This window comes from Natator depressus, chromosome 5, assembly GCF_965152275.1.
Source record: "Natator depressus isolate rNatDep1 chromosome 5, rNatDep2.hap1, whole genome shotgun sequence".
NCBI lineage: Eukaryota > Metazoa > Chordata > Testudines > Cheloniidae > Natator > Natator depressus.
This window is the reverse complement of record NC_134238.1, coordinates 29091358-29163446: the sequence shown is the minus strand read 5'-3', so window position 1 is coordinate 29163446 and position 72089 is coordinate 29091358. Positions and strand designations below refer to the sequence as shown.

Below are 72089 nucleotides of genomic sequence, written 5' to 3'. Positions count from 1 at the left end.
TCTGATGAAACAAAGAGAGGGCATCAAAATTGCTGAAACAGCAATACTCTGGCTTCAAAATGAACTTCCCCAGGCAGCCAATCAAGGCCATATTTGGGAGCTGCAGTTTGGCATCATTACAGCAATTTTGCAAAGGAAACTAGCATTGAAATGCCACACTCCTACATCAGTGGTAGATCATCATTCCAGGGAAAAACTTGAAGTTCATACTGGGGACTTGTTTCAGTTCACTTCATTGTCTAATTGTTTTCCCGTTGAGAGAGAAACACATTTTTTCCAGCCAAGTATAAATATGTACCTATCTCACAAATGACAGATTCTTGCCAAGATAATGAAATGGCCATCCCTATTTACCATCCCCAAGACAAGATACGTCTGTCATTGGTACACATTGCATTGAAAATACAGGGACATACTTTGTCACATCTTGGCCACAAAGGTTTCAGTGAGGATGACGCAGCTGCTTGCATACCGGATAGCCTGTACATATTCCTCCACCAGCTGTATGAAGGCCAATCTCTTCTTGAGAAAAATATTGATTAAGAGAACGTTGAGAAACACGAATCAATGAAATGTGAGGTGCTTAACATAGCTCAAGACGTTTTATATAATGTGAGTGGTGGAAAGACATGGATACAAAAGCATATTGGTCTTGCATACACCCTCCATCAGACAAAAAGATCAAAACTACTAGTTCAGCTTTTCCATAAGGCTGGCCACTGTATTAGTTACACCATCAGCTTCTAAAACTCCTTGGACAGGGTGGCCTGGACTCTGGTCTCTCAGCGTATCCGCAATGTGCCTAGCCATTTGATGGCATCATCAGCCAGGTGGAGAGCCAGTAGCCCGCTGTTGAAATCAGTCAGTGGGCACTCATCAAGGATATGCAATATAATCTGAAGCTGACTAAAGTTGCATTGCGGGTCATTAGAAAAAACCCATTTAAAGAGATTGGCCACACAGTTGCCCTGTCCTGTTTGAAACCAGTTCAGAGATGATCGCAGGTGCCTTGGCAAATCAAAACCTGGTGGACAGATGGTTGGGCCAGGGACGAGAGTGTGATTAAACAACTGTCATCGCTGACCGCTCATTGTGGCAAGCAGATTCCACCATCATGTCCTGTGGTAGTATTAAGACCATAAAGGGTATCTAGAAGACAGGCAAGCTGGCGGGTGGTTGAAGAGGTCTTCACAAAAAGGCAGGTTGCTGTTCTCATGGATCTTGGGTAACAGTATGACAGAAGTCTTCTCACAGCAACTATGGAGCAGTGCTATGTTACTAACTATTGGCAGCCCTGGCAACGGAGTTGCACATAAAGTCCCGGTAACAATATACATAGGTTTGTTAAGCTCTACGTCAACCAGCCTTGTGTGAGACAAGAGACACCAGACAGGAGCACAGGACTCTGCTATTGAATAGCCATGCACAGTGGCAGGCTATGATAACATCTTGCTGACTCAAGCACCTGGTACCAAAGGCATCATAGTGGCTTACTAACTTCTACATACGGGTCATTAATGAGAAGAAGTTATCATGCACTTGGCATCAAGCAAAGATTATTTCCATTCTTAAGACACTACAATGTGTCAAATTACCACCCAATATCCTTGCTGTCAGTGGGTGTGCCAGTTGTCTGAGAAAGTCACTTCAGCTCTCTGGCTCTTTCCCTTTCCATCCTCTGGCTATTTATAAGCTCTTCAACACAGCAACCATCTTACTTTGCATTTATACAGTGCACAGCACAATGGGGACCTGATCTGGTTGAAGGACTCTAGGCACAAATGGAATAATTTTGGATGTCCAGCTTGAGACTGTAAGCTGTTTCAAACTGGGCACCCAAAAAACAGATGCATCCAAAATGTGAGTTTTTTTAAATTGTGCCCTAATTTAACTGACAAATGTGACCAGGGTCACTTTTGGCTTGAGACAAACAACTACCAAGACCTCGGTCAGCTGTAACAAAACAAAAAGGGGTTTATTTGGCTGTCATGCCCTTCAGGTGGGCCACCATCTGCCACAGTCTTAACCACAATAGGTGCTGTAGGGTGCCAGGTGATGGTGGCCTTAAGCCCACCCAAAGCTAAAGGCTCAGCCCCTTAACCAAGAGGGAGGGGCCATTGAACCCAGGCCACAAGCATATACTGGGGACAACAAATGAAAAAAACATGGATGGGAGTAAGAGTTAAAAATCAAGGATCTAAAGGGGGACATTGAGCAGATAACATCCAACAGCATCCACTATCCTCAAAAAGTGTCTGAGAAGTCAGAGTTCCTCTGGGTGATGTCCACTGCCTGCAGATGAGATCAGACAAGGGATCAGAAATTGGCCCCACAGTCACAGAGCATCACCCACTCCAGCTTCCTCCTCCTGGTGTGATGGATAGCCATGCTGGCCAGCACCGAAGATAGTTATAAGGAGCTCTCGTGATTTTGTGGGGCCATGGATAGGAGTGGTAGGATAAGCAAGCCAGGGTGAAAAAAGAGCATCCAGAACCTCAGTCAGAGGCAATGTTCCCTCTAATTTTTTCCATCCATGTGTGGAATGAATTTTGTTATGTGCACCAACATCGAAGCAATGTGCTGATGTGCGCCACCAATATAAAAAAAAAAACCCTAGATATAACGTATATTTTTAAAAAGTTACCATAGGGATAATTACTCCAGCCAGGACAGGTTAGGCATTTTAGAACTCACTACTCAAAGAATTAAATTTAAGTGCAAAAGAGAAATAAAATGATGAAATGCATGCACCAGTCAAAACACTAAAACAGCAGCACTTTGAAAGAATGAAATTACACAGAATATATGTGTACTACAGCAAGTATCAAGAAGTAACACCACCACCACCACACGTATGTGTTGGGGGGAGGGGGAGAGAGAGACACACACACACATGCTGCCCCTTTAAATATGCTGCCCCTTTAAGTAGATCGGCTCTCGCCAGTTTGAAGCCTGCTTGTTCAGACACAGCACCAGCAGCCAGCAAGCTCCATTCCACATCCCACTCCTGAGCCCTGTTGTGTCTCTCCACCCCCGCTTGTGGAGATGGGGCACAGGGGCAGGGGGAAACCCTGATGGCAGCACCCTCCCTTCCCCCAACTCTGCACAGCAAGCAGGCGGCTCCCAGGAGCAGCTGGCCAGGGACTCCAAGGCAGTGGGCAGGAACAGCATGGCAGTGGGGGGAGGGGCACCTGAAATGCGCAGCACTTGATAGACTTCTGGGCAGCCGCACAGCTTAGAGGGAACTTAGGTCAGAGGTTCTGGAAGAGCTGGAAGAGGGGCTGCAACCTGACACATTCTACATAGGCATATGCCAGCATCTCCTCTCGCCACAAAAGGAACGGGTATCAATGCAGTTCATGAACCCTGCCAGATACATTCCCATGCTTACGGCTGCATGGAGGAGCCACCAACTAATATCCCTGGCAGGCTGTAGAACCAGAGTGGAGTACAGGTTGGCCCACTGGTATTACCCTATAGCAAGAAGCAAGGCGCTAGTAGTAAACAAGATTCCCACACTGGGCCATTTGATTTGATTTGTTATTAATTTAATGGGTAAAGTTGGGGCAAAAGCAGCAACATGAGACGGTTTGTTTTTATAAAGATGAAAATAGACATGAGGTGAATTATAAAGAAGAGAAAGCAGCTAGGCTTTCTGTATACTAGATGAGGACAGGTTATTTAGTGGGGTACAGAAGTCTTGAAGCAAGTATTTTTAAAAGTAATGGTTGTCAGGTTTTTAACAACCTGGGAAGCAATTCAGCCCTACCTATTCATTTTTCAATCTCGAGTAGTCAGGTTTTTTTTAAATTTAGGCTTTTCTAGGGGGAATAACTGTGTAAACATATTTTACCACTGATATTTAGACACCATCTTGCCATTTTCTTCACTGAACATTACAGAGCTGTTACTAAGATGCATTGATCATTGAAGCTCAATTATATTAGTCATGCTGACTTTTACTTTACCATCTTCCCTCTTATTTGAAAAGGGCTGCAATTATGCTATGAAAGGTGTTAAACTAATAGCCTTTATGCAGTAGCTCTTGATGTTTTAAATCAGATAGAATCAGTCAGCGGAGGACATGTCTTTATTACAGCTTTGAGATGTTCCTATTTTGTTTCGTTTCACTAAAGTAGGCAGCATTTTCTATGCTTGATGGTCAGTCAACAGCTAATAGTTGATGGTCCGCAGCTGGCTCTCTTAAACAGCTATTTGCACTGTATCCATTTGTCTTTTCAGATTTTTATTCATTGTGTGCCAAGTTAGAGACTTGATCAAGGAAGGAATTTCTCCATTTTCCCATCTTAATGCGATAGCCAAGGAAACCCCACATATCAGATTACCAAAAGAAATGAGCCATTTGGCCTTGCTGGTAATAGAATAAGAAAGCATCAAAATCCACGCTAAACTATTGGCGGTACTTCACTTTTTGTTTGATTTATGTAACTGACTTCACTGGAAAGCTAAAATAAGTATGCTCTTTAACGTCTACCTGTTAGGTTCACTGGCAACTTTTATAGCAAGACAAATGCTCAAAAGCTATGTTATCAATCATCCTTCCATAGTTGAAAGACATTACATAGATGGGGGTCAGCCAGAATTTTTTTTAAACAAAACAGACACACATCGGGGTGTGTGTATTACTGTAGCACCTACAGGCCCGAACCAAGATTGGGGATACACCTCAAGGAAAGGGATGTTTTCTTGCTGTGTGTTAGCCTAGGCAAAGGGTGGGAAGGTAACAGTTAAAGTGACTTGCCCTGTGTCAGCAGGTTGGTGGCAGACTCAGCAATGGAACTCAGGCCTCCCAAACCCCAGTTCATTATTCAATACCTGCCATATTACATATTTATAGCAGAACTGACCAAGTGTCAGTTGTTTGCAGTGTTGGTTCCACAATATTAGAAGCACAAGGTTGGGAAGGGAATATCTTTTTTTGGACCAACTTCGGTTGGTGAGAGAGACAAGCTTTTGAGCGACACGGACTTCTTCTTCAGGTCTGGGAAAGGTACTCTGAGCGCTAGTCTACACTTAAAACACTACAGTGGCATAGCTGCACTGCTGTAGCACTTCAGTGTAGACACTACCTATGCTAATGGGAGTGATTCTCCCATTGGCATAGGTAATCCACCTCCCCAAGAGGTGGTAGCTAGGTTGATGGAAGAATTCTTCCTTTGACCTTGTGCTGTCTACACAGGGAGTTAGGTTGGTTTAACTATGCTGCTCAGAGGTGTGGATTTTCACACTCCTGAGTGACATAGATAAACAGATAATTTTCTACTGTAAACCAGGCCTAAGTACCTTTCCCAGACCTGAAGAAGAGGTCTGTGTAGACTCATAGATATTAAGGTCAGAAGGGACCATTATGATCATCTAGTCTGACCTCCTGCACAATGCAGGCCACAGAATCTCACCCACCCACTCCTGCAGTAAACTTCTCACCTACGTCTGAGCTACTGAAGTCCTCAAATCATGGTTTAAAGACTTCAAGGTGCAGAGAATCCTCCAGCAAGTGACCCATGCCCCATGCTGCAGAGGAAGGCGAAAACCCCTCAGGGCCTCTTCCAATCTGCCCTGGAGGAAAATTCCTTCCCGACCTCAAATATGGTGATCAGCTGAACCCTGAGCATGTGGGCAAGATTCACCAGCCAGATACTCAGGAAAGAATTCTCTGTAGTAACTCAGATTCCACCCCATTTAACATCCCATCACAGGCCATTGGGCCTATTTACCATTAATAGTTAAAGATCAGTTAATTGCCAACATCATGTTATCCCATCATACCATCTCCTCCATAAACTTATCGAGTTTAATCTTGAAGCCAGATAGGTCTTTTGCCCCCACTGCTTCCCTTGCAAGGCTGTTCCAGAACTTCACTCCTCTGATGGTTAGAAACCTTCATCTAATTTCAAGTCTAAACTTCCTGGTGGCCAGTTTATATCCATTTGTTCTTGTGTCCACATTGGTACTGATCTTAAATAATTCCTCTCCCTCTCCGGTATTTATCCCTCTGATATATTTATAGAGAGCAATCATATCCCCTCTCAACCTTCTTTTGGTTAGACTAAACAAGCCAAGCTCCTTGAGTCTCCTTTCATAAGACAGGTTTTCCATTCCTCGGATCATCCTAGTAGCCCTTCTCTGTACCTGTTCTAGTTTGAATTCATCCTTCTTAAACATGGGAGACCAGAACTGCACACAGTATTCCAGATGAGGTCTCACCAGTGCCTTGTATAACGGTACTAACACCTCCTTATCTCTACTGGAAATACCTTGCCTGATGCACCCCAAGACCGCATTAGCTTTTTTCACGGCCATATCACATTGGCAGCTCATAGTCATCCTGTGGTCAGCCAATACTCCAAGGTCCTTCTCCTCCTCCATTACTTCTAATTGATGCGTCCCCAGCTTATAACTAAAATTCTTGTTATTAATCCCTAAATGCATGACCTTACACTTCTCACTATTAAATTTCATTCTATTACTATTACTCCAGTTTACAAGGTCATCCAGATTATCCTGTATGATATCCCAGTCCGTCTCTAAATTGGCAATACCTTCCAGCTTTGTGTCATCCGCAAACTTTATTAGCACACTCCCACTTTTTGTGCCAAGGTCAGTAATAAAAAGATTAAATTAGATTGGTCCCAAAACTGATCCCTGAGGAACTCCACTAGTAACCTCCCTCCAGTCTGACAGTTCACCTTTCAGTATGACCTGCTGTAGTCTCCCTTTTAACCAATTCCTTATCCACTTTTCAATTTTCATATTGATCCCCATCTTTTCCAATTTAGCTAATAATTCCCTATGTGGAACCGTATCAAACGCCTTACTGAAATCTAGGTAAATTAGATCCACTGTGTTTCCTTTGTCTAAAAAATCTGTTACTTTCTCAAAGAAAGATCAGGTTGGTTTGGCACGATCTACCTTTTGTAAAACCTTGTTGTATTTTGTCCCATTTACCATTGACCTCAATGTCCTTAACTACCTTCTCCTTCAAAATTTTTTCCAAGACCTTGCATACTATAGATGTCAAACTAACAGGTCTGTAGTTACCCAGATCATCTTTTTTTCCTTTCTTAAAAATAGGAACTATGTTAGCAATTCTCCAGTCATACGGTACAACCCCTGAGTTTACAGATTCATTAAAAATTCTTGCTAATGGGCTTGCAATTTCATGTGCCAATTCCTTTAATATTCTTGGATGAAGATCATCTGGGCCCCCCGATTTAGTCCCATTAAGCTGTTCGAGTTTCGCTTCTACCTCAGATATGGTAATAAATACCTCCATATCCTCATTCCCATTGGTCATGCTACCATTATCCCTAAGATCCTCATTAGCCTTATTAAAGATTGAGGCAATGTATTTGTTTAGATATTGGGCCATGCCTAGATTATCCTTAACCTCCACTCCATCCTCAGTGTTTAGCGGTCCCACTTCTTCTTTCTTTGTTTTCTTCTTATTTATATGGCTATGGAACCTTTTACTACTGGTTTTAATTCCCTTTGCAAGGTCCAACTCTACTTGACTTTTAGCCTGTCTCACTTTATCCCTACATGTTCTGACCTCAATAAGGTAGCTTTCCTTGCTGATCCCTCCCATCTTCCCATTCCCTGTATGCTTTCTGCTTTTTCTTAATCACCTCTCTGAGATGCTTGCTCATCCAGCTTGGTCTACAACTCCTGCCTATGAATTTTTTCCCCTTTCTTGGGATGCAGGCTTCCGATAGCTTCTGCAGCTTTGACTTGAAGTAATCCCAGGCCTCCTCTGCCTTTAGATCCATAAGTTCTTCAGTCGAATCCACTTCCCTAAATAATTTCCTTAATTTTTGAAAGTCAGCCCTTTTGAAATCAAAAACCCTAGTCGCAGATTTATTTTTGTTTATCCTTCCGTTCAGTTTGAACTGAATTAGCTCATGATCACTTGAACCAAGGTTGTCCCCTACAACCATTTCTTCTATGAGGTCCTCACTACTCACCAAACCCAAATCTAAAATGGCATCCCCTCTAGTCGGTTCAGCAACTACTTGGTGAAGGAATCCATCAGCTATCGCATCTAGGAAAATCTGAGCCCTATTATTGTTACTAGCTCTTGTCCTCCAGTCTATATCTGGGAAGTTAAAGTCTCCCATGATCATGCAGTTTCCATTAGTATTTACCTCATTAAAAACAGTAAAGTGGGCTCTATCCATATCCAAATTAGATCCCGGCAGTCTATAGCACACCCCAAGTACTATCACTGGGGAGGCTCTAGTAGTTTTCTTCCCCAATGTGATTTTTGCCCAGATGGACTCTGTCTTATCCATTCCATCGCTTCTTATTTCTTTATATTCTACCTCATCATTGCTATACAATGCTACTCCACCACCTTTACCTTTATTTCTGTCTTTCATAAACAGCACATACCCTTGAATAGCTGTAGTCCAGTCATGACTACTATTCCATCATGTTTCTGTTATCCCTATAATATCTGGTTTCACTTCCTGCACCAGTAGCTCTAGTTCCTCCATTTTGTTACCTAGGCTCCTCGCATTGGTGTACAAACGTCTTAATTTTTGCTGTTTGGCCTCGCTCACATTCTTTATCCGATTAGGCATGGACATTCTACAGCCAGTATGACCTATTAGACTGGTATCCACACTGCCCTTCCTCCTTATGTCCATTCTCCTATCCACGGCTGTATCCTTTCTTACTTTGTTTTCTTCCCTCTCAATGCTAAAATCTGGCGTGGAGATTACCTGGACATCTCCCCCAAATATTGGTCCAATCTGTTGGTGAAGGAGACAAGCGTCTGCACTACACAGATTGAGACTTGAGGAACAGATAGAGATTAAATGCCCAAGGTCACACACCTTATAGCAGCCCATAGTTGAATCCAGTTCCCATCAATCCCAGTCTAATCCCTTAGCCACAATACCATCCTTCCTCCTATTTGTAATGTAATATTTATTAAATCATCATCTCAATATCTTGCACTGTTTCCATTTGCCTATATAGTCTATACTGAAGATGTTTCTACACAGCAGAGATGTCAAAGTGAGTTAAAGTTCAGATACCTCCGAAAATGTTTTTATATCTTACTTGTTAATGATGTACTTGCAGTGGCTCTTAAAAGCCTTGTGTGCCTTTGAATGTAAATTCTCATTGGGATACAGCATTCACTCATAGAAGCAAATCTAGCTTCCTTCTCTGTGGTTGCAGAAGCAGGGGAGTTCTACTGTGGGCTGAGGAGAAGCTGGACTGGAGGGGTGCGTGGGGAGAACATGCAGAGGTGGGAGGCTATAGTATCCTACCTCTCTGAGCTAGATAGGGCCATTGGACTAGAGTAGCATTTAAAAAAAATCATCTCTACAGAATCACCACAGTCAGAATGGAAAGATTCCTGCTCCCAACCCACCTATCCAGCAAAGCTCTGAGCTCTAGCTTTGTCTCAGTGTCAGCAAACTAACTTGTGATTGTGACGGGTTGGACCCCTTGTCCAGGGTGCCACCTCATGTACTGGGGTCCCATTGAGCCCACCCACTCCACCATTCTGGGCTCCCTCACCCTGTCCTGCTGTGCCCGGCCCTCAAGTCTTCTCTAGCACACACATATGTAGGGACACACCCTGCTGTAGAATCACACAGAATCTGCAATCAGCTCTGTGTGGGAAGACTCACCTCGGGGATTGCCCAGCACTCAAGTGCACACACCCTCTGGAGTATAAACCCAAAATTACATTGTCTGTAATGCATAGAGATCTATATAGCGTAAGCTCATGAAATTCGCCCTCTCCCTCAGTGTGGAGGAAGATATACACAGCTTTTTGCTCCCCACCCCCCATTATGAATTACACAAAATGGTAATAGAACAAACAAGAAACAAGTTTATTAACTACAAAAGATAAATTGTAAGTGATTATAAGGGATAGCAAACAGAGCAAAGCAGATTACTGAGCAACTAAAACAAAACACCCAACCTAAACTGAATACACTAAATTAACTGGTTAATAGTAGCACATTCAACGAATGTTGTTTGGTACAGGTTGCAGAGTTTCTTGAAGGGAAACTGGACTCCTTGCAGCTTAAATCTCCAGGTATTGCTTTCACAGGCAAGACTTGTCTCGCCTGGGCTCAGCCCCTTCCCTCCTCCCACCCCCCACAGCTTAGTTCCTTTGTTTCTTCTGGTATTTTCAGCAATCTTCCTTCTTGGGCAGGGAGGCAGTGGAGAATAACCAAGATTAGCTCACTCCCCAGCCTTAAATAGGATTTACATATGGCAGGAATCCTTTGTTTCCTAGTTTGACCCACACCCTTTTCCAGTAGAAAAATACCAGCAGTCCAAGATCTGGTATGGGATACCATGACCCTGGAGTGTCAAAGCAGCATCTAAAAAAGCATCTCAGGAAGATGGGAGATTGGTATCTTCAAAGTCCTATTGTCCTTCTATGACATATGGAAGTATGCTTATGAGTGTGAATATGATGTAACTGGAATATGCGTTATGCAAAAGGTCTCTTATAAGGTATTACAAAGCTTATAATCTACTGAGTGTGTTCATCCTATTTGTTTGCATGTATTACTTCTGTGTCTGGAGCTAGGAGACTAAGATATAAACTTGTATTACTGATGTAAACATATTTAGTGGATGCCATAAAAGGGTGCTTCAGAATCAATGACTTGTAAATGGCTCTGTTTACTTGCAAACCTTCCTGGGTACATGTGGGCCAGCCCTGGAAGAATGGAGGCTGGGGTCTCACAGGACATGTGACCATGTCACCTGATACTGGAATCCATCTTAAACCTGGTACTTTTCCATTTAGAAGGAGGGGTGGAGACCCAGAGGGACAAAAGATTCCCGCCTTGTGCCAAAGCTATTAAAAGGGGTGGAGCAGGACAAAGAGGGTGCCAGCCATGAGAAATCCCCTGTTTACCACCTAAGATGCCTGCTGGAACTAACAAGGACTGTACCAGGGGAAAGGATTGGGCCCAGCCTCGGAAGGAGTCTCGTATGTGAAATTTTAGTCTCTAAGGTGCCACAAGTACTCCTTTTCTTTTTGCCAATACAGACTAACACGGCTGCTACTCTGAAACGTAGTATGTGAAAGAAGCTTACTGGAACATCTCTGAGGGTGAGATTTACCTGTAATCAGTTTTTTAATGTATTAGGCTTAGGCTTGCGTGTTGTTTTATTTTGCTTGGTGACTTACTTTGTTCTGTCTATTATTACTTGAAACCACTTAAATCCTACTTTTTATACTTAATAAAAATCACTTTTGTTTATTAGTAAACCCAGAGTAAGTGATTAATACCTGGGGGAGCAAACAGCTGAGCATATCTCTCTATCATGTTATAGAGGGCGGACAATTTATGAGTTTACCCTGTATAAGCTTTATACCGAGTAAAACGGATTTATTTGGGGTTTGGATCCCATTGGGAGCTGGGTGTCCGGGTGCTGGAGATAAGTGAAAATTGCTCAGCAGGTTACCTAAAACCTGCAGTTCTGGGGGAGTGTTCTAGACCCTTGGTCTGTGTTGCAGCAGGCTAGCATGTCTGGCTCAACAAGGTAGGGTTCTGGAGTCCCAAGCTGGCAGGGAAAACAGGCTTAGAGGTAATTTCAGCATATCAGGTGACAGTCTCCACGGGATCTCTGTGACCGAACCCATCACACCTTCTTAATGGCCATCCAGGCTGATTGCCTGCTGGCTGGTGGGTGTTCCCCAGGTGCAAGCCCTTTTGTAATTGATGCATAGTCCATATTCCTAACTTCAGATACGGAAATGATACATGCATACAAATAGGATAATCATATCCAGTAAATCATAGCATTTCCAATGATACGTCATACGACCCATCTTGCATAAAACATATCTTAGTTATGCCATATTCATATCATAATATTTCTATGAATTTATTCATATTATATTATACATTATTTATTATATGAATAAATTCTATGAACAACATGGGGTGTAGCATCACAGTGACCACTTACGAAATAGCATCACATGCCTAGAGGATAAATATGACCTTTTACTTCTGTGAAACAACAACCATGGCCTGTTAGCTTGCAGTTATCTTATTCCTTTTGTCCTTTTATGAAATAGATAATACAAGCTATAAATCATTTAATAATTTACCATAGCCAAGACATAGTGGGGTACTTCCTCTCTGTTTTCTAAAATTCAAATGGTCATTGAACAGATAATATAATGCTTCATTCCCAAACACATTTTACCAGAGTCTATTTCAGAGATGCAAGTGACTCTATTTAGTAATAACTAGCAGAGGTGAAAAGAATTATTAGCTGATGAACTACATCTCTACCAGGTACAATTCTCACATCTCATCTCTTGTTGAGTATTTATGGGTTGTCTCTTAATGAGGCTGCCATCCTTTCCTGTGAGAGTCTATGCCACACCCTGACAGATCTTACTGTCAGGAAGTTCTTCCTGATAATCTGCCTACATTTTCTATTCTCCTAATTTCATCTGATTTATACTTACTAAATTAACTGTCTTCCTTCCAAGGGGTGAAATCCTGACCATTGAAATCAATGGCAAAACTATGACTTGAGTGGGGCAAGGATTTCACTCAGTGTTTACACCTTTAAAATACTTGCAGATTGCTATTGCAATTGATAGTGCCAGCTATTGCTAACTAATTACAGCTAGAGAAAAATTTAAGATTGAGTGAGGTTTATGTGTATGTTCCCTCCCGTCTCCTGATCATTTATTTGTTCTTGAGCTTTATTATTCCGTTGGAGCTGCATGGAGCTCAGCACTTTGGAAACTCAGATTACCTACTTACATGCTTACCTTGGGTCAGAGAGGGAGAGAATGAGAATGCTTTAATCACTAGAGTATAGAGCCAATCACCTATGGGATGGGAGACCCATGTTCCAGCTTCCCTTCTCCAAAGTATTTATAAACAATGGAACAGCTTCAACAGGAAAAAGGGAGGGAAGGACAGACATCTACCACAATGGCTTATTGACTAGAGGTTAGGACACTCACCTGAGAGATAGGCAGGGCCGGCTCCAGGCACCAGCTTCCCAAGCAGGTGCTTGGGGCGGCATTTAGAATGGGCAGCAGTCCGTGTCCCACTGCAGCAATTCGGCGGCCGCTCCACCACTCTTCTGGGTGCGGCAGCAATTCGGCGGCGACTGCTTGGGGTGGCAAAATTGGTAGAGCCGCCCCTGGAGATAGGAGACCCACATTCAAGTCTCTTTCCACATTAGGCAGAGGGGGGAATTGAACTTGGGTCTCCCAAATCCTGGGTGAGTGCTGTGAGAAAAAGCAGTAAGGAGACACCTCCTCAGTTTCCCTTGACAGGAGTGATCTGGCATAGGCATCTAACTTTTGGAGAGGATTTGTATTGACAGGCTTGCAGGGCATGGGCAGTAAGATTGCATTATAGACATTTGGGCTTGGGCTGAAGCCCAGACTCTAGGACCTTGTGAGGCGGGAGGGTCCCAGATCCCAGACTCCAGCCTGAGCCTAAACATGTTCAGCACATAAAAGTTAAGTGCTGCAATGCTCAGCTTTGCAATGCTGAAGTACCCTTTGTGAATCCAGTCTTACAAGCCAACACAGATTTAAGATGCCTATTTTTGAAAACCATGTCCCACATGTATTGCAAAGGAGGGTACATTAACTCTTTTCTTAGCATTCGCTATGTCCTCAGAAAAGAGAGGCCAATGTTCACATTTTACAAGTTTCCAGAAAGCAGATTTTTGCCACCTACACAGAGAATTAAACATTAGAAAATAGACAAGAGGCAGCATCTGTTCTGATCAAGTGTGAGGAATCTCTGGCATTCAACATTAAGTATTTTTCAGCCCATCAGGAAAGCTACTGGAAGAGAACAGAAAATCTGTTGGAAGTAAATTAATCAAAAGTTTTGTAGGAGTTAAAGTCAAAGCAATAATGTGGGGCTGGGAGGGTGGCAGGACATCTTCAAGATATTTGATACCAGCTACCAAAACAGAATGGAGCATAGATCCTGAGACCATTGTAAATTTTACTGAAAGGATATTAGATTAGCCCCCTAGAGCAGACTGTATTATAAGAGATGAATAAAAGTGTCATAGATTTTACATAGTTTTGTTTTCAGAAATACTGAGTTTAAGAGTCTAGTCAAAAGAAAGTGTGTACATGATTAATGCTAGAAATATAAATCCCTGAGGCTTGCATTTAAGTGTCAGCTAGCCAGAGGGCTGAGTCATCTAGAAGGCAATTGTCACAAGATGAGAGGCTAATGGAGCTACAAAAGGTACAGGTTTAAGGATGTTCAGATAATACCCCACTTCCCTTATTCCCCCACCCTTAGCAATTTCCCTATCTTCACTGAAAGTAACAGCTGCTGGAAATCCATGCTGTGCAAATCCTATACTGTGGATTTGAGGAGTTCCCACCAATTTCCTTGTTTCTGCAGACTTTAAAAAGTTTGATTTATAAAGTTTTCTATTACAGCCCTGTTAGTCATGAAAATAACCTTCTAAATAGGACCTGGTTCAGTGCCATCTCATAGAGTCTGTATTTAATGCCATCTTAATCTGCTTGCATGCAGAGTGAAACAACAGCTAAGAGAGGCAGGATCTGCCCCATTCATCTCTACACATATTCACTCACCCTTTTAGTGCCTCCTGGCATCAGTCCAGGGAGTTGCAGGAGTTCTTTCCTGCTAGTGCCGCCTCTCATCCTGTGGCAAGTGCCTTCTAGAGGACTCAGCCCTCTGGCCAGCTCACACTTAAGTGTAAGCCCCTTCTGGGGATACAAAAGCTAAAGGTTCTCATACATACTCCTTCTGCCCTTCTTGGCCTCCTTCACAGCCAAACCCTGAGTTCAATAGTCCTTGTGTCAGGCTTTCATACCCTTCCTTGGGGCTGGTAGGGGAAGCCATTCCTACCTTCTGCTCTGGGTTATATGCCAGGCATCCTGTGTTAAGAAATATGTTTATTCTTTTAGTCATACTGCTGTTTCCCAGGCCACTTCTTACCTCTAATCCCCCTGTAGTGTTTCCCATTAGCCTGTAGTTAATACAGGCCTCTGCTCTGGGCTTCTGGCAGTTACTCTCCAGAGACTCCCTTCTCAATTTCTTGTCCCTCTTTTGAGACACCGTTCTACAGAACTGTCTCCATGGGTTTTTCATATTCACCAGGGGTTACTCTACTCCTGCAACTTATCCATAGTTCCTTTGCTAGAGAATAGCAGCCCCTAGCTGGCTTTTTTCATAAGAACTGCCCAGTCGGAATCACCCCAGTTGGCTCTAAACCTCAATTAATTGTCTCCTCTCTAGGGCTAATTGGGTCCCCACCCCTCAGACTTTCTGTTAACCCCTTTTGTGCGAGCTTGGGGCACATCCCCATCACAAATTCATTGCACTTAATTCTGCTTTCCAGGCATGACTCTTCAAATGTCAACATGACCTATTTCACTGCTGATGGTATGGCAGATACATTTTGTGAATGTAATTGATCCAGTTGTATTCATTTGAAAGGCAAGGCATAATTTTTAAAGGACAAAGATACCTGAATGGACTACATACATTTATTTTTGACTTTCATTGTTGGGGTCTTGGTGGCAGGGGGAAAATCATCATTCTTTAAGGTAATGAAAAGGTCTCCAAGATTATATAAGACACTAAGTTATTGGGGACGGAAGGACAAGACCCTCAGGGGAATATTGTACCTCAAGGAGTTCGGATAAGAAGATCAAAGAAAACCAACTACCTATTTTATTACTATTTATTATTCATATTGTGGTGGCATGTAGAGGACCCACTCGTAGACCGGGGGTGGGCTAGGCTAGGCTGCACAAATACATAAAACAAACCTCCCCCAAGGGCTTACAATATAATTGTTGTTTTTTTGTTAAATTGTCATTTCTTTCAAGAGGAAGTCTTCCACGCTCCAAAGCTTATCTATATCAGGACGACTCCAAACAAATTGTGTGTCTGATTCTGGTGAAGTCCCTAGAGCACATAAGATTTGAAGATGAAAATTGCACCCAGCATAGTAACTACCAGACCTGTTGAGATGGTTCAGTAGATTCTGCAGCCTATTTAGGGTCACTAGAAATCTGTGGAATATTTTGCAAATTTCTGTGGAATTTTCATTCCATGAGTTTCATTCTCTTCCTGGGGTGAATAATATGTATCAGTTGTCTGAAGTTTATAATTCAGTACCATACATGGAGAAATGAGATTCCACCCCTGCAATCATTCATTTGCATCAAACATGGTTTTGATCTTCTGCAAGTTCCATTTGTTATTCCCTTCCCTTCCTGTTCACTTCTCTGATTCAAAGTCTTCTTAAAGATTTCAGAAAAGACAACAGATCAGTTGCAAAAGTAAAGCGCTCTCCAGTACTCAAGGCCCTTGTCTTCCCACTTATAACAAGTAATGGGTTCAGGGACAGCTGTACTTTAAAGCCTCTTTAGTCCTTCTCAAGGAAGATGTTGGGGACAGGTTTTGTTATCTTCCTCTGGGTGGAAGCACATGGTTCTATCAGTCTTAGACTGGGTCTCTGCATTGCAGCCCACCCCGCCCTGTTTACCAACCACACTAACCTGACAGGCTCAGCTGTATTTGGGACCTGTAAGCCCTTTTCCTTTAGCAGTCTGTGATAAGGGCTAATTAAAGTGTCCCCAAACCAACTTCTTAAAAACAAACAAAACAAAGAGTAGTAATAGCATTTGTTGATCTGTAATGGTCTAGGTACTCTTATCGTACCATAAACAAACAACAATAATCAAAAGGATGATCATGGAGAAAAGAGAAACATTTCTTAAGATTTATATTTGCATCAAAATAAGAAGTATATTGTTTCCACTAGGAATTTTTGCAAGAGAAATAAATAAGGAAGTAAAAATGGACTTTAAGTAGAGGGTTATTTTCCTGACAGAATTAGTCATCTCCCTTCGGGCATGAGATTGCATGCTGAGATCAGTAAAGAAAAACAGAGAAAGAAGGTACTTTAGTAACTCTTGGGGTAATCAAAAAGCTGCATGTATGAAAAATTATTTTTAAATTCTTTTAGAAGAACAAAGCCAATCTATTTTCACTCTGTGCCAGCACAGGCCTGCCCATTGTTCCCGTGCCATTCAAACCCTGTACTCCTGCATGGGCCTTGTGCTGCCTTTGAGCTCAGAGGTGAATTTCAGCCCTTATGGGCTACATTTACAGACATATTTAGGGGCCTAAATATGCAGCTAGGTGTCTGAGCAGGCTGGGATCTAAACTCCCATTGACTTAGTGAGCTTCAGCGACTTTCAATGGGAGTTACACATCCAACCTATTCAGGCACTTTGAAAATACCACCAGGCACTCTTTAGGTGCCTTAAAATCTTTGGCCCTTCTCATGGAAACATTTATACATGAGTAGTCTCATTACCTTCAGTAAATAACCCCAACACCGTTCGTTGCCACCTTTTTACCAGCATGTATAAAGTTAAGCATGTGCACAAAAGCGTTGCATAGCCAGAGTCGAAGTGCTTTCAACCAAACAGAAAGGAATAACAGCACCAACACTGCAAGGTGCAAACTTTACCCCTCATCTCAAACGTAGGTATTATCGGAGGAGGTAGAATATACACTTAAAAACCCCTGAACTTAGCAGCATCTGCCAGTGTTCACACTATAACAGATCTAGATAACCATATCTTATTGTAAAACTTATTCTCTATTTTTCTAAGTTTTCTCCCTCCATTACAGCATTTGTGCTCTTAGTCAGTGCATCACATTAATTAAATTGGAAGCTCTTCAGGGCAGGCTTTGTACCTCATTTGTCCTGTAGAGATCATAACATCCTTTGGCTTCTGTATAAAGAATATATTAAATTAAGTACAAATGATTATTTCCTCAAAATACTGAAATAAATCCTTGTAAAACTGGTTAATTCATGGTACAAAATACAAATCCTATTAAGCTGCACATCAGTGTTAATAACAGGCTTTGCTTTCATTTAATAGTAGGTGGGAACATATGATATAGCACTTATTACACATAAGCCATTAGTTTTTGGTACTCTTAATTATTTTAAGTTAGATTCTTTTTTACTTTGATTTCTGAGAACAGACAAAAGGTGTCTCTGACATTCTAAGCTCCCTTGACATTTGTTTTAAAACACAATGAAACAAAGACAAAAGCCAGCAGCAACCTCCATGGAGGTGAATAAGCTTTAGAGCAAAGATGAAATGGGGATCTAAAAAATTTCCCTTTGGCTCCAAGATGAGGACTGTAATGGACAACTGCACTCCACTGGCATAATGAAACTTTTTACCATAGGAGCAGAGCTCATCCATGCAGGAGAGAGAGTTTTCAGTGGGGCTGGTCTGAAATTATGAAATGAACTCCTATCGGACTAAAGGAGGATCACAGACTTCACCACCTCCCATTCTAGATGCAAGGCACACTTATTCAGTCTGTCTTCTCTAATGTGTACACATTGGTATGTATACACTTAAAATGAAGTCACAAAACCCTACCAAAACAAAGCACTATATTGCACATTCTATTATCCCCCTCATGTCACCTAATGCACTACTGGTTACATAGTCAGATACAGCAGTGATAGGTTCTTTCACTTCCCCTACAAAGACTAGGATAGAAGGAAAAGTGGCCCACACTTCCTGAATATAGCTCCTCAGGCAACCCCTTCCCCAACAGCCCCCATAAACTGAGCCATGAAGGTTAAAATATTGGCAGAGGTTTGTCTCAAAAGGGGAGCAAATTCCAGAGCCACAGAGAATCCATTGCCAGTAGCTTGTTCTCTTTTACACAGAGGGAGCTCCTCCTGCTCTTAAGATCCTCTGCTGAGCAACTGTGGCTTTGTGACAGAGGTGCCCCTCCAGCACATCCCTCATGGCCAGAAATGGTATTGCAGTAACCCCAATATCTTCTCTGGCCACCACAGTGACTTAGCCCTAAAGCCAAGCCTCTGTTCAAAGTCCCATCCCTTCCAGGCTCTCAGTTAAAATCCAACAGAAAATAACAAATCAACCACTTCTTCAGCCAGCCAGACTCAGCTGTTAGCCTCCTTCCTTACAGGCAAGCCCCAGCAGCACTAAACTATCCCCATGCCCACCCCCATTCATGGGTTTCCTTTGCCCCACCCCAGGACTGGTTCACACACCCTCATTGCCCAGGACCTACTTCACTTCCTATCCTAAACCAGGCTCCTCACCACTTCCAACTGCTGGGCTTCCCAATTTAAACTCCCATCACAAGTTTAACAGCCAACCAGGTGTAGCTGGACATGGCTTATTAAGCCTCAGGTTAGTGATTAACCCTTTCCAGTCAGGGAGAGGGTTTGTACACCCCATCACAGGCAGCATCTCAGGTCTGGAGCTCAGCACCCTGTATACCATGCTGGATTTGTGTGATACTCTGATCCCAATTGTGGATGATGAGACATTATGAAAATTCCAGCCTTTAGGCTTCACAGTGAAAAGCAGCATCTTGAACTCCAATTAGTGCAACCTGTATGTATTAACCATAATGCATTATGCATCCTAGTCACAGACTTAAAAACTGAGCAATCACCCATTGCACACATATACTGCAATTGCGTGTTATTGTGGCTAAAAGCCACTTAAATCATGGTCTTAGAGCTTTGGGAGCATTTGGCAAAATATCTCATGTTAAGATGAAATTTTAGGCATTTTAAAGCAGGTTAAGCAAGTGAAATGTGACAGTGACACATAAAAGCACATTAACTATCCACATTGCAATGGTGAAAGCACAAAGTCAAAGTATTCAGGGCACACATTGTAAGTAATGGAAAAGAAGTGTAGAAAGACTGGTCATTTCAAGTTCCGACTGTGTTCCTATTATTTTGAAAGCCAGCTGTTCATATTCTGTAGTTATACACTTCAGTAACATTTTCAAATTTGGGAGCCTGAAGCTAGACACTTACACTAATGTCTTGATTTTTGTTGAGTACCCACAGATTTAATTAACTGCCATTGGAGTTGTCTTGTTAGTTAAGCTCATTGGGTCCCATTGGCTGCACTGGGGCAGGATTTCAACAATTCTCTCAAACTGTAAGCTCTGGGGTAGGGACTGAATCTTCCTATACATCTGCACAGTGCTTTAGCTCATTTTAGGTGCTACCATAATAGAAATAATAATCTTTTGCATTAAATGTACCATGCTAATACTAAAAAATCAGAAGAAATATGGCATACATGGCATTGCTCTTGTAGGCAAATATGAGCATCCAAATTAGTAGTACTTCCTAGTAGGTGTAGTCCTGTTGAACGTTGAATCAGCAGGATCGGGTCTCAGGATCTTCAGAACTTCTGCTCATGGTGATTACTCTTGAAAATAAAGCAAATTGTTCTGATATGCATAATGCACAAACTGTATTGCTTACCCAAGCAATTTCCTAGTGAGTTTCTGAAAATCTAGCCCATAATCTTCATACCTACTCATCATCAAAACATGTGCAGTTCAAAAGGGCTTGAGATATTTTCTGAAATTGGTATAGTCCTTGGACACCACAGTGTTAAGTGCTATTATAATGAAAAATTGTGCTGTAATGCGATTTATAGTTGCGCTTTTGGGATCTAAGCTTTGGTATTTATTTATATGTATAAAGAACATGCCCTCATTACTAAGCTTCTGAGAGTATATGCAACAATTGAATGCAAATAATCATTTTAAAAATATTATAGTGTCAACAAATGGCTCTAGAGAGGGCACTGAAATTTACAACTAAATACAGAGAAACAACTGAACAAATAACCAGAGCCACCCTTAAAGGTATGACACCTTTTCTTACCACCGGTCTGATGCCCACTGCCGTGAAAAGACTTCCCATTATTTTAATGAGTGTTGGATCAGGCACAACATCTTCTAGGCAGAGGGCCAAATTGAGGACTGCTGACATTCCTCTGAAAATGTCCTGGCCCAGGCCCAGAGAACCTAGAAGCTGTCACGAAGAACAGCAATAGACCTCAGCTGCAGTGCAGGGTGTGGGGAGACAGTTGGATGTCTCTGGTAGTTCCAATTCAAACCACCAGTGTTGGGCTCCAATGAAAAAGGGAGATATAGTTGTATGCCATCAACATACTGATGAATCATCTTTATATGTTGATATGTTGTCAGCAAGTGAGACTTGTGCCATCTCCACAATATGCCCAGGACAGAGATAGGACTTGAGGCAAATTCTCTTTTCATTTCTGTTCTAAAATGATGGAAAGATTAGTTCAGTCAACTCATTTAGGGTCTGATCCAACTGCCATTGGAATCAATGGGGTTCCTTCCATGGGCTTCATTGCACAGACAGCAACACGATTCTCTGTTAGCCAATTACACTTTTAACCTATCCCTCATGACCCTCTTTGTTACAAATACTTTCTCACCATTGTTGTTTCTATAAGACAAAACTTTATGGATGTCTTCATGATCTTGTTTAAACTATTTAGCATAAGAATATTTTATTAATTAGAGTTCGAGATTGCTTTTTGACCCAAGTCCTTGCTTTAGAAGTCTAAAATCTGATTTTCCTCATTTCTTATGTTTAAATAAACCTTTTAACCTCATTTTAGTGAAGGTTTCAAAAAGAAATATACGCTGTGCTCTATTTCACAAAAATAATGTGAAACAGAATGTCCAATTACTTTTATCGTTGTAGCTCTTTGGCACTTTCCCTTAATGAACTAGAATTCCATACCTGATTGCCTGAAAAGCAAAAATTATTGTTTCTCAATCTTTTACCTACCAAAATATTTTATTTGTTAACTACTGAAAGATGTCAATGATGTTAAAAGGCCAGGGTTTCTCTTCATAGTGGAGTCCCTGTTGGAGAAAGAGTGTCGTCTAATGGCTAGGGAAGTGGCCTAGAAGTCAGAAGAGCTCAGATCTATTTCTGACTCTGTTGCTGACCTGCCTGACTTTCAGGAACCAACTCATCTCTTTGTGCTTCTGTCTATGTAGATTGTAAGCTCTTTGGGGAAGGAACCAGGACCATCTCCCACTATGCTTGTACAGCACCTAGCATAATGAAGCCCTCAATTTGGCTGAGGTGTAGCCACTACTGTAATACTAATAACTAATCATAATTAGAGAAATAACATGAATTTTCTTACACGTGCTAAAAACTGATGTATGGCTTAATGCAAATCCAAATGAAAAAGACCAATCTAGTTGGGAAATGGAACTTCAAACTGACACGGCTGCCTAGGTGAATAATTATCCAAATGGTTTAAGAGAGAAATGAAAGACTTAAAATTATTAACTTAGTAGTATATACAGCTGCTCTAAAAATTAACATCAATTTTCAAAGTAAGTTTTATTAACAAAAAGAGACATTTTCAGTGCAGTACTTTATTTTGGAACACAGTCTCCAGTCATGGAGTAGGGCATGTAATTTCTCTTCTAGTACCATAATGAAAATGTAACTATAATTGTGATTTGTCTAAAGGACCTGAAACCTTTCTTCCTTTCATACCCATCATTCTCATTGACTGCAATGGGATCAGACTCTAGTACTATATGTAAAGTGTTTTGCAATATGTGTATTTCAGATGCAATAATTTTGAGCAATTTGTGGCAGTCAGTGAGCAAAATGTAAGTAAGTGATACAGCTGAACATAGGATATATGGCATGACAGATAAGGACGGAATGGAGATTGACAACCAAGGTTAGATGTCTTCCCTAGAGGAAGAAAATTGAAGTGATCCCACCATATAAGGGATGGTGAATTATTTTTCCTTAACATGCAGAGACCAAAAAAAGAAAAAAAATATGAAAAGTTCCATACAACAAGGAACAGTTTTTTCATTATTAATTTTGTTAGATTGAAATGACAAGAGCATGACAGGGAGAATCTTCACAGCACTAATGCAATATTAAAGTAGATAATTGTATCATGAAAAATTATGTATGAATGGAATTTAAAATCTTTCAGGACTTCAGTAAGAAATTGACCATCATTTCCCTCCAAAAGCTATGCACAGATATTTTGAGTCTATTTCCAACAGCTCAGAAAGGTTGTTTAAATGACTGCTGTTTTCAGCTAATTTCAGCACTTACTGGAGCATATGAAGCCTGGAGAATTACAGCGGACATTCTATTCTCACAGCTGGCATGGTAATCCATTGGCCAAAATTCCAATATTTGTTCATGTCTTAAATAAACAATGTATCCAAGCAAAGAATTGCTTAATTATTGAATTTTCTGTGTATATAATGTCATTCACCTATGTTGGCAAGCTATGCAACAGTTGAGGTTGGCTAGATTACAATTGGCTCAGTAAATTGTACCATAGTGCAAACTGAAAGGTTAGGGCCAAATTCTGTCTGGAGATATATTAATACAAATCTAATGGAATAATGGCACCTGGGGGTAGCATTTGGCACTAATGTACTAAATATTTGTAAAATCTGCTTATTGTGAATTCACAATACAGGAATAAGAAGCCATTATGTTTTACCGGTGAAAGGTACATAAGGTATTACAATAAATATAATTGAATGAGCATGTTTCTTTAAAAGCAATTTTTATAATAGTTGCAATTATCAGAGATGTAGGGAGATTCTTACATTGCATTTTGTTCTTTTATAAGTGGGTTTAATTTAAATGACAATTCTTGAAAGACATATGAGTCAACAGGACAATCTGGTATCCATATAGCAGAGAGACAAGATTAATGAAAGTCCATGCACTACAGTTAGCCACTGACTATACCATTCTCTCTCTGCTACCCCTACTTTTCAAGATAAAATTAATACATCTCTACAAAAGCAAGGAAATTCCAAGCCAAGTACCACTGCCCTGTTGTACAGTATGTTGTCTTCTTTCAGTATATATATATTGTGATGGGGCAAGGCCAGATGGCTATAGAAAAGTAGTGGGAGATAGATATATTAGTTCCAGGCTAAACAAATCCCTGGTACTAGGATAAGTGAAATGGCAGCTGCTCCAGGTCAATTAAGACACCTCGGCCAATTAAGAACTTTCCAGAAGGCAGGGAGAAGGCTAGGTTGATTGGGACACCTGAAGCCAATCAGGGGCTGGCTGAAACTAGTTAAAAGCCTCCCAGTTAGGCAGGAGCTGTGGGAGAGGTTGAGTAGTACACCATATCAGGCACAAGGAAGGAGGCCCTGAGGTAAGGGTGAAGTGGAGCTTGAGGAAGTGAGGGCTGCTGTGGGGGAAGTAGCCCAGGGAATTGTACATGTCATGTTTCTAAAAGGTCAGCTACCATAGCTGATACTATTAGGTCCCTGGGTTGGAGCCTGGAGTAGAGGGTGGGCCTTGGCTCCCCCCACCTTTGCCCCCTGGTTAATCACTGAGACTGGGAGACAACAGAGACTGTGCAAGGAAGGATAACTTCTCCTCGCCTCCCTCGCTGGCTTATGATGAAAATGGCTCAGTAGACTGTGACCCTTGTCTCTAGAGAGAGAAGGGTTACGTGGAGGGTCACAGTGAGCCTCTGAGGCTAGCAAAATCCGCCAGGAAACGCTCGGACCCACAGAGGCAAGGACAGAGCTGTGTCACAATATATATTTTAAAAAGTGAATATCCTGTTTCAATTTCTCCTCTCTTTTCCTTCCCTTCTGTGTATTTTTCTCTCAATCCATTTGCAACTATTAAATAACAGGGGAAAGAATTGTGACTTCTTTTCTCCATCCCAGCCCTTGTCAATTTCATTTCCAATTTCCTCTCCAGATTTCCCCCATGCTCATTCCTTCACCAAAATCTCTACCTGCCCCATGTTTCATCATGTCTAGGGCCGTACCAAATTCACGGCCATGAAAAACATGTCACAGACCGTGAAATCCAGTCTTCCCCCTGTGAAAACTAGTCTTTTGTGTGCTTTTACCCTATACTATGCAGATTTCACAGGGGAGACCAGTTTTTCTCAAATTGGGGGTCCTGACCCAAAAGGGATTTGCAGGGTGGTTGCAAGATTATTTTAGGGGGTCACGATATTGCCACCCTTACTTCTGCGCTGGCGCTGCCTTCAGAGCTGGGTGGCCAGAGAGCAGCAGCTGTTGGCTGGGCGCCCAGCTCTGAAGGTGCTGCCCCACTAGCAGCAACACAGACGTAAAGGATTATATGAGAATCTCAGTTTTCATTTTTAAAAAGACTAAGTTTCTAGCCTTCATGGTTATGGAAGGACACTTGGAAGTGTGACCTGAGTGCCCTCTGGAAGCTCTGAAACCTGAAGACAAATAAAATGAACCACACATTTATCAAATTTGTCATAATTTTCTGAGGCCTGATTCATGATGCTTTGAACGTTCAGTTGTCAATACTGAATAAACGATGCAGCAGGAAGGCAGAGCTGCAGGAAAAATCTTGAATTAGGCTGAGTGACCAGTATTACATGCTGTCTGTACAACTTATGTACTAGCAGCTCGGCCCAGCTTAACTTAACTTGGCCCTATTTCTCCAGTTCCACTCATCATACTACATAGTCTATTAATTGTCATTAGTATTATTTGCATTACAGTAGTGCCTAGAAGCCTTAGTCATGGACCAGGACCCCATTTTGCTAGGCATGGTGCAAACACAGAACAAAAAGACAAACAATTTACAATCTAAGTCTAAGACAAGAGAAAAAAGATGGTTACAGATGGGGGAGTACAAGGAAACAATGAGACAATACTGTCTAAATAGACCAGACAGATACAGGGTGAGAGAAGGGGATAGAGCAAACAGTCAGAACTATGAACTAGGTAATAGTGGCAAACTTTATGGTTGTTCCATGTTTTTTTTTTAATGGGGTGGGGGAGTTGAGGGTTTAATTAGGAGGTGATCAGCTGAAAGGGAAGAGAAGGAGTGTGGGAGATGGGAGGAGGACAGGTATGGAATGAAGCTGAGGTGAAGAGACTGAGTCAGGGGGAGAAGTAGGGTTGGAGCAAACAGCCAATCAGCAAAGGGCAGAGAAAGTGAGAGAACCAAAGATCCAGAGGTCCCAGCTTTGGCTGCTTCTGGTCCTACCAGGTGGTGTCTCTGGTTAGCTCCTTTCTTGAGCCCACAGGATTGTGGAGAGGGGAGCCACTGCATGGGTCCTAGTGCAGAGAGAGTCTGTATGTCTGTCTCCGTCCTGCACAGCTCAGAGTCCCAGGGCTGCTGGGCAGAGGGATGGCCCTGGCTGGGCCCCACTTTTCCCACCTTGCCCCGGTACAGCAGTCTCTGCTTTGGCTGCTTCTGCCCCTACCAGCTGGAGTCCACAGTGGTGACAGGTGACATAGCTTGTGTGGATACTGGGGATCCATTTTAAATGCACAGGACAGACTGATTTATAGTCAAAACATAAATTATTAAACCAGAGCCCTCTACATCGTGTAGGAACATGAAAGTCTCTGTTCATTATAAGCAAATAGAGTGGAGAGGTAGTGAGTTGGGTGCTGTAAGCTTCTAGGACTAGGCATATTTACTTAAATAACCGTGAGCAAGGCACAGTTCCCACAATTGCTAAATTTGCTACCAGCATGACATTAGAGAGAAAGTAAATATAGAGGAATAGAGCAAACAAATTCAATATTATCTGTATAGATTAGACTTGCAGAAAGATAAGTGGAATAGTCCATTTTTACTGTACAATATGGCAAGTTAACGAGACCAAGGGCCCCATACCATACGGAAAACTAATGTAGTTCTGTAAAACACTATGTGAAATAGACAATTTCTCAGAGTGATACAGTAGCTGCAGACGCTTTATAGCTCTTTGTACACCAGTAGACAAAAGCAACTAACATCTTGGTATGAATAGGGATACACATTAATTTGCATACTCTTAAAACCATGTCATCTAAAATGTTCTCCTTATCCGCACCTCTTTGTCTGGAGGTTTTCCTTAGCAGTATTGCTAAAAGGGAGTTCTCTCAGCACTTAATTTAGAGGACATAGGCCTCAAATAGCTTTTCTTCCAATGGTTTATTTAAAGGTTTGAGCAAAAAAGGTGTTAATAAAAACAAAACCCAAAGAGTTGATGTAGGCTATGGCCTGTCCTACACACAGTTTTGTACCTGTATAACTCTTTTAGTTAGGGTTTTTTTTACTGGAACAGTTATACTGGTACAATCCCTACTGGGGATGCAATTATTCTAGTATAAACGTGCTTTACACCAGTATAGCTTATTCTCCGTCCCATACCTGAATCAGCAAAATCAGTATAAGCACTTTTACATCTGTGTAACTGCAACCATACTAGTGGCGTTGTACTGCTTTAACTGTACCAGTATAGTTAAAGAGGTACAACTTTTCTGTGTAGACAAGGTCTCAGTAAAGATCAATTTATACTGTGCCCACCCCCATGATATCTTCATTTCTCCAGATGTACACCTGGAGAAATGAAGTAGAGAAGATCTGAACTTCTAATGTTAAAACCAGCAGAAAATAAAAACATTTTCTTTAACTTTAACCTTCCAGCTTTCCTTATAGATTACAAGGAAGCAAAAAAGAACATGATTCCCTCCCTTTGTAAATAATGTTTAAAGATGGATTTAAAGGAGATAAGGTGAAGCATGGCAGACCCAATCACTAAGGAGGGTCCAGGTCCAGGTATAGTTGATGGAGGAAGATGCATGCCTTGCAATGGTTCAGATTCACAGAATAACCTCTGTTCAATCATCAGACTTCTCATTTTAGCAGACACTGCTATATTCATAGCCTCATTTTTCTCTAGTCCTGCGCATACAGTAACTGGTATTGTCCTGCTCTGAGTGCAGTAATGAATTAGTCTCAGCATTATGGAATAGAGGAATCAAAGAAACATAGAGCAGCCTTGCCAAATGATTTGGAATTTCCTGTTCTGCAGAGCGCTCTTGCATTTCTCATTTTGAGAAACATCCCCCCTTCCTCCATGTTTTAAACGTTAGTGTCCCACATTCTGCTTGGTGTAGGAAAAGATACACCAATGCTATACATACAGTTCAGGGGTGGTGGGGATTTTTTTTTATTTTATTTTTTTATTATTTTTGAGAGGCAATGCTGTGTGTCTGTAATTTTTTGAAACTCTTCAAGTGTTTATGTCACTTGGCATAAACAACTTTTCTTTCCCCTCTCTTCCCTTGCTTGGTTGATGATTTATATTTCTTTGGTACTATACATATTCCCTAGTCTCATGCTTTAACATTCCCGACGCTGCTCTCATTGCAGTCAACAGTAAAACTCCCATTGATTGCAGTGGTACAAATTGAGAAGTTTGATGGTTGTATATAAAACAACAGAATGTAATTTAATGTATAAATGTTATTTCAAATGTACATTTCCTATTTTGTTTTAACATATGGGATGAATAAAGTGTCAAATAAATGAATTAGCTGATACTTATTTGTCATGTTAAAATGCTGCTTACTTAAGCCCTGGTATTTTCACAGCACTAGGAACAGCTGGTGAGCTGGCAGATCCCTTAGCATTCACTGCTAGATTAAAAGCCAGACTAACTAAATTGTAAATCTTTGATACTTTGAGCCTATTCCCTCTAGTGATTTAATCCGCAGAATTAGGAACAAAACCAAATTGTAGAGTATATTGCCGTCTCAATGCAAGGAATTTATGCTCATTACTCCCATTGGTGAAATGGGAGCTTTTTTTTGCAAGTGCCCAGGACTTAATTTGTAAATTTTTCTGGTGGGGAAAGAAACATATATGCCAAGGAATGTGACCCCTAGGCAAGGATGCAGTCCAGTAATGAGAGATAAGACTTGTCTACAAGGAGCAGTGAGTGTATTTGATAGTGTAGGGCCATGGGAAAAAATCAGGCCATATTTTTGGTACTGGTGTTTGTATATAGAGAGATGATATAAGCATGTTTAAAACAATGTTAAATTATCTGTCTTGTTCATAAGGCACATTAAAACAAGAGTATTCGGAGCAGCTGTCAATTGTGGTTTTCATTCTGCAGACCAGAGGCACCACTCTGCGAAGTATAACTGTGAGTTAGATGCAGAGGCATTTGGGTGTAGAAAACAACTGGGCCCTTCAACAAGACTAGTGGTGAAATTCTGGCCCTTTGATGTCCATGGCATCAATGAGACTAGGATTTCACCTTGGGAGTTTTCCCTTTTATTAGATAAGCTGTTGATTGGGCTTCTTGGACTGATCCAAAGAGGGTTCAGGTCAGATAAAGTTTGGGAAGAGTTCTGTGCAGAGTAGAGAGCCTGGCCCAGGAAGGTAAGGGTGCACAGGGAAATATTACTCTAAATGAGCATTTCAGTCTTCTTGTCTCCAAATGAATATTTCTGTGCCTAAATATATTCTTCCCAACCCTTCATTCCAACCAACAATGCTTCAAAATTTGCTATTGGTGTCCATATTGCAAGTTTGTCATCTTACTTGCAGGGATATGAAGAAGAGCATGGAGGAGGAAGAAATCCTGCCAAATAGAAAGTGGAAAAGTTCACAATGGTTTGAAGAATGCTTTGCAAAACACCATCATGGCTGAGAATGACTCGAAGAACACCATTTTCATGTTCTGAAAGGATTTACGTTAACACAGCCATTAATGTCTTTTCACTACAGAGAAAAGACCCTGATACAGCTTCCTCTGCCACTTGGTTCAGGGTAGGCCAACTTCAGTGGAAGCTGCCCTCAAAGAGACAGGGCCCTTAATGGAGACACTACATAAAAGCCAATGCCATATTATCCTGAAACCAAAGGAAGAAAAATGTAATTTTCCCAGGGTAGGGTAGGATAGGTTTATTATGAAATACTTTGAGTGGGGGCATGTGCCCATCGTGAGAGGTGGTGCCAGACATCCAAAATTTGGCCTAAACATTTGCAGACCTAGTGAAAATAGGAATTTACCCATTTTGCAAGAGCGGGGGGGGGAGGGGGAGGAGTGGGACAGTGTTTCCTTACTCTTACATTATTGTCTCATTCTTTCAATCTGGAGGACTCATTGCTGGGTAGATTGTGCCCATATTCCTGGAGAAAACTGGCTCTGATTTTTTTTGGCAGGAACTGTAGGCTGCAGTATACAGCAAACAGGAAGGTAGGCATACCAGACGAGCTATTCCAAAGCCTAAGTCTAAATGGGTTTAGCCTTGAAAAGGGATATTTAAAGATAATGGCAATGAGAATAAGCTGTGTGCCCATTTTAGAACTCCCAGAAGCAGCTCTATCCTCACTCGGCAGTTGTTCCACTATCACTCTGGGTACTGAGGAGGGTTCGTTTGAAATTTTCAGAAGGAGCTTTGCGGAAGTTTGAATGTTCAGCTCTAAATAGTTTGGCAAACATTTTCAAACTTTTGTGGTTTTATTCATATTTAGACATATGAATAAGTGGCCTTTTCAGAAATATTGAGCCCTTGTAGACCACATTTGTAGATCTAGTCTCTCAAAGCTCCTTTGACTTCAGCAAACAGCCCCATTTACTATTCTATGCTTGCGATGTTTTCCCCTTTAGAGATGTCTACTTTTTTGTATATATTTTTGGTTTTAATCATTAAAATAATCTGCTACCTTAATAATAAACTTAATAATCTGCTACCTCTGGCCGGTAGAAGCTGAGGGGCTACCGACACCAGCCAACTATGAATAGATTAAGTTATGCACAGAAGATGGCAAAACACTACATATTTTCAGTTTACCTATTTTACTGTATGGGAAGCTTCAGTACTGAATTTCTACCATCTAGGGAACAACCTAGATTAGAGCCCCATTGTACTAGGGACTGTACAAACACAGAGCAGGAGACAGTTCCTATCCTGAGGAGCTTACAATCTAAATATAGAAGGTAGATAAAGGGTAGGAGAAAGGATAGAACATACAAGCAGAGTGAACAATGTGAAGGCAGAAAACATTGCTAGATTTTTGGGTGAGGGTTGAGTGGGCTGGGGTGTAGATAGGAAGAGAAAGGCATGGGGAGAAACATGGGTGAAGGTCACAGAGCAGGGGATGCAAAGGAGTGATGGAAGATGTGAGGGACAGGTGAGGTGCTGAGGTGAAGAGATTGTGTGATAGGGGTTGGACAAACAGCCAATCAGCATAATGCAAAGAAAGTCCAGTCAAAACTGTAGACAAATATTATCAGGTTCCATAGTTCCCTATTTTAGCTACTTCTGCTGCTCTGCTTCAGCTTCTGGCAGTGCTGGAACCTCAGAGCTCGAGTTTTCATTGTTTGCATAGGAAAAGTAGCCCAAAAATAGCTGAACCACAGTTTGCTTAAAAAAGCCTGAATTTTCAGCATTTCAAAAGAAATGGCTGAGGTTGACACAGTGCAGCATGTGGGCTGCTTCTGGGCTTATACCCCACCCCCGCCTCCCCATTGACTGTTTTCCTGTCTGCCTGGCTACGTCCCATGGGCAATAGGATGCTCTGCTTTGCCATAGTCAGTGCATGCGCTGTGTGGCTTCGGCTGACTGGTGGAGGCGGAGTTGGTGCAACTGCACCGGAGCCTTGGTGGCTGCTCATTAGAACAGTACTTGGTACCTCTTCAGTGAGAGGTGTTGCAAAAGAGTTCAGTGAATCTCACTGCACAGAAAGATTGTGTCTTAAGCTCAGGCTGGTATGAATAATGTTATTTCTTTTTGAAAGACTTACTTCTATGATCCTTGACCTTGTTGTAGATATTTTTTCCCCAACTGCTTTGAGTCTTTTGCACCTTTTTTCCAGAGATTCACCCAATAATTTTGTCCAGTGAAAAAACAGTAGATAACACTATGCACTTACATCAGATCTTTACAGTCCATCTGTAGTGGCAATGTCAGATTAATTAATCCATGAGTGCCTCGGGGAAGAGTGAATTGCATCTCATTTGAGAGAAGGAAGAATACTAGCTCCAGGAGGATATAGTTCTTGCATTAGGTGAGTCCTGACTTTAAAAAGTGGCATTAAAAAAGGATATCTGAGAGAAATATCCACGTGTGAAGGTGATAGAATGGACTTAGAATGAGAAACATTAGAAGTTTGGCTTCCTCCTGAACCTTCTTCCCCTTTTCTAGATGTCTGACATCTGCATTCCAAACTAACTCTGTTCCTGAGACTGTACTTTTTCCTAAAGGAAAATCTCCTGTTTCTCAACCTGATGTTGAGAGAAGAGGTGCACAGACCATTAGGCTGACTAAAATGGAGTGATGATGCTGGGTTGCTGCCCCTGAAATGTGTGTGAGCAGAGAGGGTGGTGTATGAAAGGCCTAAGTACCACTTTACAGAGGGTACCACACTGGCCCCCACTCCAAAGGCCTGAATGCTGCTTAAGAAAAAGCAAAAATGCTCCCCTTGAAATAAATTCATTTCAGGAATGATAGGGCCTTCCCAGGAATAGTAAAAAGTTCTTCTGTAAGAGCAAAAAATGCAATTTTGCTTACCTCGTAGGAAAAAGAAGTGGCTCACAGCAGCCACTGAGGACAGAGGGAACTCAAGTGAGGGACTACCTGCTATCTGGCATCTTGGTTACTAGATGCTTGGTTGCTATTACCACTAAAACCTCACAGCCAACTGTCGCTGAGCAGGAAGACAGGATCTACCCAGCAATGGATCCTCTAGATTGGCAGATGGAACTTCATTTGAAAACATTTCTGTGAGACCCGCCTCTTCTGTAAAGACAGTTGTTCAATGCATTACTAAAATGTGTGCTAATGTGTATCCAGGTGACTATGTTGAGCCTATTTCCTGTGAAATTTAGTTTCTTAAATAAGCATAAACCCCGACTTAATTTATACTATACTCCATGCCTGCTGTGGGCTACAGTTTTCTACCATGGGGAATTATAGTTAGAAACCTTTTCACTGTATGTGCTGTACATCACACTGTTGGCCAAAAGGGATATCCAAGAATTCTTCTCAATTGACACTGTAAAGTAAATTAGCCTTGGTCAGTAGCTTTTGTTTTCTCATTTCATCCATCCAATATTCTGTTTTGTCTGCACCTCAGATAATGCTATTCATTAGTACAACATGTTCCTGTGCTTCATCCCTTTAGACAAAGGAATACGTCACTGACTTGGTGCCTTGACAAACAAAAGGGTAAAAGAATAGTCAGATGGTCAATACGGGGAGTGAAAGTTAGATCAGACTGACCTTTCTAATGCATAACAAATATTGGTTCATTTAAGGTTGCTTTGTGCAGGAAGAAGTAGTTGTTCTTGTGGTAAATCTGAAAATACATCATTTGCAACACAAAAAGCAGTCACTATTACTGGCAGCTTTAAATCCAGTTAAGGTTTTTAAAAATTCAAGTTTTACAAGAGAATGCTACCTAACACTAAACTTTCTTGCCCAGTTTCTTAGCCTTACACTTCTAATGGGGAAGAAACTGAAAACAAGTTAAAAAAAAAAAGCAAGAGAGTCATAACTGGCGTTTCTTCACATGAAAATTATTACAGTAGTTTTATTCCTGTGAAAGTAAATATAAACTCAACCAGACCTGCAGCTGCAGCAAATTCTCTTGACAACAGCTGAACTTTATGAGTCAAGGAAGAGATCCAGGTTATCCTAACTCAATGCCAGGTTTTGCCTTCTGCACAGAACTCTCATTTGTAGTTGAGCTGGGATTTCATACACTCTGCTTTGAGGAATGAATGAGAGCTAAAGTCTCCTCGCGTAAGGGTGTCTTCAGTTCCTTTTACAATTAGTCAGAATGCTTTTGACTGAAGGCTTGACTTCACAGCCAGCCCTGCGCAGTCCAGCCCAGCCTCAACATTCATTGGGGTTGTATTGCAGCTAAGTTTCAGAGGAGCAGCCGTGTTAGTCTGTATTCACAAAAAGAACAGGAGGACTTGTGGCACCTTAGAGACTAACCAATTTATTTGAGCATGAGCTTTCGTGAGCTACAGCAGCCGATGAAGTGAGCTGTAGCTCACAAAAGCTTGTGCTCAAATAAATTTGTTAGTCTCTAAGTACTCCTTATTGCAGCTAAGGTATATTATGTACTGCATCCTAGAACTACTGGAAATCTTCAGGGGCTGAGATGGGAAGGACCCTCAAATTCATCCAGTGAGATTCCTTGTCACCATGGACAATTAAATATATGAAAACATCACACATTGTAGCATTGGCCTTAGCAATCAGAGTAGTTAAATTCTATTGTAAAACATGAAAAGATAGGAAGCATTAAAAATATTAGCGAATTTCTCTTCAATGTTGCTTGCTGTTCCTGACTGCCCTAGTGGCTTAGAGTTGCAGAAAACTCTTTCCTGGGACAATAATGAAGATAGCCAATATGTTGGATGATGCATGACAAGATGGGAGGACTATCAAATGCTGTCTATAGGCTTGCAAAATCCTTATGGAGCTTATTGGGGTTCAGGAGTGAAAGGCCCCAGCTGCTAGAGAAGACCATGAGTTTGAAGGTCTTCAGATACCAAACAGAATCTGGGGAACAAGGCATCTACTTTTTTTAAAAAAATTCAAATTTAAAAATTTAAGGATGGAAGAAAGGACCCAGGCCTGTGTGGCCTATTTAGCTGTGTCTCACATCCTTCATAAACAAAGTACTACTCTATTGGAGTAGTCCAAAACACATGGAAATCAGTAGAGGCACCAAGGCTCACATGTGAACGGAAAATGGACAGATGGGGGCAAAACATTTCTGAACACCAATTTCACCTCCTAAAAGAGGTCACACTTCCAAAAATGATTTTCTAAAAAAGTACAACAACTTGTCCTCTTAATTATAAAGGGATGATATGGGAGATGGTGATATTTAGTAAAAAAGAATCTCAAAAGGTTTGGCAGTTCACATAACCCTCCATGTGCTTATTTGAACATCCAGACTGTTTCTGAGACTTTTTGGCAAGCCTTTATATTATCTTCCTCCTCCTAAGAGCCCCACCTCAAGCTCCTCTCTAGCATGTAGCCTGATCATATGTTATTTGTGTTTTTACCACTCAGACCTAATGCATATAATAGGCACGTAGGTCTGTTAATGGCAGAAGCCCAACACGCTCTCAGAAGACAATCTTAAGACGCAGTACATTATAATGTAATGAAGAACTATGGACAAGCAATGAAATATCAGTTCCCAAGCTTCTTTGCTCATAAAACACAGCACAGAGACAACAGGCCAAATTAATCACTGGGAACATTCCTATTATAAGACTGTTCTCCCAGTTCCAGTTCTTCCACATATTTTTTTGCTTGCTCTTTTCATAGTACATTTAAGCCTGGTTAGCTTCCAAGAGTTCCTTTCATTTTATTTGCTAAATGAGGAAATATTTTCTTGTACTTTATATCCTACATTTCATTCATAATGAAATTTTCGGATGTTAAAAATAAGGCTTAGGACAGAGTCACCAAAGGACAGGATGGAGCAGCCTGTCTCATGAAGGTGCTGAGTTCATTTATTTTAGTGTTAGGTCCAGGCATTTTGGCTTATTGCACTGGATAGTTCTGGATTTCTGGCCAATTTTTTCCAGCGTTTTGTGTTATGCTCCTATACTTATAGGCATTTAAAACTAGAACAAAGCGTTAGAAAATTTCTTGTAGGGAACAATCTAACTTTATGAGACATGGCAGTAATAGGACTAATATAATCAAGATTAGAATTGAAGCTGCATTCCCTTCTTATGTGTAAACACCACAGCCACGCTAATGCTACTCGGAGAGGAGAATAGTTGTTACCCTGACTAGGCACATCAAATTAGTGAATGGATTGATAGGCTACCACAGAGGCCCTGAAGACAGCATAAGAGCAAGCTAGACAAACACCTTCTCAGGGATGGTCTAGATCAGTGCTACTCAAAGTGGTGATCCGCGGATCGGTGCTGGTCCACAAGCCATTGGCTGCCGGTCTGCGCGCACACTGGAAAAAAAAATTGCCAATCCCACACATCAGATAACTTGAGAAGCACTGGTCTAGATAATACTTAGTCCTGCCATGAGTGCAGGGGACTGGACTAGATGACCTCTTGAGGTGCCTTTCAATCCTATGATTATAGGCCACCAATAGGCCCTTTCAGTCACTACTTACCCGGGCCATATTTGAACAGTTGACTTAGACCTTAAAAGGGTCCATTTCATATCATCAATTCTCTGAAAGACCATTGCCTAATTCTGTATGCAATCAACAGCACTCACTCTCTCGCTAAAGGAAATATGACTGGAAAGTAAAATGCCAGATTAACAATGAAGTAAAACCAATAATGGCAAAATACAAAAAGAAGAAAGTATAAAAGTTATGACCAACACCTCCTTGAATGGTCTTGGCAGACTCTCTGAAGAAGCATGAGCAGTTAGTAGTATTAATGCACTTTTGTTCATGCATGTACATGAATAAAGATCTCAAAGAGACAGAATATTATCTAGCTCTGTTTGTACTGATTTGCAAGTGGAAGGGAAACTTAGCTATAACAACAACAGTAATTAATAAGTTTAGATGGTGCCAATGCCTGAAACCATCTGGGTGCTTGAAGAAACATAACTAAAATGAAAAAAAAAGCAATAAAGCAGAAGGCAACAAAAAAAATCAACAAAGCCAATGTGAAAACAGAAAATTCTCACTTTTAGGTGTCAAATAAAGGGCTTTTAAAGATGACTACTTTATGCTAAACACTCACTCCCTGAAAATCAGGTCCTTCTAAAGAGTCTCAAGTTGGGCACTCAAAATCACTAGTAACTTTTGAAAAATTTGACCACAAAAAACAAACCTTGCAAGGATTAAGGTCTGTATCACTCATGCAATAAACAAAACATCCCAGCATAAAACAAATGAGGCAGCCAAATGTGTGCTCTGGAATATGCGGACAGGGTGGGTTGTCCAGAATGGTGGACCTGCAATGGAGAAGGCTGTGCCTCTCATCCTCTTCTCGCTGCACTGAAAAGCAGTCAGGAGCTCAGATCCTGAGGAGCTAAATTTTCTGACAGAATGAAGAAAGTACCTTTTTGCTCTCTTCCTCCCACCCCTTCCAAACAAAACCCTTTTGTATTACTGTGAGTGCTGCATCATCACCACTTTCAGAAGCTGTCTTTTTCAGAAAGGGGGCATGGGAGGGGGAGAGAAAGTGTCTCAGTGCACTTCCTGAATTTGGGGGTGGATGGGGAGAAAGGCATTATCCTGAACATTCTTTGGAGAACATTCTCCTGAGTCACTGCGATAGAATATTTCCATTAATAAGTGAAAATTGTCATGAATTTTAGCATCAATATTTACTCTTCTGAAAACCTGCACTACCTGATTCTTTACTCTATTAAATCATTTTCTTGCTGAGATACTAATGGATTGAAGAATCAGGCCTGAGAAAATTATTTTACATTATTTTTCATTTAAAATGTTTCAGTCATTCTGTTAGGTAACAGAAGAAATACCACACAACTTAGATGACTAGTTAGACAACATGAGGAATCAAGGCCCAAAAGTTGAAGTAAACAGTTAATGAAAAACCCCTAGAATGAAATTATTTGTTGAAACAATTCAGCAAATGCTTGTATGACAGGAGATCAGCAGTGGTTTGTGAATAATTTCCTAACTTAGAGATGCAGCCTAATTCATAATAAGTTTTATTAAAAATTAGTAAGTTTGACTAGTTCTAACGAGATGTGACCAAGCACATTCAGAGGAATAAAATTGCACACAGCAAACAAGAGGCAATATGAGCTAGTGGCTGGGGCACATAGGTTCTATTCTCTGCTCTGACATTGGCCCGATGAGTGACCTTGGGCAAGTCACTGTATTTCTCTGTGCCTCAGTTTCCTCATCTGTAAAGTGGGGATAATGATGCTGACCTCCTTTATAAAATGCATTGCAATCTGTAGATCAGGGGTCGGCAAACTTTTTGCCCCAAGGGCCACATCTGGGTGGGGAAATTGTATGCAGGGCCATGAATGTAGGACTGGGGCAGGGGGTTGGGTTGCAGGAGGGAGTGCAGGGTGTGGGAGGGGATGTAGTGTGCAGGAAGGGTCTCAGGGCAGGGGGTTGGGGTGCAGGAGGGGCGTGGCAGGGGACTCAGGGCAGGAGGTTAGGATGCAGGATGGGTGCGGCAGGGGGCTCAGGGCAGGGGGTTAGGGTGCAGGAGGGGTTTGGGGTGCATTGGCGCTGCTTACTTCGAGCGGCTCCAGGGCAGCAGTGGTGTGCAGCAGGGCTAAAGCAGACTTCCTTCCTGCCCTGGCCCCGTGCCGCTCCCAGAAGTGGCCAGCATATCTGGCAGTGGCTCCTGGAGGTGGGGTGGGGTGGGATGGAGCAGGCGGCTTTGCTGCGTGCTGCCCTTGCCTGTGGGCACCACCCCTGAAGCTCCCATTGGCCACAGTTCCCTGTTCCCAGCCAATGGGAGCTGTGCAGGGTGGTGCCTGCAGGTGAGGGCAGCGCACGGAACCCTCTGCCCACCCATTCCCCCAGGGGCCACAGGGACATGGTGCCAGCCGCTTCTGGGATCCTGCCTTAGTCCCGCTGCGCCACAGGGCTGGCAATCCCACAGGCCAGATTGAAAGCCCTGATGGACCAGATCCGGCCCGCGGGCCGTAGTTTGCCCTCCCCTGCGGTAGATGAAAAGTGCTATATCAGCGCTCGGTAATATTGTTTAAATAGGTGTAATGTTTTGCCTACTTCTAAAAAGTTTTTGAAATGAACGAAAAACTTTACTTGGCCAAATTGACTGTAAAACTCTGCTTAGACCAATCTCTACTAGTTACACATTAATACACTGTCTTTACCCCTACACACTCACCAGATCAGAGAGGTGAAGAATTTGTATGGGTTCAAATCTCTGTGATCATTGTCACTCAAGTCCTGACTATGAGACACATGGACGGAGATGGATGAATTTGCTTGCTATGAACATACCGTATGCAGTATGCCGAGACAAACTAAAACTCATTCTTGAAAGCACTATTCACTATCAATCAAACAGCAGGCCAGCACCCACACTGCAGCATCAAAAGCTTTTAAAAAGACTGCTTTCTGTTGTAAACAGAACTCGTAATATCTCCACTTAGAAGAGTAAAAAGTGATCTGACTCCTTTGAATTGTAGAATATCAGGGTTGGAAGGGACCTCAGGAGGTCATCTAGTCCAACCCCCTGCTCAAAGCAGGACCAATCCCCAACTAAATCATCCCAGCCAGGGCTTTGTCGAGCCTGACCTTAAAAACTTCTAAGGAAGGAGATTCCACACCTCCCTAGGTAATGCATTTCAGTACTTCACCATCCTCCTAGTGAAAAAGTTTTTCCTAATATCCAACCTAAACCTCCCCCACTGCAACTTGAGACCATTACTCCTTGTTCTGTCATCTGCTACCACTGAGAACAGTCTAGATCCATCCTCTTTGGAACCCCCTTTCAGGTAGTTGAAAGCAGCTATCAAATCCCCCCTCATTCTTCTCTTCCACAGACTAAACAATCCCAGTTCCGTCAGCCTCGCCTCATAAGTCATGTGTTCCAGTCCCCTAATAATTTTTGTTGCCCTCCGCTGGACGTTTTCCAATTTTTCCACATCCTTCTTGTAGTGTGGGGCCCAAAACTGGACACAGTACTCCAGATGAGGCCTCACCAATGTCAAATAGAGGGGAACGATCACATCCCTCGATCTGCTGGCAGTGCCCCTACTTATACATCCCAAAATGCCATTGCCCTTCTTGGCAACAAGGGCACACTGTTGACTCATATCCAGCTTCTTGTCCACTGTAACCCCTAGGTCCTTTTCTGCAGAACTGCTGCTGAGCCATTCGGTCCCTAGTCTGTAGCAGTGCATGGGATTCTTCCGTCCTAAGTGCAGGACTCTGCACTTGTCCTTGTTGAACCTCATCAGATTTCTTTTGGCCCAATCCTCTAATTTGTCTAAGGCCCTCTGTATCCTATCCCTACCCTCCAGCGTATCTACCTCTCCTCCCAGTTTAGTGTCATCTGCAAACTTGCTGAGGGTGCAATCCACACCATCCTCCAGATCATTAATGAAGATTTTGAACAAAACTAGCCCGAGGACCGACCCTTGGGGCACGCCACTTGATACCGGCTGCCAACTAGACATGGAGCCATTGATCACTACCCACTGAGCCCGATGATCTAGCCAGCTTTCTATCCACCTTATAGTCCATTCATCCAGCTCACACTTCTTTAACTTGCTGACAAGAATACTGTGGGAGACAGAGTCAAAAGCTTTGCTAAAGTCAAGGAACATGTCCACTGCTTTCCCCTCATCCTCAGAGCCAGTTATCTCGTCATAGAAGGCAATTAGATTAGTCAGGCACGACTTGCCCTTGGTGAATCCATGCTGACTGTTCCTGATCACTTTCCTCTCCTCTAAGTGCTTCAGAATTGATTCCTTGAGGACCTGCTCCATGATTTTTCCAGGGACTGAGATGAGGCTGACTGGTCTGTAGTTCCCAGGATCCTCCTTCTTCCCTTTTTTAAAGATGGGCACTGCATTAGCCTTTTTCCAGTCATCTGGGACCTCCCCCGATTGCCATGAGTTTTCAGAGATAATAGCCAATGGCTCTGCAATCACATCCACCAACTCCTTTAGCACTCTCGGATGCAGCGCATCCGGCCCCATGGACTTGTGCTCGTCCAGCTTTTCTAAATAGTCCCGAACCACTTCTTTCTCCACAGAGGGCTGGTCACCTCCTCCCCATGCTGTGCTGCCCAGTGCAGTAGTCTGGGAGCTGACCTTTTCGTGAAGACAGAGGCAAAAAAAGCATTGAGTACATTAGCTTTTTCCACATCCTCTGTCACTAGGTTGCCTCCCTCATTCAGTAAGGGGCCCACACTTTCCTTGACTTTCTTCTTCTTGCTAACATACCTGAAGAAACCCTTCTTGTTACTCTTAACATCTCTTGCTAGCTGCAACTCCAGGTGTGATTTGGCCTTCCTGATTTCACTCCTGCATCCCCGAGCAATATTTTTATACTCATCCCTGGTCATTTGTCCAATCTTCCATTTCTTGTAAGCTTCTTTTTTGTGTTCAAGATCAGCAAGGATTTCACTCTTAAGCCAAGCTGGTTGCCTGCCATATTTACTATTCTTTCTACACATCGGGATGGTTTGTCCCTGTAACCTCAATACGGATTCTTTAAAATACAGCCAGCTTTCCTGGACTCCTTTCCGCCTCATGTTATTCTCCTAGGGGATCCTGCCCCATCAGTTCCCTGAGGGGGTCAAAGTCTGCTTTTTTGAAGTCCAGGGTCCGTATTCTGCTGCTCTCCTTTCTTCCTTGTGTCAGGATCCTGAACTCGACCATCTCATGGTCACTGCCTCCCAGGTTCCCATCCACTTTTGCTTCCCCTACTAATTCTTCCCAGTTTGTGAGCAGCAGGTCAAGAAGAGCTCTGCCCCTAGTTGGTTCCTCCAGCACTTGCACCAGGAAATTGTCCCCTACACTTTCCAAAAACTTCCTGGATTGTCTGTGCACTGCTGTATTGCTCTCCCAGCAGATATCAGGATGATTGAAGTCTCCCATGAGAACATGGGCCTGTGATCTAGTAACTTCCATTAGTTGCCGGAAGAAAGCCTCATCCACCTCATCCCCCTGGTCCGGGGGTCCATAGCTGACTTCCACCACGACATCACCCTTGTTGCTCACATTTCTAAACTTAATCCAGAGACTCAGGTTTTTCTGCAGTTTCATACCGGAGCTCTGAGCAGTCATACTGCTCTCTTACATACAGTGCAACTCCCCCACCTTTTCTGCCCTGCCTGTCCTTCCTGAACAGTTTATATCCATCCATGACAGTACTCCAGTCATGTGAGTTATCCCACCAAGTCTCTGTTATTCCAATCACATCATAATTCCTTGACTGTGCCAGGACTTCCAGTTCTCCCTGCTTGTTTCCCAGGCTTCTTGGATTTGTGTATAGGCACTTGAGATAACTTGCTGTTTGTCCTGCTTTCCTGAAGTATTGCTGGATGCGAGAAATCTCTGAAAGATTTGGCTATTGTTTTTCTGTTTCAAATCCCACTTGAGAAATCATGTAAAACTACATTGTAAGTGGAGGGCACAGAATTCACTGTCACCTATTCTGCAAAGCACCATATACTTAATAGGTAAAATTCCTCCCTATCACAGCTACCAGAGGACTATTAAGACTTCATCCTCAACAGGACTTCAATAAGATTTAACTTGTGTCACAGGCCTTGTGGTGGTCTTCTGTACAGGGGTAAATTTCACGTAATAAGCATATATTTCTGCATTAAAAAGTAGATGGGAAGAACTTCTTATTGTTTACTGTCAGGTATAAAGAGAGGCTCATAAGAATAAGCTGAATTATAAAAAACAGAAAATTAAAACACCGAAACCGTGGATTTCAGCTTTGCTGTAACATATGACACTTGCCTGGTCTCAGCTTTTACTATAAACTCAAAAGTACAGCTGTTTGAGAATGGAAATTCCATTTCATGGAGGACTTTGAGATTTCAACATTTGCTTTTGGTCCAATTAGGAAGAAAACCCTAAAATATCAAAATTCTCTGGGAAAGAAAATTTTTAAAAATTACTTTCAGGTAGCTTGAAATATTTTGGTTCCACACTGACTTTATAATACAGTTAAAAAAGAAATTACAAGTGAAAACTCATTTTGAATGGAAAAATTGAAATGTTTTGTTCCAGAAACATCAAAATGGGATGTTTTAATATTGTCACAGTCTGCCCCTCCCTTTTTCTCTCCTAAATGAAGGGAGAGTGAAATTGAGACTCTCTCAGGAAGTGTTTTGATTTTGATGCAATATGGTTCCATTGAAGTTTCTCCAACCACCTCTACCGAAAACACTGGTCAGATTTTTCAGGAGATTCACTAATGTTTATAGGTCCCAGTGACCGATCTCTCTCACTCAGGCCAGATCTACACTAAGAAATGTCTGCCATTTTTGCCATATACAGTTGCCAATACTGCAATGTCAATGTCACTAGAGCTTGGCTGGCTTTGCTGGTACTATGCATCCTCACTGAGAGAGACAGCATTGGAAAAAAACACAAAGTGCACCTTGGGTAGGCATCCAGGAATCCCCTATGCAAATGTCCAGCACACTGCCTTGTGACACATTTTTGCCGTGCATTGTGGGAAACCAGCACTCAGGAAACTATGGGAGCTTAGAGTTATGTTCCCATGCTTCCCTTTATTTCATCCTGTTGACCCCAATATGTAATAAGAGTGATAATTGTTCAGGCTACAAATGATTTGATCTTATGACCAAAATGGTCTAAACTGAATCAGGACCTCCCTTTCTGATGGGCTCCAGTTACTTTCCCTTCACAGTCTCTCTGCCATTTTACTGTCAGAAGCATGAATGCTGAGGAGATCAACAGAATTCTCATGTCTGGTTTAGAGAGAATCACGTTTTACTGGTAAAACTTTGTAATTCAGACCAGGCCTAAGTGATAGTTCATCTCACATAAGCTACTGTATGTCTAAGTTACAAACGATCTACTGTTGAACTGAAAGCAATTCAATCAGCATATCCCTGGTGAAAAATGTAGGGAAACCTGAACTGCTCAATTGGTCGTGGGACAAATGGAGCTTTTGACTGGGGTTTTCTAAAGCACTGAGTGCTGGCCAAACGCTGCTCCCAATGAAGTCAATGAGAGTTTTACAGCTGACTTCATTGGGAGCAGAGTTTGGCCAATAGTGAGTGCTTTTGAAAATCCCACCTATAAAATGTAGGTGACAGAAACTCAGTAAGCAAAGGGTTAAAGAGTTTCTGCAGCTGCTGTCACATGGAAGCTGGGAGATTTCTCCAGTTGGCAGCTCAACACCATTCTCTGTTGGGAGAGGTACTTCCCACACAGCATGACCATTGGTCACATTAGCAATTGTGCTAATTCACAGATGGCCCTCAGTGATCACACATCTCCCAAATCGGGCTGGGGAGATGGAGTCTTTCCTAGGTTAATGATGCTCAAGGGGATTCTTGAAGATAGCCATGATAAATCAATATAAACGCAAGATTAAACACTTGTATGTGGTTAGGCAGGTGATAGTGGGTGGAAAACATTTCTTCTCTTGATCCAGTACATATGGACTAGAGAAAGAATGTGACAGGCACAGGAGATACTGACAGCATGTTTAAGAAATCTCTGGGCAATTTCTGTCTCTGCAGAACCCAGTTATTACATTCATTGAGAAAAGAGTCTCCATAGCAGTAAAATCCAGGCTGTTAACTCTGGGTAAATCCAGATTAAAAAAGAGACAGTTCTGTGACAGAGTTGTAGCCTGGAAAACATTACCAGCTATTCTACTGTCTTGCCCTTGGCCTGCTGCACAACCTTCGCAATGACGGTACTTGTGTGCCTCAGTTTCTCCACCTGAGAAATGGGGAAAACGACACTTACCTGATTTGTAAAATGCTTTGAGATCTATTAATTAAACACTATGTAAGAGCTAGATATTATATTAGCTTATTACACTTAGCTTCCAAGTTCTGTGCCTATACATCCTCACATCATCCCTTCAATCTAGGTAATGAATGTGATCTCTCACACACATACTCAGTTTCCTTTATAACTGTGGAAATTGTCTTTATAGTAAGGGAATGGGAGTCAGGACTCCTGAGTTCTGTTCCCAGCTCCATTATTGATTTGCTTTGGGACCTTGATCAAGTGATTTAGCCACATTAGCACAGGTCCAGTAATCCCTCTTGCAACCTGCCCCCAAATGGGTTTTCTGCACCAGCTTTCTTGAGGCAATTTACATTATTCTTACACAGAGTACATGCTGAGACTTTTTTCATTCAAGTGATTCAATACAAATGGAGGGTGAAATTCTGGCCTCACTGAAGCTGATGGAAGTTTTGCCATTGACTTCAGTAGGGCCACCAATGCAGCTTGAATGGTTGTATGAACAAATGTTGTTGCCGTCTGTGTCTGCAACATGTGATTTCTAGGAAGTCTCCTTCACCCAGCAGGTAGGTAGAGTTTAAAAGACTGACTGCCATCGATATCTGGAGCATGTAAGCCATTATTCAAAATCTGCCAGAATGAGTCACCTCGCCAACCCTTACTGTAGCAACAAACTGATAGGTAAGAAAGATGAATCTCTCATTACAGCAGCCCAGAGCAAACTGTCTCTTTCCCTTGTTCTAAAATCTCATCCTTTTGGTTGCAATCACTTTTGGTGTTTTTTTTTTAATTTGTTTTATTATTAATTGCTCTTTTTCTCTGCATTGCAGCAGGGAGAGAGACATCAGAATTGATAAAGAACAAATCAATCTGTCAGAGAAACGGAAATTTTGTGTGTGTTTCTAAAGGCAGAGATTTCATCTCAAAACATTGCACAAAATAAAAAAACATCTACCGTCATATACACCTCTTATATTAGGTGCACTTTATCAAGATGATCTGCATCTGAGACAGTCCCGCTAGCATAGAAACATATGTAACAGTTGCTATGGGAGCATTTCTTTCTGGAGAATATCAAAATTGAGGGACATACATAATTCAGCACAATAGGCCCAATTCTGATCTCAATGCTCAACATTAAAGTAAGCCAGGAATAATTCCAGTGAAATCTGTTGAAAAACTGGTAAAAGAAGAATCAGGTCCAATAACTTCTTGGGAAAAAAATGTAACCAGCGCCACCAAGTCATTATTTCTTTGAATTTCTATATTTTTAATTTCTTATTAACAGTGCCAGAAGAAAGTGTGTGTATACGCACGCACACACACAGAGTTAACAAGACAAGGTGTGTGGAGGTCTGAGCTGGTCAGAGAGAGACAGAGACAGACACTATGGCTATTACCTCAGTTTTCGTCTCTGGCAAGATGGTATAGTCCTCCAGCTAAACCAACACTCCAGCACTTGCACGGTATCAAAGGTTCAAATTAACAAAAGCCCAAACCTTCACCCAGTCTCTCTCTCTCTGGGTCTGTCCCTCAAGAGTCTAAGTGAATGAACCTGTTAGCCTCTCCTGAGAGTTCAAGCCTTGGGACTTAAATAATAGAGCATACAACAGGTCCAACATCAAGCTCTTCCTATTTCATTTTCTCTAGGACTACTTCCTTTGACCCTACTACCATTTCTTTGTTTCTGTCATGACCCCAGGTTTCTTACAATCTAGTCTCAGATACTTGCTGCTACCACCAAACTTTTCACTCGGAAATCTTATCTTGGGGCACTCCGCCCTTTGCTCCTTCACTACAAAGACCCCGGCCCCAGAAATGGGAAATCCCCTGATGTGTGAGCTAGCGTAACAGGGTTTAGCACTGGGGTATTATAAAATGGGACCCTACCTCACTCTAAGTCAGGGGTCTCAAACACGTGGCCCAGGGGCCACATGCGGCCTGTGGAGTTATTTCCTGCAGCCCGCCATAGGTGCTGACTCAGTGGGTGCTCCGGGGCTGGAGCACCCATGGGGAAAAATTAGTGGGTGCGCTGCACCCACTGGAAGTCAAGCTCGGGCCAATGTACTCATCCTCGTGGCCCTCGTGGTGATTTGAGTTTGAGATCCCTGCTCTAAGTTATCTCGGCAGGATGAGAAGCAACCTGTCTCTCACTGTCCCTGGCATTACCCAGAGGAACAGGCTGGGCATAGTTCCCTGGCTGTGGGAAAGGGTGAGACTTGTAACTTGAGGGGACTTACTTTCCCCTGACCTATCTAGTGAGGTTACACCAGGAGGGCCTTACAGAACACTGGTACTGGCTGCAACCCACTTACCCTCCTTTTTGAGGATGTCACAGCTGCTTGTGAAACCCCAGGACTAAGCCTGAACACTGGAGACCATGGTGAAGGAACTTCCAGATCACCTTGCCCTCCTGTCACAGCATCTCTTCCAGTTGCTCCTCTTACTGCATCAGATCTATCGGTGAGGTGGAGTGCTCCTACCCAGTTACTAGATAGTGGTATGCTATTTAATAAGGGAATCTAACTGGGGTATTAGTTTTATCTTTCACTAAACTGTTAAAAAGGACACACACAAAAACACCAAATCAAATCAAAACAGATTTATATTTCTCATATCCCAGTTCAGGCTTCCCTTTCATGAACAGAGGGCCTAATGTTCTCCCAATCTGATCTCACTGGAACTCTCTTGGCAGCCCTGACATCTTTCATGCCTGACAGACATGTCTCTGGAGTCTTGAGACACCTTTTGTGGCGACTTCAGCAAGCCTGGACCAAACCACCTCAGCTGGCTAGTGTCCACACTCACCCCTCCAACCTGATTCCAAACACTGACTTTCAAATGAACATTTTGGGGTGACTCTTAGCAACCCCACTGGCCCTCACAGAGTCCTTAGATTTCAAACTCTTACTTCCTATCTAAAGTAATATAAAACACAACACATACCCTAACAATCTCCACAGCTTCCTTCCCAGGACTAATCTTTGTCTGGCTGTTGGGTAGACAATACCCCTCCCCTTGATATGTTAGCAAGCTCTGTGACTGCCTCTCCCCAGGCTTCCTCCAAAGCCTATCTCAGGCCTTTGACCGAGGAGATGTGCCTTGCTCTTTCCATGGTGTCTTCCTCTAGTCTCCTCATGAGAACACCCCCCCACTCTTCCTCCATTCAGTACTCCCTCGTACTGAAGAAAGTGAACTGTTTATATCCCTGACCCTTTCCCACTATACTTGGCTGTGTCAGCCTCAAACTCCCAGGCATCCCTCCTGACACCAATTGCAGTAGTTCTTGCTAGAGGAACAGGGTTGTCCTAGCCTGTAGACCTGTGTTAAAGGGTAGGCACACCCTGTTACACAAGGTTTCTTTACTTTTTAATGATTAAACTTCACTGCCAGAGTCGCCCATAGTACTTAAGTGCCAATGTTTCACTGAACATTTCCACTTCCAGAGGGATGTACCAAACAAATGAATGGGGTAGGAACAGGGGGTGCCTTTTTGCCCTCTGCACCTGGCACACATGACACCACTGTACCACGGTTAAGCAATGGACCTTCCAAAAGCCAAACAACTACAGACATATTTGCCCTTTGGCTCCCTAGCAAAGAGCAACCCACTGAGTAGTCACCATTTTTGTCAACATGAAAGAAAGTCTTGTTCCCGCATCCTACATTAAAACGATCACATCATTGAAGGCCAGGGTGGAGGTGTTGCAGCTGTTTCATGCTCTGCTTCCTACTCCAACATATTCTACTGGTGAGCAATTTTTCTTTCTTTAAAATAGACATTCTTTAAACTTTGGACTGTCATTTTCAAGCTACATAAATGGCTTTACTGATAACAAAATCCGTAATCAACTTCACATTCACAAAATCCAGTGAAATGTGGTTCATAAAAAGTCCTAATGTTGTGGTTTGGACTGCTTCCTCCACACCAAGTTCATATGTTTATCTGAAGCTCTTTGGTTGAAAAATTGAACTGGAAATCATAGACTATCAGGGTTGGAAGGGACCTCAGGAGTGTGTGTTTTATCTTTAAATGTGTTTTAGCTTTAGAAGTTTACTGTTACCTACATCTCTGATCACCCTACACCCTGTCTGTTCTACCAAGGATGTCAGCCTGAATGCTCCATTTGCTTTTCCATGCCTTTTTCTACAACACCCTCATGCCTGGAGTTGCCCTGCTTATTCGGATTCACCAAGGCCCCAGAGAACATAATGTTCATTCTGGTCTTTAAAAAAAAAAAAAAAAGAAAAAAAATCCCTGAAGTTATGTTTCCTAAACTGTAAGCAAATGACTAGTCCCCTTGTGTTCAGAAGTTCAGGGATTGCAGTGGTACTTCTCATGCTCTTACAGATGGACAGATGCTTAAGCACTGTTCTGAATCAGGGCCTAAACCACTACTGTCCCCACAATCAGGGCTCGATCCAAAGCAGACTGCAAAGAGTCACAAAGGGATCTCACAAAACTGGGTGACTGAATTTCATTGGCCATTTTATTGCCTAATGTTGATAAATGCAAAGTAGTGCACATTGGAAAACATAATCCCAACTATACATACAAAACGATGGGGTTTAAATTAGCTATTTCCATTCAAGAAAGAGATCTTGGAGTCACTGTGGATAGTTCTCTGAAAACATCCACTCAATGTGCAGCGAGCAGTCAAAAAAGTGAACAGAATGTTAGGACCCATTAGGAAATATAGCTAAGAGGGCAGAAAATATCATAATGCCACTATATAATTCATGGTACACCCACACCTGGACTATTGCATGCTGTTCTGGTTTTCCCATCTCAAAAAAAATATTAGAATTGGAAAAAGGTACAGAGAAGGGCAACAAAAAGGATTAAGGGTATGGAACAGCTTCCATATGAAGAGGGATTAAAAAGACTGGGACTGTTCATCTTGGAAAAGAGATGACTGGGGGGGTGTAGCGGGGTGGTCACCCCACTCCGGCCCTGGAGGGGTTAAAGCAGCCCTGGAGGGGGCTGCGGCTGGGAACAGCGAGGCTGATTGGGGGAAGCAGCCACAGCTGGGGCCATGCCCCAATCAGGCCACAGCTGGCCCTTATAAGAGGGCTGTGGGCCAGAAACTGGGAGGAGTCTCTCTCCAGCCCTGGAGAGAGAAGGGCTGGCTGCCTGGGATCTGAAGTGCTTGAGTGGAGCAAGGCTGGGTATAGGGCAAGGGGAGCTGAGGAGCTCCTGCCTGGTAAACCCTCAGGCTGCAGGCCTTGGTGAAGGCCTACACAGGTACTGAGGTCGCAGAGGTGCAGCCCGGGGTTAGGCAGAGGCAGCTGGTCCTACCCCCTTGCCTGTGATGAGTGGCCATAGCAGACTGAAGTCTGCCCCAGTGAGTGGGGGCTAGATGATAACTGGCAGTAGCTACTGAGGCAAGGTAGGTTTAGAGGGTTGGGGTTTCCCCTGGGAAGGGAGACCCAGAGTGGGGGTACTGCTGGGGCAGAACCCTGAGGGAAAGGGGCACTGGGGTCCAGGAGGGACAGGGGGGCCAGTGGCAGGCGAGACACTGGCCTGCAGAGGACAATCTGGGCTGGAAGAGCTAATTCCCAGGATGACCAGCAGAAGGTGCCATGCCGGTGAGTCGTTGCTCCGCTACATGTGGTGAAGAATGCGGGCACACGCGGTCCCCCATTCTACAAGGGGAAGAAAAGCAAGAACTGGGCAAATTATGCCGCACAGAAAGACTTGAGAGATCCATGGTGGAAACCAGAGATGGACTATTATTGGAGAGCCTGTGTGGCCCGGCTCGCCGAGCAGCAAGGGGAACTGCTTCAGCTGCTGCAGGGGAGGGCACATGGACCTCATCGGAGGCCAGGCACCTGGGGCTGGAGGCCGGTGCCAGGGCCTAAAGACTGTTTCGCCTGTGGGCGACTGGGACACTATAAACAGGAGTGCCCCTACCAGAATGGAGCAAAGAGGCTCCACCCGGGGAAGTGGGAAACTGCCAGAGTGCTCCTTGTGAAGTCATCAGTGGAGCTCCAAATATGTTGGGCCTGTGGGGTGCTTGGGCACAGGAGGAGGGAGTGCCCTATAGGACTCACAGGGCCCATGCTAGCCCTGAGGTGGCCAAAGGAAGGCACTGGAGATGCTTCCTGTGCCACAAAGAGGGCCAGTTAAGACGGCCCTGCCCCCAGATGGTCAAGGATGGTCAAGGGTGCAACCCCATGCTCTGGGTGTACCTAGCCTCTGATTGCCAGAATCTGGAAGTGGATAACAGGGGATGGCTCACTTGATAATTGCCCTGTTCTGTTCATTCCCTCTGAAGCATCTGGCATTGGCCACTGCTGGAAGACAGGATACTTGGCTAGATGGACCATTGGTCGGACCCAGTATGGCTGTTCTTATCCATCTCTTAGACTCAAAGGGAGCTAGTTCAGGCCCTCAAGTCCCTGTGGAGCAAAGAAAAAGTGCCCCAAACAAAACATTTTGAAAATCCTCTAATTTATTCCTTCTTCTGGCTTCCTAGCATGCTGTTTCCTGAGTTTGTCTATTAGGTGACATTCTTTGCAGCAGGAATGGTCTTACTTTTTTGCTTATACATGGCTGAACACCTTGTTGTCACTTAAATATTAATCATAGGATGGGTTTGGTTGAGTTTTAGATTAAGGTTTAGGTTGGTGTATTGGATCCAAACTCCTCCACACATCCTTAGTACCATCTTCCCTGGGGTGTCCTCCTGGGTATACAGATCCTGTTTTCTAGTTAAGGCCTTATTAGAAGATAGATAAAGGAGCTTTGAAATGCCTATTAATATAGAAGATAAGCCATTTACTTTGTTTAGGACTTATTATGTCCTGTGTTTGTGAAATGCCCATTCATGTTAAAAGAGATATATCGGCTCAGCAAAAAAGAACAGGACTTTTCAATCATCATCAGCTATAATACTTTCCCAGCTTGCTCTAAGCTGTCTGTATGCGTGTTTTCTTCCTTGGAAGAATTGATGAGCAAAATGCCACTATTCCATCTAATTAAACATTCAAAAATGTTTCAGATAGGAGTTAATTAAAGGCATGCTGTGAGAGTGGATGACTCAAGCTCTGGTACTGGGCTATGGAACTATGCATTTGGAACTGTTGCCTCATGTTCTTTAAAAGTTTTTGGCCCATTTGTGCTAACAGTGACCCTGACCAGTTGTTCTATGGCACCACTGCAGAGGAAGAGTGCTCCAAGTCTGTATTCCATTACACCAGCAGAGTTACCTTTGCCTTTTGCAGGCTCCTCTGAAGCCAGAATTCAGTTCTCTGCATGTACTAGCCAGCAACTGGCTCCGATAACTTTCAAATAGCTAATTCACTGTTGTTTAAACATGAACAGTGGAGGTTCCTCTCCCCCTTCTCCTCCCCCCGCCCCCAGTTTTACAGAAATAGGAAAGAAATAATAAAATTTAAGGACTATCCTCAGCTGGTGGCCTAGCTCCAACGAAGCCATTCTGGTTTACATTAGCTTGGGATCAGGCTCTGACACACCTAGAAAAACTATCAAAAGCAATGCTTTCCTGGCACTAAGTTTTAAATTACTGAGAATAGCAAGACTGCAAAAGTTTCTACAATGCTACAAGTCCAGTTAGTCTTTCTATGCCTGATTCAATTAGAAAACATAATCCCAATGGAACATATCAGATGAAGGGGACTAAATTTGCTGTTACCACTCAAGAAAGATCTTGGAGTCATTGTGTATAATTCTCTGAAAACATCCACTCAATGTGCAGCGGCTGTCAAAGTGAACAGAATGTTGGAACCATTAAGAAAGGGATAGATAATACAGCAGAAAATATCATATTGCCTCTCATGAATCCATGGTACACCCAAATCAGGTTGCCCCATCTCAAAAAAGATATACTGGAATTGGAAAAGGTTCAGAAAAGGGAAACAAAAATTATTGGGGTATGGAACAGCTGCCATATGAGGTGAGATTAATAAGACTGGGACTTTTCAGCTTGGAAAAGAGACAACTAAGAGGGGGATATGATTGAGGTCTATAAAATCATGACTGGTGTGGAGAAAGTAAGTATTATTTACTCCTTTTCATAACATAAGAACGAAGGGTCACTCAATGAAACTAATAAGAAACAGCTTTAAAAACAAACAAAAGGAAGTATTTCTCCACACAACACACAGTCAACCTGTGGAACTCTTTGCCAGAGGATGTTGTGAAGGCCAAAAAAGAACTAGGTAAGTTCATGGAGGATAGGTTCATCGATGACTATTAGTCAGAATGGGCAGGGATGCAAAACCATACTCTGAAGGCTCCCTAGCCTCTGTTTGTCAGAAACTGGGAATGAGCCAGAGTGGATGGATCACTTGATGATTGCCTGTTGTGTTCATTCCCTCTGAAGCACCTGGCATTGGCCACTGTTGGAAGACAGGGTACTGGGCTAGATGGACCACTGGTCTGACCCAGTATGGCTGTTCTTATTCTCCACAGTCTTGCACCTTGTTCAGTCCTTCACAGCTGTGCAATGAGTGCATGTTAGCATTTTACACCCACTTTGCATAGGTCTAATTAGTTCAGAATTTCATGAATTTTAGGCCAGAAGGAACCATTATGATTATCTAATCCGACCTCTTGGTTATTACAGAACATAGAATTTCACCCAATAATTCCTGTATCAAGCTCATAAACTTCTAGATGAACTACAGGAAGCCCGGATGATTCTCATTTGTGCTATACTTTACGGCACAGTGGCGGTATAACACATTCACTTTAAGGATGACACTCTAGCAGTGTAAAAAGCAAGAGGCCTTGACATAACTGAGAATCAGGCCTCACATCTTTTCCAATCTTGGTTTAAACACTTCAGATGATGGAGAATTCCCCACATCCCTTGGTAAGTTGTTCCAATGGTTAAATGTTCTCTGTTAAAAATGTCCACCTTATTGCCTTCACATGATTCAAAACAGGAGGGAATGAGGCCCAGAGAATAAAATTCTTGTCTGTAGAAGTGCTCCCTCCAGGCCAAGTTTACAGCATAGTGATGGAATTGGGAAGTTTGTACTGCCGCTACGTCCCCTCTTTCATCCACAGAACAGGGAAACAGACTTAATGCAAAGCTTTGCTCATTTTGCTTGCTCCAGCTGTCCAAGTTCAAGAGAAGAATTCTCATCAGAAATCCATTGTGAAATGCAATGTAAAGATTTTAATTAGCATGGGCAATTTAAGCCTTCTGCTAGTGATTGTCTTCTTAACTGCAAACCAACATCTGACAGAGTGGGGCCCTATGGAACAGAATGTGAAAATCCATTCAATTTTAATTTAATAAATCAAGAATAAGTTCAGAGCTTGCAACTTAAAACACTCATTTTTCATCCAAGTAGGCTCAGCAATGTGAGTTAATTGAAAACTTCAGTTGCTAATATATTTCTCTTACTCTTGGGACAAATGCTTCTTATCCTTTGGATTTTTTTTTCCAGATTGTGAAACAAAATTGGACTTTAATTTCCATTTTCTTTGCTATCAGTTAGTCAGTTTGTGCTATAGCCTCTTAAAATATTCCATTCCTTCAAGGATATTCTGGATCTTTTATTCAGGGAGAGTTATATTGTAGAACTACTTTATATTTAAAAAGACATATTTAGTAAACATTCACGTCAATATGTTTCTTTAAAATTGCAGTTCCTCATGACAATTTAAACATAAAAGCTTGTAATAACTAAAAGGCTATTAGAATGATCTTTCCAGATAGATAATGTTTAATTTTTCAAGAGTAACAAAGATTCTTCAAGCTCATGAACTGGATTTGTCTGGAAAATGGTGCAAAAAACAGACAGTCTAGACGGAGAAGAGGATTTTATTTTAAAACTATGAAAGAACAAATAAGCAATAAAACAACTTAATGGGTCCAGAAGGGATGGACTAACTCCTGCAGTGAAGCTAATGGCACAAGGGTGAAGGATGGGATGCATTATTAAAATGTTGTGAAGCTGAGAAAAATCAGCTGTTGCCAAATGCATTTCTCCTGGGGAAGCAGATAATGTAAGCCCCAAACAGCTCTAGTAATGCCATGCAAGGGAAGTTCAGAATGATTTGGAAATTAATTGTTCAGTGACAGTATAAAGCTGAATTTCTGAATAGCCTGCAATTGAGAAACACAGATGGTTTGCACACAGATGAAATCTGAAGGGCCACGTAAACATCCTCAATGGTAAATATCTCAATTCATTTATAAAACAGATTTAAATTACCCTCAATCTGGTTTGACTAAACCCCGGGGCCATATAATTTGTGCCGATCCCTTGGCCTGCAGAGGCTATTCATACTTTATCCTCAGAGGGGAGGGAAATTTTTTATTTCACATAACAAGCTCTCCTTTGCCACTTACGGCCTTATTCAAAGCCCACTGAACTGAAAGGGAAGACTCCCACTGATGTCACTGGGCTTTGGATCAGGTCCTTTAAAACATCATACCTCTAAAAGGAAATTGTGTCTCTTATTAATTGCAAAAAAAAAAAAGTGTGACTGCTGTTAGATCTCATGAGTGCAGAATCAAAGACAAAGTGGTGACTAATAAAATGGAAGTGCTAGCAGCAGGGATTTAACTTAAAGGATTTACCAGTACGCCGGAATCCTGAGCAGGGGGTGTGGCCTCAACCAGAAGAGGCGTGGCCTTTAAATACGCAGGCCCTTTAAATCAAAATTTAAAGGCCCCAGGGCTCCGGCCGTGGCTGGGAGCCCCAGGGACCTTTATATCACTCTCAGAGCTACCAGCTGCAGAGGCGCCTGGGAGCCCCAGGGCTCAGGGGCGTTTTAAACGGCCTGGGGCTCCGGCCGCCACTACCGCAGCAGAACTCCTGGCCCTTTAAATCGCCAACGGAGCCCTGCCGCCACTACCCCAGGGCTCTGGAAGCAGGGCTCGGGAGGCAATTTAAAGGGCCTGGGGTTCCGGCTGCTGCAGGGAGCCCCGGGCCCTTTAAATCGCCAGCCTGGGGAAGCCCATCTGGTCCGGCATGGCATACTGGCTCTTGCCAGTACGCTGTACCGGACTAGACCAACTTACTTTCACCTCTGGCTAGCAGACACTTTTAGGTAGCATACAGTTTCCCCAGGAAGCTGTTTGGAAATGACACCTCCTGGGGAACTATCTGAGAAGCCATGTTGTAAACCGCCACAATCAAGGTTCTTAATAAACTTTGTGTCAGAGAGAGATAGAGAGATCTTATATGGCAGAAGATCCAGATACAATGAAGCATAAAACATGGTGGCAGTAGTAATGTCCTCAGTGGGTTGTAGACAAGGAAGGAGATCTCAAGGAAGAGAATTTTAAAAATAAAGGGTCAAATCCTACACCTTTTACTTCAACAGAAGGTTTTCCATGAACTTCCACGGGGCCAAGATTGCACCCACACTGTATTTAAAGTTATTGTGAATCTAGTTCATTTTATCTGACTGTAGGAATAGCTTTTGTTTTCTGTTTGTTTGGTAAGACCGGCTAAACCCAGACCTAGTATAGGCTGTAGCTACACAAGCCACATCTGCAAACAGTATCTAGTGCAGACCCGGCAGCCTGGTACTGCTACTAGCTCTGATTTTGGCAGCTACCATGCCGAACAGAGGAATTGAAAAAACAAAGTAGTAAGAAAAAAGGTTTGCCTAACACAGAGAAAAACAGTCCTGTCTACTAAGTAATAGTATTTGGTCCCTTTTTTTGCTCTTTTGCCTTGATTTTCCTCTTGCTGGCTCCACCTATATCTGCCATATGCTGTAAAGAAGACAGGATAGATAAGCTTACTTCTCCCATGCCCTCTGTGTGGAGGAAACCTATGTTTACCTATGTTGTTCAACCCTGCACTTTCTAGTTTTCTGCTCCTACCCCATTCTGCTAGAACATTGCCCCTCAGAGGGGTTGGCATCAGTGTTTTTGACCCAGAATGCTTTGCAGCACGCAACCTTTTCTTTGAATGATCTTTGTGTACGTTGCTCTGGGAAAACATGGGTAGCCTACCAACTTTCAGATCTTGCCAACCTTCTCTGTTTAGCTCTAACTCAGACATAGTTGATGTTACAGAACCTAATCTGACTTGTGCCCTTCAGCTTCCTTGTGATTAGTCAGAGCTTGTTTGTTCCAGATTTGTAGCCTACAGCAGAAAATTGAACAAATCAGCTTTCAGTGGGAGCACACACACAGAGAGTGTGACAATTTAAAGTTGCAGAGATAAGGATTTGTTGGTAGTATATTGTTTAATTAAATAAAAATCCTATTTTAAAAGGTTGTTCTGAGTGCTGCTGTTCGCTCTCAATACTGAACTCTGAAAATCCCAAACTAATTTACCCACCCCAAAACTTCAAGGCACAAATACTGAAAGAAAATGGAAATAACCTCTTTATTTTATTTGTCCTAGTTCTCTATCAGAAGCAGCTTCTCAGCAGCCAATCTGAAAACTATAGATAGGAAATCTGCCATAAAGTCTGCAGTCTTCTGCACACTTGTTCAATAGCACTTGAAAACACAAATGAGATTTCATTTAAAAAAAATATTTCCACTTGACAGATCTGAGTTGCTGAAGACAGCTACAGCTGCAATGTTGTAAATATTGTGTACATTTTCAGATGATAACTTGAATGCTTCCCTTTCAGTAGGGAATAATTTTGTCCTCCTAAGCAATATTAAGGAGAAGTATTTCTAAATATTTCTGAATTAGAGCCATTTCAATCTATCAGATAAATAAGGGACATTTTAAATAGTTACCTCCTGGACAATGTGAGGAGTTAGATGGTTAAATATTTTTACCCCATTTAAAATATTGGGAAATGGAGACAGATTAAGTGACTAGCCCAGTGTCACACAGTGAACCAGATTTCTCCTTCCTCCCTTCCCTCTCCCCCTTCAAGCTGTTTTTGTTCAAATGGCACAGAAAGGCTGGAAAGCCTGTTTAACAGTTTGCCAAAGAAGAATCCCAGGGTGGCATAGAGCTGTGAGGTAGTTAAGCGGGAAGCTGATACCAAAAGCTTGAGTCCTCAGTACCCACATGAGAGATAAACACCTTGCTGTATATACATTGTAAAGAACTGGAGTATGTGTGAACAGCAGGACGTAGGCAGAGGGGAGTACCTCATACAGTCCAATACAATACGACAGGCTGAGTGCCCCTGTGGAGTACAACATCCGTTGGCCCTAGAAGGAACAACGTTATGGTGCAGCTGCTCCTTCTGCAGAATACTGAGAAGACGAAAACACATCAAAACTGAAAACTATAACAGGGCAAACAGTAATGTCTACAAGTGGCTGCCAGAAATATGTAAAATGTACATCTTTGCCATTACACCTCTGTCATCCAACAGCATGTGGCCTATTTTTCTACTGATATGTGAACTCCCATGAATATTGGGGCAGGGGGCAAATTTGCACATACCTCAGTTCTGGAAACAGACTTCCATCCTAACAAATGATGACTCGGTGGCTCTCTCATTCCTAAGGACCCTTAAGTACTTTGCAAAGTGTATATTAAAAAAAAATCATTTCACCCACTACTGAAGGGCAGCCCCTTTGGTTGCAAATTTTTGACAGTGTGCAGCAACAATACACAACATCAAAATGGAGCATGTCTTAGCCATTTAAAGTATTAGGGAGAATATTCAGCAGAATGACTGCAGTTTCCCAAAGAAAAATTTGGGCAGGACATGCAGGCTAACACCCTCCTACTGCAAAACATAGCATTGACTATTTAATGACCACAAGACATTAGGACTTTGTTTTTGCCTATCAAGGTCCCTAGTTGACAGACAGCACATCAAGAACCACAATGCTCCTACAACACCATAACTGAGTAAGGAGTGCCATAAACTGGATCCCTATCGCACGTAGGTTTTCCATAGCGATTTCTGATCCAAGTACTGCCCAGGATGCACCCTGCTTAGCTTCTGGGTTGAGACAAGATCAAAACCAGAGAGGACAATAATACAAAGCTAAATTCAGTAATGTTTTTCTTAATTATATCAGTAGTGTTACTTAAATTCATAGTCCAGGTAAATTTTGAATAGCACTAAACTAATCTCTTTCTTTCTGGAGCTTGCATTTTTCTCTCCATCTCACCAAGTGTCATTAAAACATTTAATACAGCCAATACAGAAGTTAAATGTTGACCTGCTTCAGGCTACTAGTAATATCATCTACCTCAGTATCAGTTGCCATGGGAACCAACATGTTGGGTCAACGATAAACAGGGTAATCAACTTCAGTTATTTTCCTTTGCAATCAATGTACGAAGCTGAAAAGCCTTTTTATCTCATCCCCCCACCCCAGTTGCTTGATGACTATAGTTTCTGTATCAAAGAAAACAAATCTACTTTATTAAACAATAGGGTTTGACGGGAGGTTGAACCACTGGCTATAAGTGCTGACCCCCTTCACATTAATCAGTTTGAAGTTAGCACACAGTCATTTAAATCAGAATATAATGGTTGAATGAGAAACAGCACAAGAGAGCAAAAGGGGGAGGAAACAAACAGTAGCCTCAGACTTCAGAAGCAGCAGAAATAAACAGCATGGCAAGGTTGACAAGAAGAATAGGTAAGTGGTAAGGCTGGAAAATGTCTCGCTAACATGCACCTTGCTTAAGGATTGGGTAGCTAGTGAGCAGAGACTCCCTAGTTGAACCAAACAGTGGTTATGAAATATGGTTATTTTAATCTGTCCTTCTGTAGGCAGCATTACCCTAATTCAAATGGTCCAAAAACTCCCCATGTGCAGCCATAGAATCATGCTTGTACAGTTTTGTCCACAAGCCTTGAGAAAGGGAATCCTGCTCACACCTGGACTGGTGACGGAAGATCCACTTAACTTCATGCCCTAAATCTGGGGAAAGGTAGCTGTTATGATTCTGGGGGGCTGAAAATTCTGCTGTCGTCCAAAATCACGGATGCAAACATACGGGGCCTGACTGTTATCCACTAAACCACTGAAAATCAGATGCAACTTCAGTGAAATCAAGGGAGTCACACATACTTACAGAAGTAGTGAGAGATCTACTCAGGTATTTATATAGTGCTCATCTGTATGCTGTATCTGAGTGCCTCACAGTCATCAATGTATTTTATCCTCATAACATTGCTGTGAACTAGGGTAGTGCTATTCCCAGTTTATAGGTGGGAGACAGGCATAGGTTAGATTAAACAACTAGCCCAAGGTGACACAGGAAGTCTGTGGTTGAACCACAAATAGAACCCCGTTCTTGAATGTCCTTTCTCCTCTCTGATCAGAATTAGGCCTTATGGTCTTTTAGCTGCTTACATGGTCTATGTACATCAGATGGCATATTGTACTTGCTCACAGGCTCACCCCGCTCTTAATCCATAAAGGATCCATACACCAACTGAAGTTACAGCCTGTGTATGTACCACTAAAAAGACCAAGCACATACAATTAATCTCATATGTGCTAGCAATCACACTTCCTTATAGACAACATATTTATATCTGTTGAACAGATATTTTCACTTTACCCCTCACTCCCACTGAATTAGTATTTGTGTCAGCAAGAGCAGAGGGAACTCCTGTACAGCTCTGGGAACAATCTGGAGAAGACAGCTGTTGGTCTGGGACCCTGATGTTTTATATAGTAAAGCAGCAATACTTACTGACAAAACTAAGAATAAACTCTCCTCAATTCGTTATTATTTGTACCATAGTCACAGCCGCGTGCTAGGCACCTCCCAAAACAAAGAGATGCTTCTTGCCCTTGTAGCAGCCTGCATGGAACTTGGAGGGAGGAGCCCAGGTTACAAGAGGGAAGAGTTTGGAGGATGCATCAGGACATCAGCCTGTGCACACGTGGCTGAAATGCTAGTTGCAGCTGCTAGAGCTTAATAAAGAGACAGTTGATGATAGCTACATGGAGTCCTCTTCTGTCATTATCCAGCATAAAGTACATGAAACCAACTGGAAGAGATTGCAATACAGAATTTAAACATAACAAATGTGAGAGAGACAGGAGGAGTAAGGGTATGTCTACACTACGGAATAAGGTCGAATTTATAGAAGTCGGTTTTTTAGAAATCGGTTTTATATATTCGAGTGTGTGTGTCCCCACAGAAGTGCATTAAGTGCATTAACTCGGCGGAGTGCTTCCACAGTACCGAGGCTAGAGTCGACTTCCGGAGCGTTGCACTGTGGGTAGCTATCCCACAGTTCCCGCAGTCTCCGCTGCCCATTGGAATTCTGGGTTGAGATCCCAATGCCTGATGGGGCTGAAACATTGTCGCGGGTGGTTCTGGGTACATATCGTCAGTCCCCCCCTTCCCTCCCTCCCTCCGTGAAAGCAAGGGCAGACAATTGTTTCGCGCCTTTTTCCCTGAGTTACCTGTGCGGACGCCATACCACCGCAAGCATGGAGCCCGCTCAGGTAACCGTCACCGTATGTCTCCTGGGTGCTGGCAGACGCGGCACGGCATTGCTACACAGTAGCAGCAACCCATTGCCTTGTGGCAGCAGACGGTACAATACGACTGGTAGCCGTCCTCGTCATGTCCGAGGTACTCCTGGTCGCCTGTGTGAGGTCGATCAGGAGCGCCTGGGCAGACATGGGCGCAGGGACTAAATTTTTAGTGACTTGACCAGGTCATTCTCTTTAGTCCGGCAGTCAGTCCTATTGAACCGTCTTATGGTGAGCAGGCAGGCAATATGTCCTTCTGCACCCTCTGCTGCCAGCCAAAGATGTAAAAGATAGATGGAGTGGATCAAAACAAGAAATAGACCAGATTTCTTTTGTACTCATTTGCCTCCTCCCCTGTCTAGGGGAATCATTCCTCTAGGTCACACTGCAGTCACTCACAGAGAAGGTGCAGCGAGGTAGATCTAGCCATGTATCAATCAGAGGCCAGGCTAACCTCCTTGTTCCAATAAGAACAATAACTTAGGTGCACCATTTCTTATTGGAACCCTCCGTGAAGTCAACCCTGTAAGCCGTGTCGTCAGTCGCCCCTCCCTGCGTCAGAGCAACGGCAAACAATCGTGCATCTGAGTTGAGAGTGCTGTCCAGAGCAGTCACAATGGAGCACTCTGATTGGGCTAAAACATTGTCGCGGGTGGTTCTGGGTACATATTGTCCAGCCCCCGTTCCCTCCCTCCCTCCGTGAAGGCAAGGGCAGACAATTGTTTCGCGCCTTTTTTCCTGAGTTACCTGTGCGGACGCCATACCACCGCAAGCATGGAGCCCGCTCAGTTAACCGTCACCGTATGTCTCCTGGGTGCTGGCAGATGCAGTACGGCATTGCTACACAGTAGCAGCAACCCATTGCCTTCTGGCAGCAGACGGTACAGTACGACTGGTAGCTGTCCTCATCATGTCCGAGGTGTTCCTGGTCGCCTGTGTGAGGTCGATCAGGAGCGCCTGGGCAGACATGGGCGCAGGGACTAAATTTTTGGTGACTTGACCAGGTCATTCTCTTTAGTCCTGCAGTCAGTCGTATTGAACCGTCTAATGGTGAGCAGGCAGGCAATACGGATTGCTAGCAGTCGTATTGTACCATCTTCTGCTGGGCAGGCAAGAGATGACGATGGCTAGCAATCGTATTGTGCCATCTTCTGCCGGGCAGGCAAGAGATGACGATGGCTAGCAATCGTACTGTGCCATCTTCTGCCAGGCAGGCAAGAGATGAGGATGGCTAGCAGTCGTACTGTACCATCTTCTGCCGAGCAGCCATGAGATGTGGATGGCTTGCAGTCCTTCTGCACCGTCTGCTGCCAGCCAAAGATGTAAAAGATAGATGGAGTGGATCAAAACAAGAAATAGACCAGATTTTTTTTGTACTCATTTGCCTCCTCCCCTGTCTAGGGGACTCATTCCTCTAGGTCACACTGCAGTCACTCACAGAGAAGGTGCTGCGAGGTAGATCTAGCCATGTATCAATCAGAGGCCAGGCTAACCTCCTTGTTCCAATAAGAACAATAACTTAGGTGCACCATTTCTTATTGGAACCCTCCGTGAAGTCCTGCCTGAAATACTCCTTGATGTAAAGCCACCCCCTTTGTGGATTTTAGCCTCCTGAAGCCAACCCTGTAAGCCGTGTCGTCAGTCGCCCCTCCCTCCGTCAGAGCAACGGCAGACAATCATTCCGCGCCTTTTTTCTGTGCGGACGCCATACGAAGGCAAGCATGGAGTCCGCTCAGCTCACTTTGGCAATTAGGAGCACATTAAACACCACACGCATTATCCAGCAGTATATGCAGCACCAGAACCTGGCAAAGCGCTACCGGGCGAGGAGGCAACGTCAGCGCGGTCACGTGAGTGATCAGGACATGGACACAGATTTCTCTGAAAGCATGGGCCCTGCCAATGCATGCATAATGGTGCTAATGGGGCAGGTTCATGCTGTGGAACGCCGATTCTGGGCTCGGGAAACAAGTACAGACTGGTGGGACCGCATAGTGTTGCAGGTCTGGGACGATTCCCAGTGGCTGCGAAACTTTTGCATGCGTAAGGGCACTTTCATGGAACTTTGTGACTTGCTTTCCCCTGCCCTGAAGCGCATGAATACCAAGATGAGAGCAGCCCTCACAGTTGAGAAGCGAGTGGCGATAGCCCTGTGGAAGCTTGCAACGCCAGACAGCTACCGGTCAGTTGGGAATCAATTTGGAGTGGGCAAATCTACTGTGGGGGCTGCTGTGATGCAAGTAGCCCACGCAATCAAAGATCTGCTGATATCAAGGGTAGTGACCTTGGGAAATGTGCAGGTCGTAGTGGATGGCTTTGCTGCAATGGGATTCCCTAACTGTGGTGGGGCCATAGACGGAACCCATATCCCTATCTTGGCACCGGAGCACCAAGCCGGCGAGTACATAAACCGCAAGGGGTACTTTTCAATAGTGCTGCAAGCTCTGGTGGATCACAAGGGACGTTTCACCAACATCAACGTGGGATGGCCGGGAAAGGTACATGACGCTCGCATCTTCAGGAACTCTGGTCTGTTTCAAAAGCTTCAAGAAGGGACTTTATTCCCAGACCAGAAAATAACCGTTGGTGATGTTGAAATGCCTATATGTATCCTTGGGGACCCAGCCTACCCCTTAATGCCATGGCTCATGAAGCCGTACACAGGCAGCCTGGACAGCAGTCAGGAGCTGTTCAACTACAGGCTGAGCAAGTGCAGAATGGTGGTAGAATGTGCATTTGGACGTTTAAAGGCGCGCTGGCGCAGTTTACTGACTCGCTTAGACCTCAGCGAAACCAATATTCCCACTGTTATTACTGCTTGCTGTGTGCTCCACAATATCTGTGAGAGTAAGGGGGAGACGTTTATGGCGGGGTGGGAGGTTGAGGCAAATCGCCTGGCTGCTGGTTACGCGCAGCCAGACACCAGGGCGGTTAGAAGAGCACAGGAGGGTGCGGTACGCATCAGAGAGGCTTTGAAAACCAGTTTCATGACTGGCCAGGCTACGGTGTGAAAGTTCTGTTTGTTTCTCCTTGATGAAACCCGCCGCCCCTTGGTTCACTCTACTTCCTTGTAAGCTAACCACCCTCCCCTCCTCCCTTTGATCACCTCTTGCAGAGGCAATAAAGTCATTGTTGCTTCACATTCATGCATTCTTTATTCATTCATCACACAAATAGGGGGATGACTACCAAGGTAGCCCAGGAGGGGTGGTGGAGGAGGGAAGGAAAATGCCACACAGCACTTTAAAAGTTTACAACTTTAAAATTTATTGAATGCCAGCCTTCTGTTTTTTGGGCAATCCTCTGTGGTGGAGTGGCTGGTTGGCCGGTGGCCACCCCACCGCGTTCTTGGGCGTCTGGGTGTGGAGGCTATGGAACTTGGGGAGGAGGGCGGTTGGTTACACAGGGGCTGTAGTGGCAGTCTGTGCTCCAGCTGCCTTTGCTGCAGCTCAACCATACACTGGAGCATACTGGTTTGGTCCTCCAGCAGCCTCAGCATTGAATCCTGCCTCCTCTCATCACGCTGTCGCCACATTCGAGCTTCAGCCCTCTCTTCAGCCCGCCACTTACTCTCTTCAGCCCGCCACCTCTCCTCCTGGTCATTTTGTGCTTTCCTGCAGTCTGACATTATTTGCCTCCACGCATTCGTCTGTGCTCTGTCAGTGTGGGAGGACAGCATGAGCTCGGAGAACATTTCATCTCGAGTGCGTTTTTTTTTCTTTCTAATCTTCACTAGCCTCTGGGAAGGAGAAGATCCTGTGATCATTGAAACACATGCAGCTGGTGGAGAAAAGAAAAGGGACAGCGGTATTTAAAAAGACACATTTTATAAAACACTGGCTACACTCTTTCAGGGTAAACCTTGCTGTTAACATTACATACATAGCACATGTGCTGTCGTTACAAGGTCGCATTTTGCCTCCCCCCACCGCGTGGCTACCCCCTCAACCCTCCCCCCTCCCTATGGCTAACAGCGGGGAACATTTCTGTTCAGCCGCAGGCAAACAGCCCAGCAGGAATGGGCTCCTCTGAGTGTCCCCTGAAGAAAAGCACCCTATTTCAACCAGGTGACCATGGATTATATCTCACTCTCCTGAGGATAACACACGAACGGATGTTGCTTGAACGCCAGCAAACATACATTGCAATGCTTTGTTGTACAATGATTCCCGAGTACGTGTTACTGGCCTGGAGTGGTAAAGTGTCCTACCATGAAGGACGCAATAAGTCTGCCCTCCCCAGAAACCTTTTGCAAAGGTTTTGGGAGTATATCCAGGAGAGCCGCGAATGCCAGGGCAAAGTAATCCTTTCACATGCTTGCTTTTAAACCATGTATAGTATTTTAAAAGGTACACTCACCGGAGGTCCCTTCTCCGCCTGCTGGGTCCAGGAGGCAGCCTTGGGTGGGTTCGGGGGGTACTGGCTCCAGGTCCAGGGTGAGAAACAGTTCCTGGCTGTCGGGAAAACCGGTTTCTCCGCTTGCTTGCTGTGAGCTATCTTCTTCGTCCCCAAAACCTGCTTCCGTATTGCCTCCATCTCCATTGAAGGAGTCAAACAACACGGCTGGGGTAGTGGTGGCTGAACCCCCTAAAATGGCATGCAGCTCATCATAGAAGCGGCATGTTTGGGGCTCTGACCCGGAGCGGCCGTTCGCCTCTCTGGTTTTCTGGTAGGCTTGCCTCAGCTCCTTCAGTTTCACGCGGCACTGCTTCGGGTCCCTGTTATGGCCTCTGTCCTTCATGCCCTGGGAGATCTTGACAAAGGTTTTGGCATTTCGAAAACTGGAACGGAGTTCTGATAGCACGGATTCCTCTCCCCATACAGTGATCAGATCCCGTACCTCCCGTTCGGTCCATGCTGGAGCTCTTTTGCGATTCTGAGACTCCATCATGGTCACCTCTGCTGATGAGCTCTGCATGGTCACCTGCAGCTTGCCACGCTGGCCAAACAGGAAATGAGATTCAAAAGTTCGCGGTTCTTTTCCTGTCTACCTGGCCAGTGCATCTGAGTTGAGAGTGCTGTCCAGAGCGGTCGAAATGGAGCACTCTGGGATAGCTCCCGGAGGCCAATACCGTCGAATTGTGTCCACAGTACCCCAAATTCGACCCGGCAAGGCCGATTTAAGCGCTAATCCGCTTGTCAGGGGTGGAGTAAGGAAATCGATTTTAAGAGCCCTTTAAGTCGAAATAAAGGGCTTCATCGTGTGGACGGGTGCAGGTTTACATCGATTTAATGCTGCTAAATTCGACCTAAAGTCCTAGTGTAGACCAGGGCTAAGATTGGACACGGTTACAGTAGCAAATCATGGGATGATGCCCATTAGTTCTTACACACTTCCTGCTGAGCTTTTTTTTTTTTTTTTTTGGGGGGGGGGAGGGTGGAATTTCTGAAATTAACTAAACCTACGAAAAGAGAACTAGTATCTTGCTGACTAGTAAGACTGGTTTCAAGATAACCCTTTTATTAAGAATGGAACGTACTACAGACGGGGCGGCAGGTTTGTAGAAATGTTGGTGATGCCCAGAACGCCCAGAGCCCGCCCCCCACCTAAGGCTCTGGGAGGGAGTTTGGGTGGGGGGAGGAGGTCTGGGGTGCAGGCCCTGGGCTGGAGGGGATTGGGGTGCAGGAGGGGTGCAGGCTCTGGGAGGGTGTTTGGGTGCAGAAGGGGTGAGAGGTTGGGCTCTGGGAGGGAGTTTGGGGTGCAGGCTCTGGGCTGGGGGTTTAGAAGGAGGGGCTGAGGGGTTCAGGCTCTGGGACAGAGTTTGGGTGCAGGCCCTGGGAGGAAGTTTGGGGGCCAGAGGGGGTGCAGGGAGGGGGTGCAGGCTCTGGGAAGGAGTTTGGGGGCTGAAGGGGGGATGCAGGCTCTAGGAGAGGGTGGTGGTGGGGGGGTGCAGCGTTTACCTAGGGCTCCTAGGATGGGCAGGCCGGGAGTCTCCATGTGCTGCTACCCCCAGACACTCCCCCACAGCTTCCCATTGGCCGCAGGGGGGCTTGGGGCGGGACACAGACCCACCCCGCTCAGGGGCCAGTAGCCACATGGAGCGAGCAGGCACGTGGTGGGTGGGGGCCCCAGCCATTTAAAATCACCCAGGTGACGCGCGGGAGAAGGGGGGGGGCGACAGAGAGACCCCGCCTCAAACATTGCTGGAGCCAGGCCCTGGGCCAGGAATATTCCTGGTGCCCAGGCACCATTGGCCCATAGAACTCGCCACCCATGCATACAGATATAAATAACAAAGCTTCATATGGTTGACTCGCTGTATTGTGCAACTGCCTGTCCTCAGCTTCTTTATTTCTCTGCCTCAGCATGCAGTACCTCACAACAGAGGGCAGCTGGCTTCAGTAGTGTTACCAAGCAGGCTCAGAACAAGCCAACCAGCAAGCCGAGGGGGAGGGGGAGCGGGGGCACATGACCCCCCCATGCTCACCCCATGCATTGCCTCTGCCTCACAAGATGACAAAACTGGTTTCATTAAGAGTGTAGAGGAAGTATGGCATCTCAACACTTCTGGGAGAGCTTACTCTATGGTTAGGGCTTCTGTTTTGGGGGGCTTATCAATTTCATTGGGGTGGGGAGTATTTTTAGCAATTTTTAAATTTTATGGAGATATCCAGAAATCAGAGATTTGAGACTTCAAAGAGCGCTATGTTAAAAGACACTAGGGCAGTGGTTCTCAAACTTTTGTACTGGTGACCCCTTTCACATAGCAAGCCTCTGAGTGCGACCCCCCTTATAAATTAAAAACACATTTTTATATATTTAACACCATTATAAATGCTGGAGGAAAAGCAGGGTTTGGGGTGGAGGCTGACAGCTCATGACCCCCCCATGTAATAACCTCATGACCCCCTGAGGGGTCCCAACCCCCAGTTTGAGAACACCTGCCCTAGGGAACCCTCAGTGCACAACAGCAGGGTGTACTTGGGTCAATTAATGCAAAACACATAAGTACGCTTTTGAAGTCACACCCCATGAGTCTGCTTTACTGCTCCATGTAGACAAGCCCTTTGATACAAGTAACCAGTTCTTATTGGATAAACACCCTTTTTTAAATTCAGAAGGGTGTTTTATCAGTCAAAAACCTATAATCAGAAATCCTATCGACAGCACAGTTAGGCTTCATGGCAGAAATCAGTTTTTAGGAAGGATTTGAACAAGGGTGGTGGCTAAATAAATAGGATTTAGGAGAACACAAATGAGGAAAAACAAACAAACACTCTGTTCCAGTCATAAAACCCACAGTACAGAATCAGCTGTGTATTTAAACCATCAGTCCATACTGAAACGTGTCATCTAACACATTCTGGACCTGATCCAAAGCCTTTGGAGCCAATGTGCATTCTTACTATTGACTTCAAGGAGTTTTGGATCAGGCTTCCTTGTTAGCTTCTTTCTATAGAGAGCACATTTGCAGCAGAAATTGTTTGTTTAAAAGTTAGTGTAAAAAGAACATACTAATCTCAACAGCAAGAACCACATACGTAAAAATATAACATCTGGCATGCCAATACAGAACAAAAGCAGTGCCCGATCGACACACCAGACTAAGATTTTTGACATGCTTAGTGACAGTGAATGTTCCTGGAGTCGAATTAGACATGTATTTCACAGTTTCAAAACAAGATAGGAGAAAGAATGGGGAAAAGAGTGTTCCTGGACTAAAACTAATCCATGAAATTCACAGTCCAAAAGATCACTACATACACGTGTTTCAGATAATTAAAATGACCAGATTTCTACCACCTGCATCCTCCATTAACATACTTAGAATTGTATATCACAGGAAGCATGTCTGTCATTGGTCCAGACATTTATATAGTCTTGAAACAGCCCCTTTGTTCCTCCACAAAGATCTGGACTCAGAGATATGTCTACTGGTTTGAAGAATACCAAGCTACAGCATCCAAGTGGGGAAGGTAATATCTTTTATTGGACCAACGTTGGTTGGTGAAAGGCAAGTTTTTGAGCTCCAGAGCTCTTCTTCAGTTCTGGGAAAGGTACTCAGAGTGTCACCGCTAAATAAAAGGCAGAAGAGAGTATTTAGCGTAAAGTAGTTCATACATATTTCTAAATAACCATTTAAGGGAAGTGGCTTGTTATCACCCCTGCAGCCACAGGATAAAGGTGTGGGGGCACTAGTGGTTACAGATTATTGTAATAAGCCATACATCCAGCATCTTTATTGAGACTGATTTTTAGTGTCTAAAGTTACCTCCCAGGCTTGATTTTTGAAGGTGTTGTACAAGTTTCCCATGGTGCAGGGTGAAAGGGTCTAGAAATGGCCTTTAATGGAAGAACTGCTCTGTGAGAAGGTTTTATGAGATTAATTCAAATATAGTTTCCAAGCTGTCGTGCAGGAATCTAGAGAGACAAGGTAGGTGAGGTGATATATTTTATTGGGCCAACTTCTGATAGTGAGAGAGAAGCTTTTGAGCAATCTTTCAGTCACAGCTATTTGTGAGAAGGTAAGCGTTTTCAAATTAGGAGATTGCACGGCAAGACAGCAATACATTTATTACCTAGCATACTTGGTTATTCATCAGGCTTGATAGTACTGTTAGAGGAAACATAAGTAGAGCCAAATTCTAACTGCTCCATGGGAATGCTGCAGTGAGCACTAGGAGCTCTTACATCCTTGCACAGGGGACGGCCACAATATGCTGGGGAAAACATAGTTCCCTGAGGGTGTTAGCTATCAAAATGAGGGTCTTGGAGCTACATATTAAGAACAATATTATATCCCCAAAAGTTAATGAGCTAGATGCCATTAGTGGCCAGGGTAGGTCTCCATTCCAGACATTTTCTACCCACAATACAATTGCTCTGTGAAGTGGTGCTTCTTGAGCTGAGTCCTTGAAACAAACAGCCTTTAACTGTGGCTTTTTGTGAACCACTCCTTTCAGTTAGAGGCACACAGACGAAAAATTTGCTCTTGTCAGCTCTGCCAGATCATTTCACTTCTCTCATACATTTATTAGACTGGCATAGATTGCAAGAGTAGAAATCTGAGATGTCAGCTTTGAAGGCTAGTTTTCCCACTCATTTTCAAATAGTCTGCTGGATTAAATACTCCGCCTGGTTTCTATGCATCCGATGAAGTGAGCTGTAGCTCACGAAAGCTTATGCGCAAATAAATTGGTTAGTCTCTAAGGTGCCACAAGTACTCCTTTTCTGGTTTCTATGAAGACCATGGCTTTGTTACATTACATTTACTCTGATGATCATTTATTTTTGCTTCACTTCTCAGCAAAGGACTTTAAAAATCAAACAAAAAACTTAAAGCAAATGGGTATTTTTACAAGCCACATCTTTAATAGAGCAGAAGACCCCCATCCCCTGAATTTCCTCCTCCTGACCAAAACAGATCTCCCTCCAGCTGATGCTGTTAAACTAGAAGGGCTGATCAGAAATTGCTACCAGTGAAGAGGTCAGCTGAGCAGCTTAAACCCTCTTATTTGTGGATGTGGGAGTCCTGCATAACTAGCTTAGTCCTTTACGTCTTCCTCTGCTTCTAATCCTCTCTATTGTGTTCAGCTTCCGAAAACATTTTTAATTAAATAAAAATTGCTTAGCTTCCTCTTTAGAACCATAGTTGATATTCAGAAACTATGTTGGCTAATCTAGGAAATATTAGAATCAAGCCACCCTTTCCTAAGCATCATGATTAGTCAGGTCAAGTGATAGTGATTGCTTCCCTGACTCCAAAGAAGCTCAGTGACTAGGCACCACTGAATACTCACTGCCCTGTTAATTCCCCTCTTTTTATTTATGCACATGGGGAGGGGAAAAAGTGAAGAATTTAAGGCCAGCCTTTGAGGCAATCTAGCACCTGATACTATCTGCAAGCATCCCTTGATGCTACCACCTGACCTTCTCGCCATTGTCATTTTAGGCTTAGCGGTTGGTAACAGGAGAGGAAGAATATGATGGGGCCGATGAACCAGTATATATCACCTCTCTCCTCCTACCTCCCTTGCCTTCTCCAATTGAGTATGTAGGCTTCTCATCAGTTGTTCCTTATCCTGATGACATGGAATGTTGGGGTGTTTTGTTGAGGCTAGGAAAAAGCCTACAGGCTCTTCAGTATTGCTCAAGGCACCAAGGATCACCAAATGCTGTAGCACTATGCGAGTCCTGGCCACAATGTTGAACTGAAGCTACCATGTGATGAGAAGATTAGCAAAGCAAGCATCATCAATGGTGGTTTACCTCAAGGATCTGTGCTGGCTCCTTCACTGTTCAACATCTACATTAGTGATGTGTCTGACAGTTTTCCATAAGTTCATTTAGGATGATGACAGTCTTGCAGTACAAGGCAAAGACCTAACAACCATCAGTAATAAACTCTCCACTGACCTCTAGGTAATAGCAGCATACTTTCCATACTGGAAGCTCCACCCCAATACCTTCAAAACCTTGGTAATAGCCTTTCACATAAGCTATAAAGCTGCCAAGGAACCACTTAATGACTCTAGGTCTGAAATAAACCCTACCCAAAGTACTTGACATAACTTTTCCCTGAGGAGCTTTAAAAGTCAAGCTGCTGTCCAAGAAACACAAAAAGATAAAAAAGCAAGAACTAGCCTTGTCCAAAAACATGAGGGTACATGGGGTGCCAACATGCACACACTTTGAACAGCAGCTTTAGCAGTGGTATACTTGACCGCTGAATGTTGCGCTGCAGTCTGGGTGGGCAGCTCACATATCAAACTTCTGGAGACGTAGCTTATTGCTAGGATGAGACCTGTAACCAGAAAATTAAGATCAACATCTATTCAATGGTCGCCTGCTCTAGCACATATACTCTCATGGAAAAGCCAGAGACACATACATACAGCTTGAGAGTACCATCAAATCATGGCCATCCTGAATTTACCAACTCACAAGAGCCTCCAGAACCTTCTGAAGACACATCTGAAATCTCAGAAGCCTGTTTGGCATTGGGCTAAAACTCTTGCAGATACTTTTAAAGCTATCCTCCTCCAATTCTGAGGCACACTGGAAAGAATTCTGGGATAATGCTAATGTCCCAAACACACACCTGATTGCCAACCTCACAAAAGAACTTCCAGGCTTTAGCCTACCCCGGAAACAATGGGCCACACTGAACTGTATTAGACCACGGCATGGCAGACACCATTGTCTCTTACTCCTTTGAGAGACAACGCGCACAGTGACCGCAGATACCACATGCACATTGTAAATCAAACACCCACTTTGACTGTTTGCTGGTGGCATCTCAGATTTACATCAAGCCACTTTTGAAGCTATTCCTGGTTTGCTAATCTGGACATGGTTATTTGAACATTACTAACCACCTCTAGTCACACAAAAGCAGAAGATGATTTATCTTTTTAGGCCATGACTGTGTATTCACTTAAGCATATACTTAGTTTTACTCACACGAGTAGCCCCACTGATGCCTATCACCTGGTAGCCGCTTATTGCCTCCAAAGTGCCCCCACATGGCTAGGGTTACTTCTATTTCCCCTTCAGTTTACCAGCCCCCTTTAAAAACTCATAGTTCAAAGGTAATTCAAACAATCCCCACAAGAGGTCCCATTTATTTAGTTT

The 72089-nt window shown here is 43.3% G+C and overlaps 1 protein-coding gene across 1 annotated transcript; it reads right to left on the bottom strand.

The window, feature by feature from the left end:
- Positions 1-44030: 44030 nt before the first annotated feature.
- LOC141987928 (uncharacterized) lies at positions 44031-65889 on the bottom strand. Its single transcript, XM_074953760.1, has 4 exons — positions 64874-65889; positions 63856-64294; positions 46454-46643; positions 44031-44105 (listed from the first exon to the last, which is right to left on the bottom strand). The coding sequence occupies exons 1-4, from the start codon at positions 65430-65432 to the stop codon at positions 44031-44033; spliced, it is 1263 nt and encodes a 420-aa protein (XP_074809861.1). The 5' UTR covers positions 65433-65889.
- Between the last annotated feature and the right edge of the window lie 6200 nt (positions 65890-72089).

What these genes read in the sequence shown, in the direction of transcription:
- LOC141987928 (XM_074953760.1), bottom strand. Translation starts at nt 65,432, where the DNA reads ATGCAGAGCTCATCAGCAGAGGTGACCATGATGGAGTCTCAGAATCGC. An exon ending in CCCAGACGCCCAAGAACGCG is followed by an intron (nt 46,644 to 63,855) that starts GTGGGGTGGCCA and finishes CTTATTAAATAG; the next exon opens with CATACCACTATCTAGTAACT. An exon ending in TGACATCCTCAAAAAGGAGG is followed by an intron (nt 44,106 to 46,453) that starts GTAAGTGGGTTG and finishes CCCATTTCTCAG; the next exon opens with GTGGAGAAACTGAGGCACAC.